The 68729-nt window shown below is 37.4% G+C and overlaps 1 protein-coding gene across 2 annotated transcripts; it reads left to right on the top strand.

The window, feature by feature from the left end:
* Positions 1 to 8633: 8633 nt before the first annotated feature.
* Positions 8634 to 45150, top strand: MACC1 (MET transcriptional regulator MACC1). Of its 2 annotated transcripts, none has more exons than XM_088150677.1 (5): positions 8634 to 9259; positions 25944 to 26051; positions 28204 to 30245; positions 35733 to 35921; positions 41551 to 45150. In XM_088150677.1, exons 2-5 carry the CDS (start codon positions 25952 to 25954, stop codon positions 41761 to 41763), a joined length of 2544 nt encoding a protein of 847 aa, XP_088006803.1. In that variant the 5' UTR covers positions 8634 to 9259; positions 25944 to 25951; the 3' UTR covers positions 41764 to 45150. The 2 variants fall into 2 exon arrangements, with proteins under 2 accessions (XP_088006803.1, XP_007420606.1); XM_007420544.3 differs by lacking the exon at positions 8634 to 9259 and adding an exon at positions 15574 to 15652.
* The last annotated feature ends 23579 nt before the right edge of the window (positions 45151 to 68729 follow it).

Genomic DNA, 68729 nt, shown 5'->3' with positions numbered 1-68729 from the left:
GTAATAAAAACAAAGAATTGTTGAACAAATACTCTTAGAGACTAACTTAAGGACATGCTGTGTACTTTTGTCTGTGTGCAGAAATGAACCCAGATGTCCTCCATACTCAACTTTAATAAGATTGTTGCATGAGTCCATACTGTGTGATTCCACCTGCATTCCACTCTCATACTCATAGGCTTTTCTATCAGGCTTGCAGATCAGTATTTCATTGTTAATGCCCAAAGGTTTGACTTGATATGGTTTGACTAGACTCCTAGGTTTGAACTCAGCTGAAGAATCTCAGACGTTCAGCATGATGCATGTCTAGATAAGAATTATTATTATGGTTGGTTGCACAGTCATCCAGATGTTTAGACTGGATTTGGTATTTTTATCCACTCATCGAGTCCTTCCCAAGGATCTGGGATAGCAGATGTTGTTTGATAGTGATAAAGGCATCATTTCAGGATATAAGCTGTTCCAAGTAAAGCTGCCTTTTGCAATTGACTGATGGTGATTTTGTCAATGCTGATGGTCTTCAAGTGGTGCTCCAGAAGTTTTGGGATTGCACCTAAGGGGCCTATAACTATTGGTACTATCTTTGCTTTCTTTTGCCATAGTCGTTCTACTTCTATTTGCAAATCTTTATATTTTGTGATTTTCTCCAGTTCTTTCTTTTCTATTCTACTGTGTCCAGGTATTGTGATGTCCACTTTCCAGACTTTTTTGTCTTTCTTATCAACAATTGTTAAGTTTATTATTTCATCAAATTTATTATACTTGCCCACTTATTGCACCTTAGGATAAAAATTGTCCTTTGTCAGAATGAAAATGTAGCCACTTGTACCCCCTGTAATTTCATTCTGGTGCTTCTTTATCCTGCCTTTCCCACAGTTTTATGAATTTTTTTGGTCTAGTAATTTTTGGTCTTGAAGCCGTGTGACTGCCACTTATTGCCATAATTGGCATCTCTATCCTGAGAAGTTCTAGTTCTCAGCTCCCACATTTACATTAGTTTTCTCATCACTTTAAAATGTTCCATTCATGTAATTTACTTTATTGTGCTGGTGTATAAATGCTATCTGGCCATTTTTAATATTTAATAAATAATACATAGATTATGTAATAGTTTTGATATTTTGGTATCATTAGAAGCACAGGGTGTCAGAATTCTAGAACTACATATGTATCTTTAGCTGCCATAAACAAAAATGAGGTAAAGGTGATACAGTGAGAAATGAAGTTAGTGAGAAATGTGGTTGTGATCTGAAAATAATGACAGTTAGAATGTGGAGTTTTTTGTCTTTTTCTGAACTGAAGCAACAAGAAAATATCAATATGTGAACTTGATTAATATGCTTCTTTCATCCTGGCACAGGTGTAATCAGAATGAGGAATTAATGGAACTATGGAACTCACCACCGAAAGAATAGGTGTTGCAACAAAAAGTGATTTTCTTCTGTAATACCTAACAGATAACAGATTTAATATGGCATGAATGTTATGGATCAGCACCTACTCGATCAGATGTTTATACCATAATATAAGGTTTAAGTTAACACATAAAACACAGTGTATATTTCTGATATAAAGATTTTTTTTTACTATGTTTTCTCTCTCATAGCCTGCTTCTTTGAACCGTAAGGAACATCACATATTATTTACTTGTTGAACAGACATTCAAAACAAACCACATTTCTTATGTATGAAAGTTGGAGTTTTGGGTAAACTACAGGCTTTGTATTTAGAAGGTCTTGCATTATACCCTTGGTATCTTCAATTGAAAGAATCAATTGTTGGGAAATACCATTTTTGTCCAATAGACAACCATTGATGGTCATAGATAACACAGAAGTATCAAAGAAAAAAATTGATGAAAAATAAGACAACTCTCCTTCCTACCCCCCCATGAACCACTAAATAGTCCCTTGCTGATTGTCTGGAAAAGGAACTCTGCATGTTAGAGAGCAAGATATTGTAACCTCTTCCTTTTGTTGAAGTCTTCTACCTCCCCACTCTGTCTCTTTAGGCCTTATCAGGAGAAAAATGTCCAATCTTGTAAGTGCCATCTGGTATGAATTTCCCCTGATGCTGGCAATTTGCAATCATTTACATACTGAAGCATTAGGGAATGAATTTTCAAGAAGCCTGCCAAAAAGTAGAAGACAAGCACATTTGTCATAATGTGAACAGTTTAATTAGATAGTTAATACATCTCCATTAAATACACAGTTTCTTCAGAGGCAGTATTACTTTGGAACAAAAGCTGCTTGCAACAATGAGGCTGGGAAGAATACCTGTGAGAAGTGATACTCTTACCTTTCCTTGATGACACACTTAATTACACTGAATAAGTTGGTACTCACAGTTGATCCATTACATGGAGGAAGTATGCACACACATAGCTTCCACCTCCACTGAAATAAATAGTAGCACCCTTTAAGAGGGAGAGCGTATTCTTTACATCAGAACTTCTATCACCATCAGAAAGTATGAAAAAGTGCGTGTTTGTGTACGCATGTGCATATTATGTCAATGCTGCTGTTAAACCAGTGAGTATTTAATATAGTTTTTTATTGCCTAAGATCAAAAAAGGTGTTTCCACTAAATATATAACCAAAATGACTATTTTTCTTCATTACTGTATAACTGAATAACCTAATGTTTATTTTAACGGAAGTAATTTCACATGATATTAGACACAAGTATCATCTAATAAAGCCAAAAGGAGAATAAAGGAGGAACTTTATATGAAGGCACGAGTGGACAGCCTGTGGCTTGACTGTGGCCACAGGCATCCTATTTGTGCTCCCCTAGCACATACCCAGATGAAATATGGTTGTGAACTAGTAGGTTAAGAGATTGAGCTGTAGCCCCCAAAATCTCAAACATTGCCCACCCCTGCCGTAGATCATAATTAAACTACCGAAATTGCTATTACAATATGTAGTGATAGCCATACATCTTGGTGGCGTTAAAGGTGACCAGACTGATTTATGGAAGTTAAAGAGTTGCTTGAGTGGATGGCATATAGATAATTGTAGTCATAAACAAATAAACAAATGAATAAGTGGCTATTATGACAACTACATGCTCCCTTCAAGATCAACAATATTAACCACAGTCAGTACTTAATGGGGCTATCAGAGAGAGGGCAGGGCACCAATAATTGGAGCCAGTTTCATCTACTGTAGTCATCTTTCTTTCTTGAAAGATCCCAAGGACACTTAAACAAGCATTGCAATTACATAGTATCCAGCTAATCCAAGGAATGAATGGTTCTGAAGGGTGGGGTTCTCTTAAGTATCTCCTGCATAGAATGTGTTTGTGTTCTCCACCAGCCTTATAGTCAGTCATCCTAATCTTACAGGTATATCCTTTTTTTAAGCAAGATGTGTGAACTTAAGACTTTCAGAACATAGCTTATCTAAACCTTGAACCAAAGCTACTATGTAAACTCAATATTTTTAAAAAATGTGCTTGCAGTACTTGTTGGGAATAGAGAATTTTAAAGAAAAGAGTGAAGAATAACTCTTCTTAGGACAGGCTTCTGAATCCACAAGATCTACCCATTGTGAGAAGCTAAAGTGAAGTAATCCACATGTTAAACATTGATTTTTGGGGCATTGTTTTTTTTTTTTCCCATCCCAGGATAGGAAGTCAACTTTACAGTTCCTATTGCACAGAGAAGTAAATGGGGAAAACAGTTTTAAGCCGCTGAATACAAAGTGGCACACTATTCAATGCATTGAACTGCACTGAATAGTGCTTGCCTTTAAGTTTTAGGAGCAAAGCAAGGTATGGCAGCCATCCTAAACTTCTATCATTTAAATATCACCTGCAATTTGGTAGAGAATGAGAGTAAGTAAAGGTGTTCATGCCTTCTTTGTGAGGATTACAGAGGCTTTTGGATGACTGTTGTAAGAACAGAACTCTGGAAGAACTAGGTCTTTTGCATGATATAGCAGGTTTGTTCTAACTATGTTCTTACATTGCTAAATTACTGTTTGCTATATTTTCAAGTTTCTTTTTTAAAGCTCTGTTTGAAGCATGTGTTTATCCATTTTACTCTCATTTACTTATTATTGCTATCCTTTCTTATTGTGAACTTTGTTATATATCTCATGATGCCAACCACATCTGGAAATCATTGTCTACTCTTACCTCATGTTCAATACCTTAGTATCAAATACATTTTGAAAGCATTCCTCACTAACACTCATAATGAAGTACTTAGCATATAAAATGTTGTGCTTTGCATAGACTTTGGAGGCAAAACAGCATTTCATCAAAGCCTTTTTCTGGAATTTATCAGTACAATCCCTGATACACATATTATCCGCTTTTCCACCCCCTTTTTGGTTCTGTATTCTACTGTCAAACTACAGCTGTAAAATTCACTGTTATGTAATGCAGATCTTTGTTTTCTCTCCTTCTTTGCAAAGAAAGTACGTGGCAATAGAAATGGGAGAGTATCTTCGTTGCAAGAGGTACTCCTAGCCAACATTTACTCAGGGCACACATATAATCAGCCTATCTAAAGATTTTAGAGAATGCAAATTGGAAGCGGGAGGCAAGAGGAAGTCAAGCATTAAAAAACTACAGATTGTGATAGCCCATCTGTGCAATTTTTTTTCACATATCAAATATTGGACTTGAAAAGTTGGCACAGAAAACGAAAGCTTCATTACCTCCAGATGAAACAGATGCTGAGCTGTTTCAGTAGAACCTGGGCTCTGAAGCAATCATGCATTAATACTGGGAGAAACTGCTGATGCATCAGCATTTCAGCTGTATTTAATAAGGGTTTACAAACAAGGAAAGTATTTAGTTTACAAACAGATTTTTTTAAAAGGTAGCTTGCACAATACAGGAAGGATGACTGTGTGGAGGCAAACTCTGATAATTCCACAAGTTTCCTGGAATTGTTGAGTGAAGGCTAAAATCTCTCTTTCTCTCTCTTTTAACTCTAACAAGATGCCATGTATCGTTAGCCAACATTCTGGTCCACCTGTGTCTGAATATTGCGTGCCTAGAGGACTCTATTGCAGCACAGGGGCACAATTTATAATTGGGCTATTCCCAGTTAAAGACTTCCATAGGAAGTCTCCTGATTATTAAAGATTTTATCAATAAAAAAATTGGGAGACTGGCAGTCTAGGCTTCAGCACTACGTTTATATCTAAAAACCTCTTCTGGTCCTAGAGGCATTCTTAAAAAATAAAGATGACGGCCTAGGCTGGGGCTTCATTTTGAAACGTACCCAGCCATCCATAATAGGAAAGATAAACTGAAGATGTGTGGGAGAGAATGAAAGATTGGAGTGGCGTTTGCCGGGTGGGTTCTTCTGATCATCAGCAGTTTGTTTGCTGTGACAGGTGAATTTGGTGGGCAGAAATATGCGATGGCCTTTAGGGCTCAGAGCCTGCCTTTGACATCTCCAGTTTCTTGGCCAGGGTTGTTGTCTCTCAGCTTCACCGTTCTGCCTCCTATAAAACAGGAGGTTTCAGGTGGTTCTGCAAACTTGTTTTGTGTTCTGAAATCATATGAGATCTATGGGCTGTTGGCCAGCTTTTTTTTTTTTTTTCCTCCCATTTTAGCCATATCAGTTTGCCTTCTGGAGAATGTAACCAGCAGGGTCCATCCTGGAAGCCATTTTGTGACAGCAGTTGCAACATGTGGCCATTCACCAAAAACATTGAAGCTCCTGGTTTTTAATTAGCTACTAATCAGTGTGCAGAACAATGAGCTGACAGAAGAAACAGCTACTCCTTAGGGGTGGGGGGAAGTAACAATGTGGCTTAAACAAATGGAAGAATTGTCTTCTGTTGGGAACTCTTCAGATTTTCTGTACCAAATGCCACTATATTTAGATACTTAAAGATGTAAATAAGCAAATGCAACTTTCAATTTGACAAGGAAATATGGTTAGATTTTATTGTTGCTGCTTCCTTTGGGAAAGCTGTTTCTTAACTTCAATAAAATTAGCATTAAATATCAATGCCAAGGAGAAGTCAAAGATTTGCCCCTAAATACTAAAGAACAACAGACACAGAGATAAATAAAACTCATAAGTTCAACATTTAAGGCTTCTTTTTCTTCTTTTTTTCTTTTTGAGAAAGCCCCATCTCATTTCGCCATGGGAGCAAACAGGTTGCTATGGAGACCGACCGGTGCAGTGGCAAAATATATACAGATAAATCTCTCTAGAGCAAAGAAATGAGTACACGGCCTACGTCAACCACACATCCTGTTCAGAAATTGACCATAAATGCCTTCTTTTAGATAACTGTGGTCTCAGTGTTAAAAGAGAATATAGTATGGGAATCAATTATAAGATGGAGAACTTGTATCTAGAAATCCCATTGATGATAGTGTAAGATTATTTCTGAGATTAATTTATTTTCTGTGGATTGTGTGAACATTTAGAAAAGAATTATTTCATTATACAATAGATTATACCAAACTATAGAAGTTAATCCACCAATAATAATCTGAAATGGGAAGAAAAAGCTTACAAGCAAGTTAAATGAAAGGCATGAAAAAAGAGAAGTATGATGATGTCTGAATAATCCTGAAGAGCCATATGAAGTTTCTCCTAAAATGAAAGAGCTTCATAATGCATGGAACAAAGTACAAGTTTGGGAGATTAGTTTCATCAAGAAAGGGATTTTTGCAGCCTAGACCAGGCTCCCAAATCAGGAACTCTCCACATACGTTTAGGCTACAATTCCTAGAATTTCCAATCAGCACAACTAACTTCTGCTCTAACTGGGAATTGTAGTCCAAAGATACTTAGAGCTTTGTGTGGGGGTGGGGGGCAGGCACTGTCATATATTCAAAGGCTGGAGATCTTTTTCTCAAACTTTCAATTTTTTTCTTTGATAAACTGATAATAAAAAAGAAGTTTAGGTTGTGAAAATAATAAATATGATGTAAAATAAGATATATGTAAATACCAATAAGGGCTGGGAAAACACCTTGAATAGTTAAGATCAATACACATCCTGGGGTAAGTTAATTATATACCAGAAACAGGAAAAAAAAAAAACTTAAGGTCCAACAGCAGTTTAGCATAGATGAAACATGTTATGAAAAACAAAAGTACAGTATATAATGGTGAATCATTTATAGAAACACAATTATGTATATATATAAAATCAGCCAAAATAAGTTTTATGTAGTAATTTTGAAAGTTCATACCTTGCTGAAATCTATTAAAGGCTATTATGATGACTGATTTCTACCATACCAATGATTTTCAATATTTTTTATCATAGGCCAGCTAGGGTTAGGTTGAACAAATCTCTGTATTTTATAAGGTACCAGGTCTTTGCTTAAGTCCTTATTAATGACTAAATGATCAGATTCATAATAATGGGGTTCGAAATTTAAGCGTAATTTTATTTCTTATAATTTTCCTTTTGTTCCCTAACAAGAGGGATTTAGTTCCTTGGTGCTTCTGGTTCTGACTGCATTATATAACTATCTTGACTAGTATTCATTGATAATCTTTCCTCCATGGATTTTTCTCATCCCCTTTTACAGTTATCTAAATTAGAATTCCCTCATGACTTCATTAAATATTATTTTATGAAATATTTTACTTAATAAATTAAAGTATTACTTTGCCTATTCCCACATGTGTCTAGAATTTATGTTTTTTTTTAAAATAGTGCAATAGAGGTATAGGTAGTCCTTGCTTAACGACCACAATAGGGACTGGAAAATTAGTCATTAAGCAGGTGGTCATTAAGTGAGTCACCATGTGACCGGACCGGATTTTACAACCATTTTTATGTGGTCATTAAGTGAATCACTGCAGTCATTAAGGGAATCACATGGTTAAGTGACTCCAGCATCCCCAATGAATGTTTTTTGCCAGAATTTGCTTAATGACCACATGTTTCCCTTAACAACCGTCATAAAAAAAGGTTGCAAATCGTGATCATGTAACCACGGGGGGTGGTGCAGAGAGGTGGTGCAACAGTTGTAAGTGTGAGTACAGGTTGTAAAGCACTTTTTCCGAGGCCATTGTAACTTTGAACCATTGTTAAATGAATGTTTATTAAGCGAGGACTACCTGTATTTTTAAATAAAATAATTATAGTTCCAAATAACCTTAAAATTTCAGGCCTTTAAGGATTATATTTTGCTTTCTATTTTTCCAATTTTTTAAATAAACTGAATATAGAAAAAAAAAAGAATACACAAATTATAAAGAAAGAAAAATTAAGTTAAAAAGAAAACAAAAACATACAGGGCATATATTTAGACACATACATGAATAAAAGTTGTATAATAAACATTTCAATGAATGGAAGCCATAATTTATTATAATTTACATAGCTAATCTATATTGATTGCGAAGAGAGGACTCTTTGCAAAAGACCCTGATACTGGGAAAGATTGAAGGCAAAAGGAGAAGGGGATGGCAGAGGATGAGATGGTTAGATAGCATCACTGAAGCCATGAGCATGGAACTGAGAAAACTCAGGGAGGCAGTGAAGGACAGGAAGGCTGGCGCGATATGGTTCATGGGGTCACGAAGGGTCAGACACGACTTAACGACTGAACAACAACAATCTATATTGATAAGTTATTGGTTTGTAAATTGGTTGGTAACATCAATTCTGCAGTCCACTGGATAGTTGAGGCCATATTGTTATCTTTCCAATGCTGAACGTTAAGTCTTTTAGCTGTAAGCTGGGTACCGAAAATCTACTTTCGTTATCCAGATGTCAATTATTTTGCTTTTTTGAATGATTAAATTTTTTGATCAGAATGTGAAAGACTGTGGAAGAAGCTAACTATTGCTAACAAGCCTAGTATAAAAATAGATTACTACTCACTAATGAGTTACCTACATTTGGCTTCTAGTTTTGTTCAAAACAAGTACATATTCCTTTCTTATTTTGTTTCTGAAAAGTTTATACTGACTTTCTGAACGGCCATTTTGAAAAATGCCAAAGATAATTTTGCTTTACTTGTCAAGAAATTCATTTCAGAAACAAAAGATGATATGCAACCTACTCCCTAATCCATTCATATCTCTTAAAGAAATTTCAATATACCTTTTCAGTATTTCAATCCTTTCACATCTTTTGGAAAAACAGGCTAGTTTATGGAGCACAGGGCAGTATGCGCAGTATATAGAACTCTATCTGCAACGACTTATGGCTTCTCCCCACCTCCCAACAGCTGCCTGAAAATAAGGATGTTCCTTTTCTACAGTCTGTGTCTAATCTTGCTGACAGAATCTTAGAAGTCAAATAAAGTAAGTATAGTCTTCACTATTCCTAATTTCTAAAACCCTATTTCATAGATAACTAATTTGCTTGTAACAGTCAAGGCTTGTTTTCATTGGCTAATATAAATTAATAATATTGTACTAGCTTTCTCTGATATGACCTCATTCCAAGGACAGGCTCATTTAACCTGTACCTTAGAATTTGTTTTCTTAGGAGTGCCAAATAATCTCACTTTCTTTAGCAGCTCACTGTGGAGTCTTCCTGAGGATGGCATTCAAACTGTCAAATGTCAAATATTCCACAGAAGAATGTTTGGTTTATACATACCTTTCAGTCACCCAAATGTTTTCATTTATTTTCAACATCACGTTTATGTATTTCTAAATAGTGTATATTATGTATCATGGAATGCAATGTTTTAATTTGGAAGCATTCATAGAAATATTTATCTTGAAAAATAGGATAATAAAACTAATCTCAGCCCTTGATACCCACCTTTCTACAAATTCCAGAATAACAGTCTTTATAGGAGACCTAGCACCTTACAGATGATGTTCCCTTTCTGGGAACTCCAACTCCAGTGCAAACCTCCAGTGCAAACGGAAGGCAGGAGAAGGTGGGAAAGGGTTGGTTTGTGTTGTGCTGCAAACTAGCCCTTTCCCACCTTCTCCTGACTTCCAGTTCCAACTTCCGGTTCCTACTTCTGGGTCCATCTTGTTTGTATCAGTGAAAGTTCGCAACACAAATGTTCACAAGTAGGGGACTGTCTGTATTAATAAAATGTTATTCCTGAAAATAGAATTCATTTTGTTGTCACTCATAAATAATATTTGGGATAGCATCATGTTATAAAAATCAGAAGGAGTTTAGTAGCACCTTTTTCAGAATTACAAGCTTATGTTTCTTAATAAAACGTGTTAGTCTGAAAAATGCTACCAGACTCCTCCTGATTTTTGGCTACCATAGGCTACCATGGCTCCCCTCCCACAATGTCTTATTACAAATGACTTTTAAATTAGGAGATTGCCATTCTGTAGATTCTTGCTTTGAAGTATGTCATACTGATTTCAGTAACAATTTGCATCAGGGACATCTTTCAAGGATCATAGTGTTTAAAAGACAACAATTATTAAAAGAGTTTCCTTGCAACAACAGCTCCAACTTGTGGCCTTATCTTAGGAATAATCTGTCAAATTTAATCCAGGTCAGAGGCAATTCAATATGGGCATCATAATAAGAAGAGTATGTTATATCAGCAGATGGCAGCACTTGACTGATCTTGTCTGAACTAAGAAGATAGACAGGATCAGGCCTAGTCAGTATTTGGATGGGAATTTCAAGTTTGTAGACTAGAGCAAGGATCTAAAACACAGTCCAGAAGAAGGCAATTGCAAACCAATTTTGTACTGCTGCCAGCAAAACTGCATGGATATGCTCTACTTGATGAGAGTGCTTTTATTTGTCCATCTAAGTGGTGGCACCTAACTGAACTTGGCAGATCTCAAAGAGCTAAGAAGGTCAGAACTGGTTAGTTTTTTACAGGAGACAATAAAAAAATACTGTGTTGTTGCCAAGAAAACTACCTTTACTTTTTTATTTAATCCAGCATCTTTTTTTCACCCAGTGGCAAACTAGATAATAATGCACAATTTACACCCAGGTAATCAAGACAGTTGTTCCTTCTTTGAAGGCAACTGGAATTAATGTGTTTTTGATGATCCCTACCATTTTTTCAGGGTTTATTTACTTATTAAACCAATTTATATAGCTGCCTATCTCACCACAGGTGACTCTGGGTGGTATACAACAAAGCTAAAACCAGTCAATAAATACCTTAAAAATATAAAAACCAAAATAAAACAGAGAATAAAAGGATGTTACAAATAAGGGAGCCACTTCACTAATTCCCTCGTCCCCTGGGAACTCCAGGCCTGCTGGCATAAATAAGTCTTAAGGGACCTCTGGAAGCTCAACAATGTTGAAGCCAACCTCACCTCATGGGGGAGAAGATTTCACAGTGCAGGCACTACAACGGAAAAAGCCCACTGCCTGGGGCTCGCCAAATATAGCTCCTTAGGCAACAGAACCTGTAACATGCCCTCTCTGTTGGATCTGGTAAGACAGGCAGATGAAATCTGGGAGAGGTCATCCCTCAGATAGCCTGGTAGAGTTGCCATACACACTAGGTTATCATTTTGATTCGCATATCCACAGCAACCCAAGCCAGTCATTCCCACTTTAGACCTCATAAACATATGTAAAGTTAGGATTTTTTGCCCAATGTACGTAATTTTTCCTTCATATACATTTAAGAGTTCCAATAGAAGAGAATATATGTCGCTCAGGGTTGAACTGTGGAGTCCTTGGTGCTCTCTGAGCTTGGTTTGTTTTCTTGCAGATGTTTCATTACCCAACTGATAAAGTTGGGTAATGAAATGTCTGCAAGAGAACAAACAAGCTCAGAGAGCACCAGGGACTCCACATTTAAGAGTGTTTGCCATTTTGCTAGAGAGATCCTTTTGGAGTTCTTTGCAATCCATTTTATCTTTATCACTTTGAAGCTTAGTTACCTCACCGTTCCAGGTCATTTAACAACAAAAGTAGACTCATCAGTTTCTATACTAATCCTTGGAGACTGCACTTCCTGCATGCCCTTCTTGTGAGGACTGTCCATTTATTGCAACCTTCTTCCTGCTCTTTATGAGTTACTGATTCATAAGAATTCCTCTAATCCTGTGATTGGAAAGTTTGTTGAGAAGTCTTTGGTGAGGCATTTATTAATTAACTACTGTGACTTTTGTGCTGCTTCAGTCTGACTCTAAGCAGTTTAAGAACTCAGACAAACCCCTGCCCTCCCATGTCAAAAGTTTTTTAAAAGTTTAGTGTAACAGTGCCTCATCAAGTTAACAGAACCATTCTTATTGGGCACTGACAGACCGGACACTGTCCAGAAGTTTTGGATTTTGGTTTCTAACAGTCCCAGTAAGGTTGGATAATGGTAAGAGTTTGTGAGAACAGAATTTGAAGGACACAGAGTTGGTTATTCATGCAGTACTATGATTCAGAGGAAGCTTATGATTAGACAGTTCTTATGCTGACTAATCACACTCTCTTTCACACTCTAAGTATCTCTTGAACATGATATGAGCAACCAGATTCCACTCTAGGGCCTAGTAGTAATAGCTGTCATCAAGTCCCCCTTTTAATTGTTACTTTTTGCACACTCACTGGCTGTTGCTATAAATAATTTAATGAACCTCTTGTTTAGGTAAACTTATTGAAACAAGCACTTTGATTTAAAGAAGAGACATAACTTTGATGTATCTAAAGCACAGAAACAATTAAAATGCTTGTAATATATAACTAACGTCCTTAAATACAGCATTTTTTTTCTTTTTGCAATTTATCTTTGCCAAGAAATGACAGAAGAATACTTTGACACTTTGCATACCATAGATTCCCACAGAAGTAACAAAGATTGGAATGCAGTACATTTTAATGATGCTATAGCAATAAAGCACATAACTTGCCACGTTTAGCCCCTAACACATCCAGCCAAAAGGAATTCAAAAGAAAAAGCTGAGAAAACTGCATGTTTTCTTGAGTTTTTGACAGCAAGAACTGGTGATATTGAACAAGACTGACCGTTGTACAATGTAACTTTGTATGTATACAGTATGTATGTATATGTATGTGTGTGTGTGTGTGGGTGTATGTGTATGTATGTATATATATATATATATATATACACACATACATACATACATACACTGCACTTATCTACAACCTGGTGTCCCTAGATGTCTTTAATGATAACTGGAAGGTAAAAAGTTGAATAAGATGGATATTATGTGTCTCAGTTTCTGGATAAACCCGTTTTGTTTCGTTTGCAACCCAGGCCTCACCTTTTTAGTCATGCCTGGCTGTTCTTTTCTAATTATCCTACCTCAAACTATTTAACTATTATATTGACATAATAATAGCCACAATTGGCTGCATGGAAAAAAAAAAGAATGAATGAATGAACAAGCGAGTGAGCGAGCAGACAGCTCCTATTGTTATTGGCTGCCTGAATGGTATGCACGTTCTTCTACAAATATTCTGATTAATCCATTGAAGCACACAGTTGTTTATTAGCCAACACTAGTGTTGAGCATTCCAAAGACTAACGTCAAGATCTAAATCTGGTGTCTACTGGGTGGGGCTAGGTAGTTATTTTAGTCATTGTGGAAGTGTGTCAGAAACCAGAAATCAACAGTTATTCGGTGGAATCACCCTTCAGCATTATTAATATAATTCACTTCTGAGAACAATTACTAGTCTGAAATTTAATGTAATGTGAATTTTAATCTAAACTTCCACTAAAGAGCTAGTATAATACTTAATGCCAGAAATCAGTTAAAAAATAATAATTAGTTCCATATTCAACTTCCAGGGCTGCCTGTTACCAGCTCAGTGCTTCAATTAAAAAAAAAAAAAAACTACTTCAGTTGTAACTGTTATGTTAGTATATAATGAACACATGGATTTCTGGGGGGGAGGAGGGCAAGGGGTGCAAATGATATGCATCATATCATAGCATAAATGACATACTATATGTCATACTATATGTCACTGCACAAATGACATAATTAGTGTCATTTGTGTGATGCTAAGAGGTCCATGATGACTTGAACTGGATGCCTATGCATAAACAGTATCTGGAAAACAAACCCCTTCATGGTAAAATTATGGGTTAAATCCCATCCACAGCAGACTTGGTAACATAGTTTGCTATATAGCTAAATCCATGGGACTACCCATTTGCCAAAACTATTTGGCAACTATCAGCAGTGTTGGAATTGGAAGATGATTCCACCAGTTTTTAAGGTAGAGAAAGGCGAGACAATAGAACTGGATGGTTAAACCATTGGTTTTGCTTAACGTACCTGCATACCCTATATCAGGGCAAAACATCCTAGCAACAAGCTAGAGCAGAGGCTTGGAGAAGTGATTTTCAAACTGTTTGTAATCATGGTCCATTAAATAAAGGTTCAGAAATTAAACACCCACTCTCTATACTTTCAAAGAATGGAAGTTCATGTTTTTTGTCAAGGAAGATAATGATTCTAGTTGCATTTATGTATGACTCAATTCCTATTGTATCATACTCCTCTGACTTGCCCTACTAAGAACCAGATCCTTCCACATTTATAAGCCTTTATAGAGAACATCAGGTCTCCCAGAAGTATGTCCGCATTATCCTCACAACAGGGACTGTGCCCAAGGTCTACAAAACTTTTGGGGTCTCTGAAAATGTTTTAAATTAACAAAAACTTGAAATGTAGCAGTAAAATCACTATGTCAGTTTGGTACAGTAGTTAAGGTGCTAGACTAGAAACCAGGAGACAGGGAGTTTCAGTCTCCCTTGGCAAGGAATCAGGCTGGGTGACTTGGATCACTCACTCTCCCTCAGCCCAAACCATCTCACAGGGTGGTGATTGTGGGGAAAGCAGAAGGCAGAAACATTATGCATGCTGCCTTGAGTTGTAGAAAGTAAAACACAGGATATAAAATATATTTAAGTTACTATTCTTTATTATGTGTCTGATTAATAATACAGGTCCAGGGAATACCTTTATAATACTGAACTGGATTGTTACATAATAAGGGCCTACAAAGATAAATGTGCATAGGGCCTTCCAAGAGCCATAATGTTGCTCTGCCTAGAAGCACGTTGGTCTAGAGCTCCCCCCCAGGGAAATCATGATAATTTGCATTTTAATTAAAAGTAAGGGGATGATACAAACATTGCAATGTTACTGATGCCTGCATTATCCCTTCCCCATAAATCAGTGGGATTGACAACTCTTTTCTTTCCCTCTAATATTACCTTCTACAGCTGTTGGCCCATTTCAGTTTGTCCACTTGCTGGCAGTTCAAAGTTTCTCAGGTAATTTAAAAAACAAGGTCTCGTCTTATTTTTATGTATTTCATACATTTTTGAAATCTAGACTCTGTAACTGCAGACATTAACCTCCACGTTCCCTGACTTTTTTATTCTAGAATCCATACGTAGTTAAATACTCATTCAACTAAAGCCTGGCCAAACTAAACAAACTCCACAGAAAACAAATGCAAACTGAACTACTTTCTTCCCGTTTCTCTCTCCGTCTCTTTCCGGCCCAAGGTGAAACTTTAGTAACCAAACCAGTTCTCCCGGTCTCATTTAGAAGCTCAGGTGAGGAGAATGGATTTATGGGTAGTGTAGTTCAAGCGCTCCGAAACGCCTGGTTCAGTGGGCGTTCGGAAACAGTAGCAGGACTCAGTTTTCCAGAAGGCGTTGCCGCCACTCCGCAAGGGGTAGGCTTCTAATTAGGAAGGTAATCGATTCACATTTAGGAAGCCCGCGCGGGATTATCAAGAATCCTGAATCACCCGTAAGTCTCCAAAGTGATGCTTCAGGATAATTAACCGATGCAGGTTTGGGGGAAGGGAAGAGAAGGGTATGATTTTGTTTAAATTACACATTTCAAACTTGAAATGAGAAATGGCTGAGATGGGAGTAGACGGAGAAGAGGACTGTAGCTCTGTCTCGGGATGGTGAATGAGTGCCCAAATGTGAGCTTGGCTTTTGAGAAATTTAGCTCCCAGCTTGCCGTCTAAAACGCCGTTCTTTTACTGTAAAGAACGATTTCTGTGTTAATCGAGTCGGTTAATCAGTTTATCCCCTAAGAGTTTGTGAAATTACAAGCGTTACACAGGCGATACTACAATAGAGTTTGTGGGTGCTCACAAATTCGAAATTTCTCATCCAGGCGAGTGTAGGAGTCCTTCCTTTCCTCGTTTGTAGAGCTCTTTTTTTAAAACGTGTGTTACCAGTACTGGCATAATGTATAAGGCATTCAGTATTTCATATAACCCTTAGCCTGTTTTCTCATTCCTATTTGCACTCCTAGATCCTTGCGGATCTGGCAGTCGATACAGATGTCTACTATGAAGAGCGTAATTTCTGTTCCGCTTGCAAGGATAAATAATAAAGGTTTAGTTTGGAAAGTAGAAGTAAACTGATTTCTTTGTAGTCCATAATAATCTTTCTTGTTGCTACCTAGCCATGATATTCACTGGGGGACTGAGCTAGTCAGCAACTCTTGGCCAAACTCTGTGGTTATTATGAGAATCAAATGGGCATGGGGGGACGACATCCCCCATTCAGAGTTTTTGGGAAGCAAAAGGGAATTACAAATGTAAAAAATAAATAAATGACATTTTCAATTGGTGGGCTTCTATTCCTGTTGTACTTTTATCCTCCTTTTTTGTACTGTTTTTGTAAATCAGATTTTCTATGGTCCTTAGCTGTAGTAGTATGTGCTTACCCATGGCTTATTGATGTAAGAGTTACAGTACTCAGTTTTTCAAGCCAAATACACACTACAGTATCCTGATTATGTATTTATTAGGCAGCCCAGGGCAAATAACAGGTGTTAAATTATAGTCAAGTGGTTCCCACTGGAAAGAAAGGTAATATTCAAGTGTATCTTTCAGTATGCAAATAGAGCTGTATGTCATGATAGTCCATTATGGACTATAACATTCTGTGCAGGAAGTAGGTAAAGTAAATATTTTTAAGTCTAAACAATACTATGTAAGTCAGGCCTTTGAAATGAATTAAGAAGTTGAATTGATTGGTTAGAAAACAGGTGATTAATCAACTAAATGAAGATAAATGTATATTGCTAAAACCTCAGCACAGGAAGCTTTAGATAATGGCCAGAGAAATAGCTGTCTAGCAGAAACAGCCGGAGTTTTGGCTTCTTAAAGATGAATACATTTATTAATGCATAATAATGAGGTGGATGTACTTCATAAAAAAACTTGCCAGGGTAGGTTTCTCTGCAAGATTCCACACTTCTCTGTTTAAAATAACATGCCGTTTGATAAATAAGGTGGCCTTTGTGAATATTATAGAAATGTGCAGAGAAATGTCATGGTTTTTACTGTTTTAATTGTATATCTGGATGTTGTAAGCTGCCCAGAGTCTTTTGGAATGCGCAACCTTAATAAATTTAATAATAATAATTCTCTTATCATTTTTTCCTGTCAATGCACATTCAACTTGATGAAAGAAATTTTGTTCTAGAAATCCTTCCAAAGAGAAAAATAATTTTGGTGAAATGTTTATGGAGTGTTCTTATACTTAGTGATGATGTGGCTGTGGGTACTTGTACCACTACAATAATTTCTTCAAGAGTCCTCAGCTTCTCTGACTTTCCACAATTCAGTTAAATCTCAAGGAAGAAAAGACATCCTGTAGTAACTCCCAGGAGTCCTACCATTGAGAAACTGTTGGAAAATTCCTTCTCCTGTAGAGAAATTCAGAGAAATCAACCACTCAATTCCTTTTCCCACAAATTTATAAATTTTCAAAAGGCCCTTTGTACCTAGCTCTCTTAATATTTGCTTGAGAAAGACTTACTTTAACACACTAAAAAGCTATTTATAAATGCTTAAAGCCCATTTAAATTTTTTTTTTCTATTTTGATTTATTACAATAAGACTTAGCTAAATCAGCCTTTACCAATCCAATACCTTGTAAATGAGTTGAACTGCGACTCCCATCATCCCCATGACATGCTGATTGAGATGTTGTGATATGTAGTCTAACACCTCTGGAAGGCACCAGGTTGTGGAATACTAACCAAGGTAGACTTAACAAAATTAATATGTGCATTTGACTTTAACACAGGTCAATGAAAAAATTTTTAGGTGATTAATTCTATGAAATTGTGTTTTTGCTAGGTACAACATTGGGAAAATGTAATGTAAATTAAGATGTTACATAGGATTAAACCTTTTTTAGTATTTACTTGGCTTAGAATCTGCTACACATGATAAGTTCTATCAGCTATTTTTTGTCCAATATGTTTCAAATAAAATGAAACTGGAGATAATTTGAACTGGATGTTGATAATGGCAAATGAAGTTCTGCTTATAAATCCTTTCTACAACTTTCTCTCCTTTGCAAATGCCTGTAACTTCCTGAAAACCTATTTATGTGAGTTGGGAAACATGAGTTGTATTGATGATTTGCCATTGATTTCCCCTTTTTGATTTCATACTCAAGTCTAAAATCCTGGGAATTTTAATAGGTTCCCATCCAGATCCAACACTGCTTAGCTCTTTCAAGATCAGCCAACATCACTTGGATACTGGTCCAATTTGCATTAAATTTTCTCACACAAAGTATGTAACAGTTCTAAAATTTTAGAATTTTTCATTCTACATCTCTTTCATTTTTTCATCTGATAATGCAAAGAATCTTAGATGACTGACAAGATCAGCATATTGGTGAAAGCCCTGGGAGGTTTTGTAAAATTAAAATCAGTCCTCATCAAAACCTTTGGTGTACTTCTTTGTTTGCTACACATGTATACAGTTTGCTACACATGTGTACAGTTCAGGAAAGAACAATTCGTGGTCATTAAGATATTGTTGAACTATAACTCACACCGTTCCTCACCACTGGACATGCTGTTCTGCAGCATGTTAAGTGCCACAGGTAACCATCCTTGATATTGCCATATAGCAGTGTTGTCCAAACTTGGCCACTTTAAGATGAGTGGACTTCAACTCCCAGAATTCCTCAGCCAGCCATGCCGGCTGGGGAATTCTGGGAGGTGAAGTCCACTCATCTTAAAGTGGCCAAGTTTGGACAACACTTCCATATAGTGACAAGATACCAATACCAATACCAATACCAATACCAATACTTTAATGGCCAGGTATAAAACATACACAAGGAATTTATCTTCGGTGATAACAGCAAAATCAACGGTGCGTTTGGATAAGAGCAAAAAAAAAAAAAAATTAAGCAAATTAATCTAGCAGGTGATAGCTATTTCGACTTAGATCTATCAACTCACGTGTTAGTGGGTTTGCTGTAGCAGTTAAATATGTAGGACCCGCTTCTTGGCATTTATGGAAAATTTGATAAATTTGGGATGGTAAGTATTTGATAAGCATTTGGGGCTGTAATGCTTAAACCTGGTTTCTCTTGGTAAATTGTCTAAAATTGGATATCCCCAGATATTTTACTCAAGTTAACTCAACAATATCCTTTAACAGTTTGTTGAGATCAATAATAAAACAGTGCATTAGGGTTATTATTAGTTGTTTAATGTTATCTATTTTCTTTTGAATAGCATTGACAGAAATGCTGTTGAAGGAAAAGCTGGGGATAAAATACGTTTGAATTCATATAGTCCTTGTTTGGGTAATGGAGCAGTAACTTCTTCTGTAAATGACCCTAGAGTCACTCATCATTTTCCTGGTTAGCAACATCAGAAAACTTAGTGTTCTCTACTTTTTATGTAATATTCTTTTACCAAATACTTGTAAAATATGATTTCTTAATAAAATCAAAGAGCACAACTGGAATTATATTATCATTTATACATGACAATAGGTGCAAAGTTTCCATAATTAAAAAATAAAAGAATGAATAAAATATGGAACTAATTGACCTTTGCATTCAAAAGACAACCTCTTTGAATTGCCTATTAACATGCATGAATTTTCAGAGAAGCTTCACTTAATTTCAAGCTGCCCATTATCAGTGTGGCATGTGCTTTATTTCTTCTCAAAGTACTTTACTGTATTCTGTATTTTTGCTATACTAAATTTAATTGTATAATTTAATTTCTAGGATTTTTTTTTTTAATAATACAGTCAACCTTTGATTCTGCTCCAGCGTTTTCCCTCTTTTTAGACAAGCCTAATTTAGGTTGCAATATAGTCACCATGAGAGTTTGGGGTAGTGGTTAAGACACCAGGCTAGAGACCGTGAGTTCGAGTCCCACCTTAGGCACAAAGCCAGCTTAGGCCAGTCACTCTCCCTCAGCCCTATGAAGCAGGCAATGGCAAACTACTTCTGAAATCTTGCCAAGAAAACTGCAGGGACTTGTCCAGGCAGTTGCCAGGAGTCAACATTGACTCGAAGGCACCAAAAATAAATAAGTTAATTAATTAAAAACACCAGTTCAAAATTGTGTTTGTTTTATAAGGGCAAATATGGAATAATTCTAGGTTATTCGGTAAATTAGCTCTAATATATCCACACAATCATCTGAAGCATTTATATATTGTAGATTTGTATCTTATCTTACATACCACTATTTTGAACTATATGTTCTGCTGCATAATGAATCTTTGTTACCTTTTATAAGGCTTGAGGTTTTAAAACGGTCCTGCTTTGATGTAACATCTTATGATCTGTAAGGTTTATTAAGTTAATCTTTTGTAAGCTGAGTTTACTAGAAGTGATAAAAGCAAAGCATTTCTCAAAATGGTTCTTATGACTTGTAGTGCTAAATTCAAAATACTTATTTTTCCAAAATGCTTAGTGGTAACTTAAATGATTATTTGATTAGCAAGGAAAGAATCTTCAAGTTGCTGTTCAGCCAGCTAGTAATAGGATAACATTAATAAATATACAGGTAATCCTTGCTTACCGATCACTTGTTCAGCGACCATTCGAAGTTACGATGGTGCTGACAGAGGAGACTTACAACCCAATTCTTCAAGTTGCAACAGTTGCAGCATCCCCGTGGTCACATGATCTCAATTCAGGTGCTTGGCAACTGGTGTCACAGTGTCCTGCAGTCACATGATCATCATTTGTGACCTTCACAGCCAGCTTGCAACAAGCAAAATCAATGGGAAAGCCAGAAGGAAGTCACAAGTCATGGTCACATGACATTGCATTTAAAGACCCGTGGTGACTTGCTTAATGAATGCAGTGGAACTGATGAAGTGACATAAGTTGGTTATGGTCATGTGATGTTTCATTTTACGACTGCACCACTTAGCGATAGAATTGCTGGTCCCATTTGTAGTTGGTAAGTAAGGACTACCTGTATTGGGCTACAGGATTCTTTCATATATATGTATGAATATAGTATATAGGATTCTTTCATATATATATATATATATATATATATATATGAATGAATGAATGAATGAATGAATATAGTATATAGGATTCTTTTATATATATATATATATATATATATATATATATATATATATATATATATATATATGGTGGCTGGATAGCATAGTGGTTAGAACACTGCCTTTGATGCAGGAGACCGGGGTTCAAATCCTGGTTGGTACCAGTAGGGGTCCTTGGGCAAAGACCCCCTAATGCTTTACCTGCCTACCTCAAATATGAGAGTGACACGAACAAGAGAGTCATGTCGGTTCGGACATCGCCCGGATTAACCAGGTCTGCATCAGATATTGGGGAATCTGACAATAAGTGGGCTATTGGAACAAACCATACATGGACGAGACAAGAGAACTCAGAATTGATGGAATGCTACTACAACAGCAGACCTAATGAGAGGGGATATATGAAACATATGAGGGAACTGTGGATAGACAGAAGACCTACATCCACACTAACTGAGAAACAACTAGTTACCCGGTTCTTCAACATAGTGAAGAGGAAGCTGCTCTCACAACTTGAGATAGACCAACTCCACATTACAACCTGGAGTCAAGCAGACCTGGAAGAACAACTGGATGTGCAGCCAACACCTGAAGCTGGAATGTCACTGCCACCCCCTCCATTACAGAGCACAACAGCTGATATGAGGCATAAGATCATGGATAAACTAGCTACAGTCAACCCTTGAGACAGATTACCAAGGCTCAGTGGAGAAGTACCATTGGATAGTATGCTAGAAGATGCCGATAGAGCCCTCCAGACAATCCCAACTACAACCATAACTCAAACCAATGAACTGATATATTGTGGAATCCTTGGGGTTCCTTGGGCTTAGTTCTTTTCTTGCAAATGTTTCATTACCTGGCTAGGTAACATCTTCAGTGCTAGAATGGGATGGGGTTTGCTCTCTCTTTATATACTGTGGCATGCCCTGCCAGTGTAGGTGGGGGTGGCGGTTTTGTTTTGTTCCTCTGGTAGTTCCTTGATTAGGGTATTGTTCACTGCTTGATTGTGTGCCTGGTGGTGATCTCTGCTTATCTGGGTGATGATTGCTGGTGAAAAGATGTTCTGGTCTTTTCTATTGTCTCTTTTGAATAGTGTGTAGATCAGTGTCACTGGCATAGATGCTGTTTATCTTTGTGTGTTTGTTGGTTGCTGCCTTGTCTGAATACCAAGCTTCCAAGAATTCTCTTGCATTTTTGGATTTAGCTTGGTCTAAAATGCTGATAGTTTCCCAGTTTCTCTGTTAGCATTATGTCAGTTGTTTCCTTAAATTCTTGGCATTGCTTCAGTCCATGATGTTTAGATATACCACCAGTCTGCTCTGAAAAAAAATTGGGTAAATCATAATTAGGGTTCAAGTTTTTTTAAAGAAGAAATGCTAATGGACTAAGCATTTTAAATCATCATTTTATATTTAATAACCCCAGGTGACCAGAAAATAGGTACCTGTATAATTTCCTGATGTTAACTCTTTAAATGTCAGATTGGCCAATATCCTGTGACTGCTTTTAGGAGCTGGAAAAATCCAGCGCTTGCAATAGGGATGAAGATCGGGGGTCAGTCACAATTTAAACACAGCAGTCATTTATAAAGCCTGTTGTTCAGTCCCTTGTAAATAAATGAATGAAGTAAATCATTTGGCTGCTGTATTACATCAGTATGAAGGGGAATAGTAATCTACAAGTAAAACATCAATTAAAGAATTATGAAAGTGCTTGAAATTCACGTCAGTTTTGTGGTATCCATGTATCCATGTAACTTCATTTATTGTTTTACCTCAAAAGACCTTATTCTCTTCCTTACTACATTATATTGACTGAAAAAGCTTGTTATGCATCCTTTTTGGATTTTTTTTTTTTAAGTGTCATTTGACATGAAAACTATTCTCTTGGAGCAGGAAGTCAACATAGAAGAGGTTTTCCCTTGTTAATTTCTTAGCTCACTGACTAATAGCTCTGTCAGTGTTTAGAACATCAGTAAGCCTTTTTATGAGGTTTTTTTTTGGAAGTCTGCATTTATTCACTTAATCTGATATTTAAATGTTCAGACATAAATGTATTAGCAAACTTCCAAGAAGTATTTTAGAGGGACTTTCTTACCACATTTGTGTCCCTACACATCGTGTACAAACAACATGTGTTATCTGCCTTGTTATATTCCCACTTTAGAAATTTTATCTTTTTCTTATCTAAGTCAGGAACTTTTTTAAATGTGTGCAAAATTTGCATCATTTAGCAGCTGTGTGCTGTTCCATTTATTTTGTCTTTGCTGTTTCTTTACTCTCTATATTAATTTAAATTATGGCAATCTGGCTGAATATTGCTGAATTGTACTTTTGTTTTCCCCATTTAGAGTACGCACTGTTCTGCATTATTGGTGGGTATAATAAGTAGTCTTTTTGTAGCAATTACTGTGCTGCTCTTTAATTGTGATTTAGAAATAGTAGAAGTTTTCTTTACTGAGCATATTCTCAGTTTAGCAAGAACCCACTGAAATTTTAGTCTTTTGATTGAGTTTTGCTTTCTACCAATGGTTGATCATACTGAGTCATAAAAAACCATTTTGTAAATTGTTAGCTTTCATTTCTCCCTATATCCAATCTGAAGCGGATACAAAGGCACAGAGAATGAGATGAAATTACAAGGGAAAGTCTCCTTTGAGCAGAGGTGGACTCCTCGTGACTGGAGTGGGTGTGCTGGAACTGAGAAAGAAGAATCTATAGATACAATCAACAGATGGGAGAAGTTGTTATAGTCATTTTTTTTTAAAAAAAGAAACGATTGTTAGCTTTTCATGCAGTCAGGCTGGGAAAAAGAAATGCAAAAGTTTCAAAGAGGGCCTCCCACCTTAATAAAGTCACTAGTAAAAGAGGATTAACTGTTGTCAAGATTCTGTGTTGTAATTCCTAATTCTTGACATTAAAACCAATTAAAGCCCATGGGAATCTCGCTTCCTTGATTATTCCCTTCCGATAAAGGGCTTGACAAGGACACAAGTGGTTTGCCATTGATTTCTTCCGGGATTTTTTGGACTTCCCCATCTAGTCCACAGCCTTGGGAAGTCTTCCATCAAATCAGGGCAGTTTAACTTCAGACAAGGTCAGGCAGATGCTGCCACCTGCTGAGATGTATAAGGTGCAAGGTAAAAGTACAAGGTATTAATTGAGCAAGTATCTGCATCTCCTCTCATATCAACGGAAGCCAGAAACAGTTTTAAGATTAATAGTGCTTTAGCAATAAAATATAGACCCAGTTCTTTCTTGGAGGGTTTTTTTTTTAAATTAAAATAAGTTGAGGCAACCTGAATACTTCATACTATGGCTACCTCGAAAGGATATTTGATGATAGATAAAATCAGCTAAGTATCACTGGATCCGGAAAAAATTGTCATTAGGACAGGACTTAGTTGCCAATATCATTGTTGTGAGATAAGCTAATACTGTAGTCACAAAATTATATTTTGCTCATGACTACTAAATTAATTGTAGGTAGTTTTATATTGATGAAGCTATTGTTGAAAAGCAGAAACAAAATGAGCTCACAGAATTTACATAGCAATGGTAACATTATTAACTTTTTTAACCTTACTAACTTTTTTCAATGTACTAACTATATTAATGTAATATACTGACATTCTGTAGTGTACAAGAATCCCAAAGTCACCAACTTTTTTTTTGCTGGTGGATACATTTGGAATTTTGAGACTACGTAATGGACACTTACAAAATGGTTGGTATGGTAGAATGGCCATTCCCCAAATGCCCATAGAGCAGAAGGCAAAGAAAGTAGTAGGTTGCAGTTATCAGCCATTTTATTTTCTATAAAAATGTTTGGGTTCAATACAGGGCCTAAAGGCATTAGGCAGCAGAGAGTTTGATGTGTGGCAAGGAATTTGTGTATATGCAAATTGTCATCTGGACACCAGGACTGTTGGATTTAGAGATAGGAGAGGTCTCTCCATTGGCTTCTGTGATAGAGGACAGATTTGAATCCAAGTTTTTTCAGTCCTTGTCCATCACCCTAACCAAACACTATACTGGCTCTCAACTAACAGCTTAGTCATCTGTTCTAGCTTTTAGCAATTCTGTGCATACCCACTCAAAACAAATCCTATTAAATTCAATGATATAATGCTGTGTATTGCTATAGTCTTGTAATGTTCACTACCTATGTGTGAATTTCCTCTCTTTAAATAATAGTTACACATGCTAGGCAAACTAGTATCCAGATATTTTGAATTTCAGTTTCTGTCATCCCTTAGTCGATATAGCAAGGGATAGTGGAAACTCTATTCTAAAACATCTGAAGGGATAGGTTGCCTGTTCCTGTGTTGTTTACTTTAAAAAGAAAATCTGATTTTTTGCTTGTTATATTTTTTGTCTTATTTACAACTATATAAGTTTGCTTTTTTACATAAACAGAATGTTGGACATTCAAGCTAGAAGAACATGTAGCCTATTAGAATAGGCCACATGCAGTCTTTCAATATTACATGTAGACAGAATATAAAAAACAAATTAATCTTCTGTTAATTGGCTTCTTCTTTCTATGCCCAGAAAAGAGTGCCTTAACAATTGGGGTGGTTTGTTTGAAGGCGATGCTGGTAGGTACGTGCATGAGCAATTCTTTAGACACTGAGTTTCATTTCATATTATAAATGATGTTTTGCAGTTTTAAGTATTCCTCCATTTGTTTACAAATTTATCTTAAATCTGCTAGGAAGAAAAATGTCAGCTTCCTGTCATTTAAAGGAACTTCCATGGAGTAAATCAGAAGGATCTCTGGCTGACCTGGATGATGGAAGCTTTACAAGAAGTGATTGGATAGGTATGTAACTGAGAGCATAACTACTTGGGCATAACATGTAATTACTGCTGATATATGCTTGTTTTAGAAGTCATTTGCTTATAGCAGGCTAGCTGAGATGCAAAGGCCACTGTGGCCCTGAAATTCAAGGATGGCTTATGACACCCAAACAAAATAAGTAAAATAAGCCCTGTAATAGGTTGAGTTTTAAAAAGCAATACTTCGTTATCAAAGAAAAATGGAAAATAATGGATCTATCTATATGTGATTTTGTTCTACTACCACAGCCATTGCTTTTCTAAAAATTGTTAAATGTGGTTCTAAGGAAAAGTACCTATCATATTCCCAGGGACAATGGGTTGGTTTTCAATATATCATACTCTGGAGATATTCCATATAAGTAGTATTGGTGGCTAAGATGATATTTTAAGCAAGATTTTTTGGAGGGGGTGAGAACACTGGAAGAATAAGAAAACGGCCACCTCCTTGATGTGAATCTTTTGACTATATTGAAGAAGGAAAAATATAATTCATTTTTTTTTTAAATATAAACAAATAAAATTTGTCAAGAGTATTTAGAGAATAAATGTACAGAGAAGGATGATCAGAATAAATAATTCCACTACGAAGAGCAGTTGTAATGGTTGGGGGGTTTTAGTATTAAAAAAATGATAAAGGTTCCTACAGCCTCCTATAGATTCAGCTTGACTTCTGGTGACTTCATTGATGCATCCATGTAGTTTTCTTGGCAGGAGTACCCAAGAATTGCCACTACCTTCTTTAGGGATTTTTTTTTAACTTCCTAGTCTTGCTTAAAATCCTGATATTCTCTGTAGTCTCTTATTCAGGTTACTAACCAGGGCTAACCTGCTGAGCTTTCAAACCCAGGTAATGTCAGGCAGCTCCTATCACCTGTTGAGACAATCAAGGTAGAGCTATAACACATTGCCCAGAGTCACTTTTATGTGAGATGGGCAGTTATATAAATACAATAAATAAATAAATTACAAATGGAGTGGAAAAAGTGGCAAGTTCCCCCATTACTTACTTTGGTTTTATGACTCTAAAATTTGGAATCATTCCATGAAAACACTCAGTGTGTACAATGTGGTTTGTGAGGAATACCACATGCCTGGTCAGCCCATAGCAAATCTTACACCACTTGCACTTCCATTATTTCCATGCCAGTTTCTTCTGCTGAAATTCCTAAGAAGAGAGAAGTCAACATTCCACAGTACAGAATAAAATATTGAGTAGTGACAGTATCAGTGGCTTGCTTTGCTTTCCCATTCCACAAGTCACCGAAGCAAGTGAAATGATCACAGACTCTGCTTTTTGGAAATTTTCCCAGAGCTTTCAATAATCCATAAGATTCTATGTCTTGGGGAAGAATCTTCTTAATAGGAACCCCATCCCTGCAAGCAAAATGAGAATAGTTTTTTTTTTAAAAAGATTTTGATAACTATAAACCTTCCCCAGGAATCCCAAGACAAAAACTAAATTCAGGTTATGTCCTGTCCTATGTCTAATAGGACATAACAATTTAAGACAGACCCACGGTTGTTAAAAAGGCAGTGAAGTGATGGGCTGGCATTATTAGCACAACCTCACCATGAATGATGAATATCCCAAGTGCATTTTTATACTACCTTAGAGATTTACTCAGTGAACCGGATCAGAAAAACTGTTGGGCAGCAGGGTAGATAATACCCATCAGTATTCTTAGACTGTCTCATTGACCAGATAAAGAATCTTGTAGCCTACTCCAGTTTGAAGAAAATAACAATTGTATTCTAAAAGTACAATATTAAACATATTTATTCGGACTCGGTCCAATTGTATTCTGGGGAATCTTACTCCCAAGAAAATGTAGGATTACATTCTATACTTGGCCGATTGCTATTTCATAGTCATGTCTTAGGAGTAGCAAATTCTTTCAAAATAACTTCTGAACAATGGCAATACCTACGTCTTGTGTTTTTGTATTTAAAATGTAAATAGAATCTGAAGTAAATCATGGTAATTTTCCAGCATGGACACAGAAATCTTTAGTTTAAAAATGAGTTGATGGGTAGATAAATGTATAATTGTTTTCTTTCACCTTATACTTGATATATTTAAATAAATTGATATGAGAATTGATATTGCTTTCTCTTTCATCCCCCAAAAACAGATGACAAGGAAAATGAATTATATCTGAAATCACTCTGGGCTGGAGAATTTAAGCAAGATGCCCCTGGTGGGTTTAAGACAAATCCATTTTGGAAGGAACTGTCAGCATCCAATCCTTTTTTAGATGACATAGCTCAATCGTGCAACAAAGAAAAAAGCAATAGACATATATCTATCTTGAAAGAAGATCCAGATTTATTTTTTAGAGATTCAAATGGTAGGGATTCTGCTGCCTCATCAGGAGATGAATTAAATATTGACTATCTATTTTGTCGCAAACCTTCCAAAAGATCTACAAAATCTAGGAGTGTTTCAGACCTTTTGGATATTGTAGATGTAAGATGTGAACTTTCTAGTACAGAATCATCCAACTATATCATACCTCCAGAAAGTGAAGCATTTCAGAATGACCGCGAAGCCTATAAGACAGCTTGGTTGAATCAACGACAACTGGCCCGATCTTGTCTGGATTTGAATGTGATCAATCAGAGTCCTGGATGGGCACAAACCCAATCTATAGAAACCCATATAGTCTGCAAAGTGAATTATGAAGGTGGTTCAGTGCAGCTTCCTGACTCAGATATTGCTGTTCATTTCCCTGAAGGTCATGTGGCACTCGGAGAATTCCAAGAGGTTGGCCTGCAGGCAATTCTTGATTCTCCATCACTTAATCATGAGTTTTCAACCACCTTGACTCCTTTGATTGAACTTACCTTGAGTAACCTCAATACTACTGAAGCTATTTTACTAGAAATGAAAATTGCGGCTGAAGTAAAAAAGGATCCTTTTAGTCAGGTAATGACTGAAATTGTTTGTCTGTGTAGTTGCAATAAGGAAGGTCCATTTGAAAAAATGCACAATTGTTACATTCATAAAGATACTGTACAAGTGAAACTAACAGACCTTAGTCATTTGATGTATATGGTTGTTGTAGCTCAAACAAATACAGTTAATTCTCTTGTAAGTGTTTGGGAATATATCCACAGAAAACTTTCAGTTGGGATTTATGGACCAAAACATATCCATCCATCTTTCACTGTTGTGTTTGCTTTGTTTGACCACAACTATGTTCCTGAGAAACTAACAGTATGTGACATTAAAAGGGGAGGAAAGAGTTTGCCCCCAGTTATTTTCCAACTATGGGGAAAACACACGTTTGTACTTGAGAAACCACAAGACCTCAGCATTTCTGTTGTCTCCTGTGACCCAGATTTTGAAGTGAAGGAAGAAGAACAGAGGAAAGAAATTAAAGAAGGAAAATTGAAAGGAGGTGGAGTGATTCATCAACATTTTCCATTTTCTATAATCAGCAAGAGGAAAATACATATTTTTGTCTTCCGTGTTCAAATCAAAGTCCCAGAAAATAACCTGGCATGCCAGTTTTACATTACAACACCTGAACCACCTCCAAAGTTATTAATGGGCATGACTAACAAGCCAAACCGAATTGAAAAACGTAAGGAAATAAAATCTGCACCATTACTATTAATGCCCACCATAAAATACCCTACCTTTCAAGACAAGGTTTTAAATATTACCCGCTATGGTATGGCATTGAAAACAGTGTTACGTCAAAGTAAAATTGACTATTTACTAGAATATTTTAAAGGCGATACAATAGCAATCCTTGGGGAAGATAAGGTCAAAGCCATTGGACAAACTAAAATAAAGGAATGGTATGTGGGAGTTCTTAGAAGAAAAGTTGGCCTTGTACACTGCAAAAATATCAAAATGATAACTGAAAACCAGACTATGGATGTTGAGGATAGTGAAATCATGACCAGCAGCCTCCTTGAACAAATTGCACTGCCTTTTAAAAAATTGACTTATATCTATTCAACAATCTTATCCACAGTATCCGAGAACATAAATGATTGGAAAGCTTTGGCTGATGCTCTTCGATTTTCAGATTTGTCCCAGGATGATTTCAACGAGTTACAAATTGAAAAAGAGTCAGAAAAAGTAGCGTATATTATGAAGAAACTCAAAGAAATTTGCCACGCTCACAGAAGCACAAGGCGATTCCTGTATGAACTCTCTGTTGTAAGTACTGCTGGGATGGGCTGATGAGAGGCAAATAAGGCATAATTCTTTAAAGTGACTTGTTATGACATTGGCCTTCCTACTTTAGCTCAGAGCCTGTGAGTAGATAGCAATGATGGTTTTAAATCTGAAAGCTTGTCTGGTGTGCGCAGCAGCTGCAATGCAACTTTAAAGAATCTTCTGGCTTAGTACTTCATTTTCTCCATCTGTGTTTATAGGTTTGTTTGGATTATAATGAAGTTGTTTAAACAAAGCTGAATGTGAAAATGCTCAGTATTTTGAAACTCTTGTCTGTGAAAGAAAAAATACCCCCACCCCCAGACATTCACATCCCCATTCCAGCATTAAATCGAAGAGTGCCTCCTGCTAATCAGGTGATGATGTCAGTGGGTATTTAGTAAAGCTGTGCAGCGCTTTGGTCTCCAAAAGGAGCTTCAGGCCATGAATGTAGCACCTTCTTGCAGTACCCTAAAGCAGCTGCACTACACAATCCCAGGAAAAGAAGCAGCTACTATAAGGAATTACAGGCAGATGCTAAGTTCACCTTTCCATATACTCTGAAGCTCACAGTCATTCGTGCCTTGGTCACTTCCTGGTTGGACTACTGCAACACATGCTATATGGGGTTGCTGTTGAAGAAGCTGGTTATTTCCTTTAAAGCCATATATGGCATGGGGCCAGGTTATCTGTGGCCACCTATCCCTGAAACTACATATGTGCCCATTTCACCAGATCAATTAAGGTAGGCACATTTAAGTTCCCTTCTCTTAAATGTTGCCATGTAGTGGGACCTAGGAAGTGTGCCTTGAGATCCAGCAGGCCATAAAGAGCTGGCTCTTCCCACAAACACGGAGATAGGGTGAGGTTGGAGCTGGAAGATAATGGTGTTGGCAGCATCAAAGGGGATTTGTTTGTGCCTTTATTGCTTTTTGCTATTATTGTTTTTATGATGTTTGGTTTTATGTGACTGTTGTGAGCCATCCAGAGTTGTGTTTCTTAAGATGGATGGTCATGCAAGTCTTATAATAAATAAATCAGTACCCATCTCACTGCAGCTCTTGCCCCACCAAAACATTAAGTGTATCCATTGTCTAGCAAAAGCATATTAACTGAAATTCTGCCTAGTAAATTCATAATCAGGATACTGTAGTGTGTATTTGGCTTGAAAAACTGAGTATTGTAACTCATAAATCAATAAGCCACGGGTAAGCACATACTACTACAGTTAAGGAGCATACAAAATCTCCACCTAATGTGTTGGACTTCAGTTAGAATATGAAATAACATACAGTTCCTTCAATTACTGCTTATTGTCTAAGTAGGATAGAGGACCTATGACACTCCAGTGGTTTTCAGACTTTAGCATCTATGAGTCCCAGAAAGCATAATTAATGGCTATGGCTCATTAAAGATGTAATAACACAGCTTCTGGAGGACCACAGCATTCTTGTGGCTGTTCTGCTATTGTCATGAAATGTTCTGCTGTTCATTTCATTTGCTCCAGAATCTGATCTCCAGGCAGTTACATTTTTCTGAATAGAAGATGGACAGGAGAAGACTCTACTAGCTCCTATTCCCAAGCTGCTGAAATTGTACTATGTTTTTTTTTTCTACATTAGTCTGCAATCTGTCTTTGCACTTGTTTAAGTGCAGAAGACTCTGCTTGCCAGAGCAAATCTAACACTTTCCTTTTTGAATGGTTAAATGAGAATTGCTATCTAAATTCAAGCACTGTCAATGCCTGTTTTGTACATCTTTTGGGCAATGAACTAGCCTAGGATCTTCCTTCATCATTGATCACTAGGAATGAGCCAGAAAGCAAAAGAACCTTCATGTTATCTTTTTCTCTATGCCTTTAGTTCATAGTCAGTTCTTTTGTTCTGCTCCTATCAGCCTTGCACATAATAGTGACTTTACCTCTGCAGTGTGGGAAGTTTTTATTTTTGAAATTCTTAACCTAGTAAGTACAGCAACTAATTCTCATTGAGAGCTTCTTATGTCAAAGGACATAGGCTCCCCACAAATGACTGCAGATTACTTGGCTAACTCCATGTGGATAAACACACTTTCTGTGAATAGATTAGAAAATCCACATTCAATTTGATTCAAAGCAAAAACGATTTGCCAAATTACGAATCTGAATCTAATCAAGGTTGTTCATATAACCCTAATACCTTGATTGCTCTGTAAAACAAAGCAGTAAAAATACTTCCAGCCTTTTCTCACATAATATCTTTAATTTATGTGCATGTGTTTGAATTCAGGAGTTTTTACTCTTGGCAGTTTTCTGGGCAACATTTTCAGAAGTGGTTTGCCATTGCTGCCTTCTTCCTAGGGCTGAGAGAGAGTGACTGCAGTAAAAGAGAATATATGTAGCCCAGGGTCGAACTGCGGAGTCCTTGATGCTCTCTGAGCTTGGTTGTTTGCAGACGTTTCATTACCCGATTAGTAACATCATCAGTGCTAGTGAGTGTAGGGTTTGCTCCTTGTTTTTATGCAGTAGCCTGCCTGCCAGTGTTGGTGGGGATGTGATTTTCTCCTTGGTAGTTTCTTGATTATGGTATTGTTTTCTGCTTCATTGCTTGTCTGGTATTAATCCCTGCTTATCTGGATGTAGGCTGCTGGAGAGAATGTGTTCCAGTCCTTTTGTTTCCTTCCTAGCTTTTTTATTGTCTCTTTTGAATGGTGTGTAAATGTGGTTTATCTTTATGTGTCTATTGATGGCTGATTTGTCTGAATGCTAAGCTTCCAGGAATTTCCTAACGTTTTTGGCTTTAGCTTGGTCTAGGATGTTCAGTCTCTCAGTTGAAACTATGGCTGGGTCTCTCCATGTGTGGTGAGATTAAGGAGTTTTCATTGCATCTTCTGACTGCTAGTTGGTGTTCATGGATGCATTCTGTTAGTCTTCTGCCTGTCTGTCCTACATAGTAGCTGTTACAGTCTTTACACTGTACATTGTAAGAGTGACTGGCTCAAAGGAACCGGGCCAGCTTCATTCCTAAGGCAGGTCTAAGACTCGTGGTTTCCTGGTTTCTAGGCTGTGCCTTTAATCACCACACCAAACTGGCTTTCAAATTAGATGAATAAAAAGTATCACAGTATCAGTTTACAAAAGTTCTGCTTGAGACGTACTTTGAGAACCAACATAAAACCAAATATAATTTTATTTTGTCCCTTGATTCACAAAGTTAAGATGAAGTGGTGAAGTAGTTGGAATATCATCAATCTGGAGCCATATACCGTAGATGTTTTGAACTACAGCTTCCTTTGCCTTTGAGACTGTCTGTGCTAGTTGAACTTTATGGAAGTTGATAGTCAAAAATGTATTGGAGCATATTGGGAAGACTGTGCCTATTTATAATGTCTCGTCTGAACTTAACCTATATTATAGGATAGTTTTGCATTGAATTCTGTGGAGGAAAGGTAGGATTAAAGTATTTACCAATACTACCCTCTTCATCATCCTCATTATCATCATCAGCTTCATCACATAAGTCCTAGACAATAATTAGAAAGATCCAGCAGATACTTTCATTCAGAAACCTTGCAAACTTTCCTATATTTCCTCCTTTATCTAAATCCATCTTAAGTATAATCAAGGAAATATCTGCATGTCTTTTGCCATTCCAAGACTTTAATATATTAATACAGATATTAGAATGAATTTACATGATGCATCTTTTGAAAATGGGGGTTCCATAATATCCTGAATAAATGTTTTGTAATTATATGAAAGAAAGAAGAAAAATCAGGAAGGGAGGGGGAAGAAATGAAGAGTGCCAAATTTTACAATATAAATACAAAAATCATTTTCCTGTTTCTGTGTCACAGTGCTTGTTAGCAAATTGTCCCCAGTGACAAAATCCATGTAGCTTAAAAATAGCAAGTATGGCTTTTCTCATTGTCAAGAGATACCTAAGGAATTCTCATTATTTCTCTGCAGTTATAATTTAAAGCAATGGCTAACAGGAAAAAGGTTCTATCTCTTATTTTATAATTTTTATTCCTCAAGAATATGCCATCCTTTTAATTAGATAGATGAACTAACAAGGTCTACTGTTTAAAAGCCAAATCATATTTATTTTAAAAAATGGCAACATTTTAAAAATATGCATATATAATTAATAAATATGACTGGGAATGTTTGCATATCATAGTTGGCCAGCCTCAATTGCTCCTGCTTGTTCCCTCAACCAACAGGAATGGATAAACAGGACATAGTTAGTCATGTCATATAAACCAAGATTCCTGGCTTCTATCTGTCAAACAAGATAGAATCAGACATGGAGTACAAGCCATGGTTTCCAACTTTGCTTGTTTGGAGGACAAGCCAGGGAATTTAGGTGCAATCAACATAATAAAGAGCTTCCCTAATCTATTTATCCGGTCCCAACGTCAATAGGAACCAAGCGAGATCATTGAGCCAGTGTGGTATAGTGGTCGAGGTGTTGGACTGGGAAAGCGGAGACTCAGATTAACATCGGCCTCTAGCCTCAGAAGCTCATTTTATTACTTTGGAGAAGATGCTGCTTCTCTGCTCAATCTACCTCATGTGGTTGTAGTTGTAGTTTCAGAGAAAAAAAATAGAACACCAGCTCCGCAGGAGGCCTTGGACATCTCTATGAAATACAAATCTAACAAATAAATATATTCTAGGACATTCTAATATACAGTACCATAATGTGTGAATTAGGCCTGTGTAACTAACTGTGACTGACTATGCCATTCTCTTTGTTGTGGGGTAATAATGTTGAAAAACACTTGATTTGAGGCTTTCCAATATGTCCATCAAGTGCATTGCCATTATGCAGAAATATTTTAGAAATACTATTTACATTTGCTGGAGATCTATGACACCTTCCCAGTACTGCCCATTTAAATAATTTCCTTATTTAGAAATGTTATATTTCTGCATGATAAAGGGCATTTCTTAGATACCTTCAAAGTGTTTTCTTTCCCAAGCTTTCACTTACCTTTCTCAGAAAGAGGCATTAAAGCAGGAAGTTAAGTATTAAAACAAAAGATGGGGAAGACCTAAAAATTAGGTCAGCCATTACAGGCATGTAATTTTTAAGTCACAGACTCGTGACCACAGAGTCTTGAAAAGAGGCAGCTATGTGAAAATGCCAGGTAAGCGTACGGCTGGGGGAACCGTCTGAATGTTGTGCTATTCTTCTCTAGCATCTTTGGAGCTAAGCAAAATCCATAATGCATCCTGATAAGATTCAGTCAGAATAAGAACATTCAGACATAATGAGGAGGAAACCCTTATATTTCTTCTGCCTGAAATCTCACAAGTTAATTGTTTTTAACCTCTAGACAGCTTTTCACAGATTCACAGAGAATATGGGGAAAATGACTACTCTATACAGGATAAAGATATAATTCTTCCTTATACTTATGCTTCCAAATTGTTACATTGTGATTGTACTATAATTATTTGTTATTACAAATTTGCAAATACAACCATCCCATTTGTTTTTGCAGGCACTTTTAAAGCTAGATTGCCAAGGATTAGTAGCCCGTATTACTCAGGATACAGTTATTTTTACTGCAGCTGTAAAACTTGGGAAGGGCTGGAGAGAGTTGGCGGAAAAATTAGCACGACTTACAAAACAACAAATTGATGCTTACGAAACTCCCCACCATGGCAAAAGTGGAGAAGTTGCTCCAGAGGTAAGATTCACAATATTTCTCTTGTATTCATTTGCTACCAAAAAAAAGTACAATAATTCTTTAAATTGAAAACTGACACACGGTAAGAGAAGCTTGAGAGAGGGAGTCACTTTCCATGGTACAGTGGTACCTCGGGATACGAACGCCTCTACTAACGAACATTTCGGGTTACGACCAGCTTCGGCAGGAAAATTTTACCTCGGGTTATGAACTTGCCTCTACTTACGAACCGGATCCGCGGCCATTTTCCCTGCTGTCACGCAGTCGCGGCTTCCTGTGGCCGAGGTCGCGGTAGCAAGGAGATGTTCGGTGAGGCTCGTGGTGTGTTTTGCGGTGTTTTGTGAAGGTTTTTGGTGTGCGTGTTAGCATGGCTCCAAAGAAAATGCAGAGCAGGCTTGGCGGGAGTCAGGCTCTGAAGAGGAAATTGCCTCGGGTTGCGACCAAATTCGGGCGGAGGGTGGAACGGATTAACCGGATTTACATTGAACCCTATGGGGAAATTTGCCTCGGGTTGCGACCAAATTCGGAGGGCGGAACGGATTAACCAGATTTACATTGAACCCTATGGGAAACTTTACCTCGACTTGAGACCAACTCGAGTTGCAACCAGAGTCACGGAACGGATTAAGTTCGTATCCCGAGGTACCACTGTATATTCACAAGTTTCTTTGATCCTCTACTACAGCACCTACTGTACAGTAGATTCTTTGATCTCACTGCTAACAGTACCTGTGGTTAAATAAAAACAAGTGTTGAAAAGATATAAAAACTGTCAAGCACATTTGTTAGAGGTAAGAGAGTACATGGTGTCCACACACACACACACACACTGAGCAGTTCCCTTTGTTTCAAACAGCTTTTCTTCTATCTTGAAAACCTACAAAATAGTCTAGAATTTAGACATTAGAGACTATATATAATGTTGCCCAGATCCTGATTGAAGGAATTGCCCTATCCCAGCCAAGTCCTATGTGGATAATTTAAGTGACATTGGCTAAATTTTGACAACAGGAGCATCTTTAGTTTTCATAACCCAGTTTTTAACTTTTCTTTCTCCATGTGAAATCTCTGTCTCTCTCATTTATCTCAGACTCCAGTGTGTGGTTTCTTCTCTTTATAATCTTCTTCTATATCTGTATAAGTTAATATTTTTCAGTCTCAGTATAAATTTAACATGATATTTGGCATTCTGACTTTTACTGTGGTAAATCTCTTTGTACCATCATAGACCTGGAGGGGGCATTTAAATATTGAGTCCAATCCTTTGCTCTGTGAGTGAAATTAAAGCATCAGTGACAGCTATATTTTAAATTATAATGTGCATAAATAAGAATGTTATTTTCAATACCTGGTTTGCCTGGATCCAGAGTAAAGCTAGAATCCCATATGTATTTATGCTGGACTGAATCTTAAACTGTCAGTTTCTGTGCAATATCTACAAAATGATCCTTGTCATTAATATTTGGATCAATATTAATGGCCTGGGGCAGGGAGGGAAGAAATCAGAATTGGGGTTGGCTGGCCCCTTAGTGGTATGCTGTGGCCCCAGCGGCCTCTTGGATTTCTTAGCTTTTTTATTTTTTAATGTTTGGTTTTATAACTTTTAACTGTATTCATGTTTTTTAGTATGTTGTAAGCCGCCCAGAGTCCCCCATTGTGGGGAGATGGGCGGGGACAAATTAAATAAATAAATAAATAAATAAATAAATAAATAAATATGGAAGGAAGATTACGGTTTAATTTTAAGAATGCACGAGGCTGGCAATTATTGCTATGTATAGATGCAGTCCACCTTTTACTGATAATAGCTTTGGTAATTGTAGTTACCAATAAAACCATTATTCTCTCAAATAGCTAGAATTGCCATTGGTATATGTTAATATTATGTATTAAATATTTTTATTTTGCCTCTTTGTCATACTCTTAATGGAGTTTATCTAAAGCAATAACAATGTTAAAAGTCAGTATTAAAGCATAATGCATTGAAAGGCCATAAAATCATAAAAGCAGCATAAAGCAAGATTACAGATAGCCTAATCATGGTTACCTGTGCTGCAACAAGTTCCAGGTATTGTGTATGATACACAGCGCACAACTGGGTGTACACACTGCATCATGCCATGTTGTGGTTTGATTTAGCCTGCGTGGTGCTGTTTTTGTTTTGAACTTTCAATGAATGCAAAATGCACTTGCTGGATTTAGTCACTAGAACTAGGGCTGCTGGTGGTCTTCTGTCAGTGCTGTATTGCCTCTTCTAGCTCCCAGTGGGATCTGCTGTATCATTTGTACTGGTGGTCACTCTATTTCTGGGTCCAAATCAAAATGCCACTTTGATGTTTGAAACCCTTTTTTGGGGCAGGGCCATGGTATTTGAAGGCCTGCCTGTGTCTAAGTATATTCTGTCACATATTTAGCTTAATGTGAGTATATATTTTAAGCTATGTACTTGCCTGTATTTTAGAGTTCTCTAATAGAGTATACAAGTAGCCCAGAGTAAAACCTCTACAGCTGGGCTACTGTTAAAAAAAATATTGATCACTATTAAAATATTAATCCCTAAAAAATATTAATCACTATTAAGGCCCTGAAGACATGGTTTTGCCAGTGGGCCTGGGGATCCCAGCTCAATACAGAGCCCATCAAATGGCTAGTGTAAATGTGTTGTTGTCGCCGGGGTGGTGGGGTGGTGTAGTGGGTTTTGTATTTGGGATTTTTATTCCTGTAAGCCGCCCGGAGTCACCGTGAGTGAGTTGGGCGGCCATATAAATTGCATAAATAAACAAACAAACAAACAAACAAACATCCAATTTTGCAATAAGCTTGCCTATTGGCACACCCAGAGTCCTATTTGAGATAGACATGGCCGCTGTGGTCAGGAGTTAACTGATGGCCTTCCTGGTACCTTTTCACAGGCTCAGGAAGAAGAATGGCATTAAAGCCGGAAGCCTGATACTTCCAAAGAGAGAGAAATCTAAGCAGGGCTTTTAAAGAAGTTCACGATACTTGGAAGAGATTTATGACAGTTCCGAGGAATACAAATTAATCATTAAGGTAGCAAGCAAGAATAATCCAAAGCATTACATAAACCAGCATCTCACTTGTTTTTTTTTAAGATTATTTTTTATCCCGCTTTTATTATTTTGTATAAATAACTCAAGGCAGTGAACATACCTAATAGTCCTTCCTCCTCCTATTTTCCCCACAACAACCATCCTGTGAGGTGGGTTGGGCTGAGAGAGAGGGACTGGCCCAAAGTCATCCAACCACCTTTCATGCCTAAAGCAGGACTAGAACTCACCGTCTCCTGGATTGTAGCCTGGAGCTTTATCCACTAGACGGAAATGGCTTGTTACCTGGATAATCTTTTCATGCATGCAAAACTCCTTTTGGTCTGTCTGTCTTCCCTCCCCTGTTTTATATTTGAGCTATCTGTTGAATATTTTGATTCTTTCTGAAACAAAAAGGAGAAAGATATTTATCTAATTACCAGCCTAATCAGTTTATAGATACTTAGCTCTGCAAATACCTACCTTTGACTGCTTTTTGATTTCACACATTTCATTTGTGAACTTTTCTCTTTGCATATCATTCAGTAATAATAAAGTGTCTGTAAACATTATTATATGTAATGAAAATATCTTCAAAATACTCAGAGGTGTTAAAAGTAGCACATGCTTATTCAGTATGCACTGAAGTTTCTGTTGCTTCTGTTTGTTCTTCCGCAATTTCTAATTGGGCTTAAATGCAACATTGAAGTGTATCTCCATGGCACAAGTCCTAATCATAAAATGTATAAAAAGAGACATAGTGGCAAAAAAGCAAAACAGTGTATAGCTTGATTTTCACAGCTCCCAAGGCCTGGCTGAATATGCAGAAATGACATCTAGAAAACGGTCTTTTTTTTTTTTTTTTTTTTGCAAATAAAGTCTAACTGATCATATTTGATCCAAAAAATCCAATCACTACATTCAGAGTTATTTTTTTCAGCAGCTGCTGGTGTTGAGTTATCCTTAACATTAACTGTGATCATTATTTCTTGCTTTGATATCTCTCCAATTATGATTTTTAAATATATTTCAAAATCATATGATTTTTTTAAAAAATGAAAACTTAAGATGGAACATCTTTTTAAGAAGTTTTAAGATAACATGAATTCTCCACTCATGTTACCTTAATCTCAATCCTGATTCACTGTTTCTTTCCTAGATGCAGCCTTGGAAGTGTATATATGTTGAAATATTCCTGTAACTATATATGACTTCAGTTGGGAATGGATTCATGTTTTTAAATTGAGAGTTAAGAAAAATAGTACAAGTAGTCCCCAGTTTAAGAACAAGTTCTGTTCCCAAATCGAATTTGTATGTAAGCTGGAACAATATTAAGATATAATATTGTATAAGTAGCATTGTGTAATGAACTCGAACCATTGTGTATTTAGCTTGAATCATTGTGTATTTAACTCAAATTTTGCTATAATAGGCTCCATTCTTAACTATGGGTCATCTGTTACCTGGGCGGTCTTAAACCGGGGACTACCTGTAATACAATTTTGCATTGCCTGCTTCTCCCCTTCCCCATCTTTGTCTTCCCTTGTTCCTCCCTGTACTCCTGCAAAAAGCTTGGTTTTCATTTGTACTTTGCAGATGTTAATAAATGGGAAGAAAACTGATAGCTAAACCAGAGATTCCCAGAAGTTGGTTGAGTAGATGAGAGATAAGACTCTAGTATCTTTTGAAATGACTCTGTTCCAGTCATTTCCATTTATCATGATAGCTCCTGGATTTTGGGTTATCCTTATTCAGAAAAACAGTCGCAGTTTTCCTTGGTAGATCTTCTTCCTTCTCATATGATGTAGCTTTGCATAAATCAGAATAAAGTTCTGTTTAGTTTTATACTGATACTAGCCTAGCAGTTGATGTCAAGACTTTTTTATTTTATGAAGAGATTTTAATTACAGGTAACTATGGAAAAATTGTATATCATGTCCCAAAGAAGGCCTTCCCAGGGTGACTTGCAAATATTTTTAAAGTCTCATCTAAAAATTTAAAGAAATTTTTTAAAAATAATGATTTCTACGAAACAACAGAACTGGAGAGAGACAGTTAATTTAAAGGCTCCATTTCAGCATGACTAAGTTAATAGTAGCACATTAAAAGACCTGGGAGAATAAAATGATTTTGCCAAGTATCAGGATGCCATGCTGGGGTATTGATTCTAGAGCTGAGGGCCCGTCACTGAGAACAGACCTCATCTGCCCCTGTTCCAATGAATTAAACTTATAACTCATTCCTGGAGAGTAGTATCTCACTTTGGAGAACTTCTCTAATTGAGTTGTGTGGGAGAATTTTAATATGCATTGATCCATGACCATATTTGGAATTAAGTTGCTTAAATGTTCGTGATCCATGGAGTTGGAAAAGGCTTATATAACTGACTGGAATTTAGCAAGATAAATGGATAGTTGATTGTGTTTTATGATGCTCTGCACAGAAGTCCTGATATGTATATAAAGGAGAGCCAACAGAAACATTTCAGTATCTGTCTTCAGTTGCTTGTACTGTATGCACAGTTTCATCCACTTATTACTGAATTGTTTTGTATCTGAACATATGATATTATTAAATTTCAGATGATGTGGAAACCAGCTTATGATTTTCTCTATACCTGGGGTGCTCACTATGGAGACAGCTACAGAGATATGTTGCAAGACTTGCATTTAGCTTTGGACAAAATGAAAAATCCTGTGACCAAACAATGGCGAGAAATAACTGGAGCTCTGATCCTGGTCAATTGCATGGAGGTTCTTCGGGCCAGCGCTTTCTCCATGTTGGATGAAAAATAAAAGTCATCTTCAAATTTAGAAAGATATTCTATAACCAATCTTCCTGGATTGTAAAGCAGTTAAACAGGAACATTTGCACCAAGGAACATTTAGAGTCTCTGTGAAAATTAATGCCTATAATGTATAGCTTCGACTTTTAAAAAACTGAGTCATTGATTTTCAAGCACCACCAATTTTACCTCATTTTTATTTAAACCTATATACCTAGCTAGCATTGATCAAAAGAACACAAATGCAGTAACCATGATTTGCACAGACTTGTGATAGAATGCAGAATATTTCATATTGGAAATGCAGTATTGATGCTAAGAAGCAAGTTTTCCTTTCTAGAGAAAAAGAATTTTTCCTAGATATTGGCCCATAGAGCTCAAATGTTAATTCAATTCTAAGTCAATCAAGAATACATACATTCATATAGATATGTTGCTCTATGACAGTCTTCCCAGATATGGTTTCCTCTAAATAGTTAAGACCGCAGTTCCCAGAATTCCCAGACAACATGATCAATAATATGGAACCGGTGAACTTGGAGACAAATTTGGGAAGGCTGCTTTATGATAATCAGGCACACTACTTCATTGTGTGTATCAGCTGGATACTGTATATTCCCTTGGACTTAGTATGCACTGGGCATTGATTTCCAGTAGAAATTAGGCATTGAGCCAGGTATCTTTATAACTGACTCATGCTTCTCTCAATGAGAGCTAAGCAGGAGATACTGTAAAGACTAAATTCAAGGAAGTCTTCACCAATTCACCTATTTGTTATCTGGCTTCAGAATAGCCAACTGCTTCTCTTACCTATAATTGTCTACAGGTCTGTCTTGTTTTGGAGCATTTAATGACACTTGTCCTTCCTATCAACCTGCCTGTGGACTTTTTCAGGAATGGCAGTTTATTCCCAGCAAATTAGCAACATGCCACCATCTCTGTGTGGTTGTCCCATCTGCTTTTTAGCAGGTTTGGGGCGGGGGGGGGGTGTTGGGGGGTGGAGGCACGTTCAACTCTATGGAAATAATTTGCTACTATCTTGACAGTAAAGCATATAGCCATGGTGGTATTTTCTAGTGATCTATCTAGGTACCAATCAGGCCTGACCCTGCTTAGCTTCCTAACCTGATAAGGTCAGCCAGATGTTACCATCTGCTGTAGTACCAGGCCTGTAGCCATAGTTTATATCAGCCCATGATTGAGCCCTGTGTTTATCTTTTTTTCTTTTTTCTTTTTACATTCCTGACCTTATTGCTGGAATAATTGTATTTTTCCATTCCATTTCAACCAGAGCTTACACATTTAGTTTAGCATCTTCCTGGTTTTGTGTTCTTGTATGTAAGGAATAATTACATGTTCAGTTGTAATTGGAAAATGTGGTTTTAAAATGCAGCAAAAACAGCAATCACAGTTCATCACAGTGGTAAAACTAAGAGCATGAATACATTGGCAAGAAGGGAACCAGAATCAAGGCAGCTAAGTTTCTTGATAATGAAAAGGATGATCCCTTGGACATTATGATGAAGTTGTAACTTATGCCGATATTGAGAATAGCCCTCCTGAATCATTGCAGGAGTAAAGGCTATACCTTGCTAAAACTTAACAGAGATACCATATCGGTACTTGATTCCAGCTTGTTGACTCAGATGACATAACACAGTTAATCAGGTGAGTTAAAGATCTGATTGTTGCATTTACACCATTTGTTAAACTTGATTAGCTTTTTTAAATATTTTTTTGGTGTCTCTGAGTTAGTTGACTCTTATTGACTCTGACAATAGGAATTTTTCCTTGCTATCTAGAATAGAATAGAATAGAAAATAGAATAGAATAGAATAATAACTTTATTGTCATTCCATTATACACTATACACCAAGTGCATAATAAAATGAAATTCTGTTGCAGTTGGCTCACAATTACAATCATACACTAAAATACAATCGAGATACTGTAGTTACTATAAAATATACATTCTATACACATTTGACATTAAACATTCAAACATCTAATAGCCTGGGGAACAAAGCTATTTCCCAGTCTGCCTGTTCTACATCGGATACGGCGGAACCTCTTTCCAGAGGGTAACAAAACAAGCCATGATGAGGATGGGGGGTGTCATGACCTGTCGAGCTCTAGACAAACAGCACACATATGCTAGGTCTTGGATGAGAGGCAAAGAGATCCCAATTATCTTCTCTCCTGCCCTTATTACCCTCTGCACAGACTTTTTGTCTGAGGCACTACAGCCTCCATACCAGATGGAAATACAATTAGTGAGTACACTCACTATAGTGCCTCTATAGAAAGTAAGGAGAACGGAAGATGGGAGATGTACTTTCCTCATCTGGTACAAAAAATGCAAGCGCTGTTGTGCTTTCCTGTAGCTTTCTAGGCATATTTGCATACCTTAATCCCAAGTTACAAAGCATTTGAGGCTTAACATGGTTTGAATCTGTCAAAAATCTCAAGCTATGATTCTAAATGGGATTGGGTTTCATTTTTTGAAATGTAAACTTACTTTGTGTGTCTGGAGTTTTGAAAAATAATTTGTATGGCTTTGTGATATATTTATAGAACAGCCTTTTAAGTTAAAGGCTGAAATTCTTCATACAGGTTGTGAGGGAAACAATATGGAATTATTTCTAATCCCATCTTCCAAATATGTGAGCAACCTGGGTAGTATTAGATATCGTGCTATGCTAATACATGTGCAAAGGGTGGCAATCATAATTTATTAAGCATTTTACAGATACCTTCACTGTAGTGATATTATATATAAAAGAATTGGACCTATAATTTTTTTAAAAGCTATGAACACTTGGCTAAAGTTCTGTATAATAGCCATTAGTAAGTAGTAAGTCTTTGATAAGCAATATGTTTGTTCGTTAATTCTGCACTGGCTGTTCATAATTGTTAGCAAACAGTTTAATATCATTATGTATTAGGATGATGGTTAAGGTTCTTGTTGGGAAAGACCTGGTTTGGGGATGAAATATTATTGGGAAATAAATAATCAAAACATCATACTTATTTTGACTTGTTAAACAGATTTTTCTGTTAGTGAATGTTTTACAGCTGGTAATATGAGTAGGCACATGATTGTGTTAATACCTTGCTTCTATAAAGAATTCCAACTATTTCAGATTCTGGATAAGGCTTATCTGCTGAAGTGTACCTTAAGCAGGGGAAAGAAGGGTGAACGATCCTTTTTGAAAGAATTTCTATTCAACCAAAGATACAGTGTTTGAAATGTATGTTAATATTGTTCTGGTCTCTTTGGTTAATTCTTTTTTTAAAAGTTTGTGTATTTTGATTAAATGGATTTTGTCCATACTGATTTTCAGTTTACTGATACTACAAACAACATCCTTCACCAAACTTCCTTGTCTGTTTTTCTTCAGTTTCTGTTGTGTTGAAATATAACTTTAGGCTGCATACCAATGGCTGTGTTGAATGCAGGGGACTTACTTCAGTGTAAATATGCATTGGGTTGGACTGATAATGACATGCTGCTTGTGAAGATATATTAATGCAGGACATGTTTGCATTTTTTCTGAAACTGCTGTATATAGCAGAGCAAGCAAATTGGGCAGGGAGAGAAAGTAAATAACTAGAAGTTCAAGTCCAAGAGATCACACAGTTCTAAGCACAAAGATGTAGAAAAGATGTAGGGCACAAACTGCAGAATCCAGGAGGGGAAAAAAATGACATATGAACTAGGAAAAATGGATTTTTACCTCCATTCTCTTGTGCAATATAAAAATGGAAATCAAAAACACCTCTGTCTTTGATGATTCACAGTTCTCTGTCTAGATCTAATTAACAGCAACCTGATAATGCATGACAGAATTGGGGATTAACTGCTGACATACTAAAGTAACTTAGAAGAAATAGATTAAAAAAAAGTTTACTGATCTGTGCATTAATAGTACTGGGAAGTCTTGAATACCACTACTACAAATATGCAGTAAAAATCAAGGATTTTTGTTGCTGTTTTCTGATTCACTTTTATGGATCTACATGAGGCAAGGAAGTTTATAAGCAAATAATATTTACTTATAATTTAGTTAATATATTTTATAAGTAATTAATTTTGCATCATGAATATCAAGTGGAAATAAGTGTCACTGAAATCAGTGGGTTAGGCTCAAATCCTACAGAATGTTTCTGTGAAGTTAATGAGAACACAATGGGGTGTGTTCATAAAGGGTGTATTTCTTTATTCTTTATATCCAGCTTTCTCTCAAAGCAGCATATATAGATGCCTCCTGATTTTATTCCAACTGTGGCAATCCTTTGAAATTGGGCTGAGAGAAAGTGACTGGTCCAGAGTCATCCAATGAGCTGAGTGGTTAAATGGAGATTTGTTCCTGGTTCTCCCTGGTCCAAGTCTAACTAAAACCTAACCATAAGACTAGAGTGGCTCGGTATCCACTGAATTGCCATGGAATGATTGGATCACTACAGTGCTACCATTAGCATCTATTAAAGGCTAGAGGTATCCAGAAGGATGGTAAAGTGCTTTTAGCATGACATAAACTATTACTGTGGGTGAAGAATATGGACTCCTCTTTAGAACCTTCCACCTCCAGGCAGAGTCCATCTGCAAAAACAGCCTAGGGATGTTTGAACAAAGGTTCTAAAGAGAGAACCTCAGGAAGGAAATATATGGGGGCAGAAGGAGAAAGAAGTTTGCAGACATTTCTCATGTTAACAGGAAGTTTTTATTTTAATTGAGATACCTTTGCTGAGCTACCATTGGACAACTGCCTGTTAAAGACCAGGAGATACTATGTGGGCCTAAGGTAGATCATCACATGCTATTTGGGGGAGGAAAGATGGATCTTCTACCAGGAGCAACACCCTCATCCCCTCAAATTAAGCAGAGACAGCATGAGCTTTACTGTCATGGAATGTTTAGCCAATAACAAAACTTCAGAGAGGACAGAAATGCAAGAGTCAATTGATAGAAGATGTGGGGGACGGACCCTTTATTTACATCATAGAATGTCAGAAATGTAGCTTCCTTTCCAACTAGTTCTGAAGGAAATAGTTGGAAAAGAAGCTACATTTCTGACATTCTAACATCTATAAAGAGCCCAGAAGACTTCTTTCTATATTTGTGAATTTAATTTCAGTTTTTACGTCCTATTGTCTTCTAATTATAAATCAAAATTATTCCATTTTAGTAAAGGTGTAACTATAGCAAGAGAGAGCCAGTCTGATGTAGTGGTTAAGGCATCAGGCTAGAAACTGACAGACCGTGAGTTCTAGTCCCGTCTAGGCACAAAGCCAGCTAGGTAACCTTGGGCCAGTCACTTTTTCTCAGCCCTAAGAAGGAGGCAATGGAAAATCATTTCTGAAAAACCTTGCCAAGAAAACTGCAGGGACTTGTCCAGGGAGTCTCCGAGAATTAGACACAATTGAACCGATTAAAAAAAAAAAAAAAGCTATAGCAAATCAAAATCATTATTGGGGGATCTAACATTTATGGCTTGCCATTTAGATTTATGTTGCATATATTGAATTCCTATAAATCAAACTCCATGTCTTCTTAATACCTTGTTTGTCCCATTACAATCTCTTTGGTCAGTGAGGATGATAGAACAATGTCAGATTTATAATAAAGTGGCTACCTGTATCTTTCTTAAGGAACATGGATTTCACTGCTAACATTCCAGCAAATAGAAAACAGAAGCTGCAATACTTTTTGTCCAAGACTTCCTGATTTAAACTATATTCAAAAGGAACTCCATATGTGCATCCGAGATCTTGTTTTGCATCAAAATCTTCAGTGGTTTCAAATTAAACTAGAATTATATTTACAGCAGATACTGGCCAGAACCTGATTTTCAAAATATTTCTTATTATCTAACTGAAAAAATACTACCGGAGAACTTCAGAGAAAAATAAAGAAAACTTGAGCTACTGTAAATAGTCTTAAATGAACTGACATCAAAGGACACAAAAATCTTTGTGTCATGCTTAATAAAATGGTATGCACCTCACGGAAAGAAGTATAATACTTTTGATTTCTGAGTATTGCTCTGGGCTGTACTTGTACTTTTATTTATATATAAAAAGAATTATTAAGCTGTGTAAGAGGACTGAAAGCCTTGAATGTCATAACCCAGATTTAATTACAGAAGCCAGAAGGTATTCATTCTCCCATTATGCACGTGGCTTGTTGGTTTTGTTAACTTAATTTTGGCATAGTTAGGTTGTTTTAGAGCGTGAGCAACTTGGTTTCTAATATAAAATATCTATTTCAAGCCAGTAGCTGAATACAAGCTCTTCCATTTGGCATGGTGAAGGATTGTGGATTCAGAGCACACAACCTTTTCACCAATCAAATTTTCTACATACATACATTTCAAAATCTGCTTGTGCAGATGCATGAAACCAGTTACACTTTATGTTAAGATATCCACCGTATTTTATAAGGATGTGTTAAATTATAAGAGGAGCTATTAGGCAACATCTCACCATCACAAGAGAGGAATTCAGAGCTGGGGTTTCTATATTATTTCCTTGAGTAAGCAAGCATTAAAGAAGATGGCAACTCATTGCACATTCAAGATTTGTTACTGAGAAACTGAGCAATCCAGGGACAAGTGAGGCCTAAATGAGCAGTGGCTTGCTATTTCCAAATGCAGGCATGGTGGAAGGAGCATCATATGATTCAGGGCTTCCTATTGATATGATTGGACAGAAGCCAGACCATTTTAAGGAATATTGATTGTTTCATGATATTGGTAGGAGACAGGGTTTTCTGTAGAATGCAATATTTATGTGCAACAAGAATTTGGAGATTTGAAAATATTCTGGCTATGCTTTAGGTGTTTTGCTGAAGGGAATTAGAGGATTATTTTTATATTTATTCTTCTTTCCTTTTCCTCAGCACATCTATTCATCACATGTCTATAAGTTGTATGTTGTCCAGTTTGATGCCATTCCCAACCTAGTACCCTCCAATCAATACTAGACATTGTAGCCTCAATGCTTTTGAAGGCTCCAGGTTTAGAAAGTCTGTTATAAATTGGCTGGGGAATTCTGAGAATTGAAGTTTACCCAATGTTGCCAAGTTTCAAAAACACTGATCTAATTAATCCATCCACCAGTGCTTGAAACCAAACCCTAGGAAATGGGCAAGGAAGATTTGAAGGTGCAGCCCATAATAGTTGTTTAGTAGCATAGTGCTTCATCCTGGTGATACCATGAAATCCCTGAACTTGTTATCCAAATATAGATCCTTATTAGCCAAAACAGAACTATTGATGTAAAAGATAAAAGCTTTTACATCAGTAGGTTTAATATCCTAAGCTTTGAAGAAGTACAACAAAATTTAGAGCAGGAAAAAAATACTGAAATCAGTGAAATGTAGACTTGAACTCATACCCAAATACAGTCTCTTTAACATTTTTTGGACCAACTCTGAAGTCAGATGTGGAGAACTACACCTGTAACCATTGACTATATGGGTAGGGCTAATGGGAGACTGGAAAAAGATCAATAGAGAAGAAGTTTTTCCCCTTCTGATTTCTTATTGAGATGATGTCAAGTAAGGCCACAGAAATGGGATTCCTGGGCTGATAGAAACATGCACAAATGTTGCACAGCTTAGATGCTTTATCCTTTAAGATGGGGTTCTCAGCCATTTTTTGCTCCTAGCCCCCTTCTAAGCCTCATTTACCTCTGTGACCCCTCCCCCAATAGTTGCTGTTAGCTGTTAGATATTTATTGTAAAGTAGTAATCTTCAATATTTATACTGTTAAAATTAGCACAGAGAATGAGATGTGAGGATTATGACAAATTGATCATATGCCTGATAATTAAGTTTGGGTGCCCCCCTAGAAATATGGCATGGCCCATGTTGAGAATCACTGCAGGCAGGCAGGCAGGCAGGCAGGCAGGCAGGCAGGCAGATAGACAGACAGACAGGCAGACAGGCAGACAGACAGACAGACAGACAGACAGACATAATCGTTTGCACAGACAGAAGAACTGTCAGTGCAAACTATAGTAATTTGCATAGACAGAAGAACTGAACATCTGTTTCAGAATACAGGTAAGCAGTTGCCTGATTCACATTTTTACAAAGATATTGACACTTAACATGTCAAATAGAAGGCACAGACATAGTCTGGAAGTGGGGGCTTTAGTTGTATTAAAACATCCATTTAATATAAATATGCAAGATTTTTTTATTTACCTCATTTATTTTTAGATTTTCAGTACAACTAGTATGAGAATATATTAATGCCTAAACAAAGGAAGGAAAGAAGATTACAAATGTGGAACAGTTTAGACATCTCACTGAAATGATTGAATGTTGATAAAAGTGGTTATATAAATAAGGTACTTTCAGAATTATTACACAGTTCGACTTTTTAAAATGACTATTGACATTTTCAAAAAAATGCCAGAAGCTTTCTAGTAGGTTCACCATAATTGGCTAAATTTCATAAACCTGACGTTAAGTTGCCCTTCATAGCACAGAATAGATATAATAAAGGGATTCTACGGATTATGTTTGGAATAAGAGATATGAAATGATAGTTAATTCATTTTGGCTTAACTTTTGTACTGCTGAAATTTAATCAAATAATGTGATCCACCTTTGGTTAAAACTAGTCAACTGAGACTGCCAACTTCACGTCTTGTTTCAGTTTCAGGCACTTTTATAAAATGGCTGGCTGGAGGGCATGCCATAGGGAGCATAGTTTGTTACAAAACGCTACCTAGCACCCACATGAGCCCTTCTGTTCCTATAGAACAGTGTTTCTCAACCTTGGCTACTTTAAGATGTGTGGACTTCAACTCCCAGGATTCCCCAGCCAGCCATGTTGAAGTCCACACATCTTAAAGTTGCCAAGGTTGAGAAGCACTGCTATAGAAGCTTCCCCACAATCCTGCTCACTGTTGTATGTGGAGCACATAAAATACCATTACAGCCACCCATCATTTTTATTTTCTAAGAAAGCTTCTTGAGCCCATTTGACCCAACTTGTTTTCAACTAGTCCTTGCATCAGTGTCAAAGATCTGGTGGGGCAGGCAATTTGGTATCTGCCACACACTGGTGCCCATGGATGCCATAAGAGAAAAGCTAGGCTTAAAGTGTGAAAAGCCATAATCAGCCCAGGTCAATTTGTCTTGCTTATTTATTTATTTACTTTTTAAATTTGCCTCAGTAACTAGAGCAACTTTAGGCAGCTTACATAATTCATTCCTGGAAAACTGTGTGGACTCTTGAGATGATCACGGAGCCCAAGCTGATGTCTTGGCAACTCACTCAAAATGGGAGTCCATTGTTCTTTTCATAAAGGGTGTGTTTACACAACATGCTCACTCATGATAGTTAACTGCACTGTGATTAACACAATTTTCTGTGTTTGCACAATAAACTGAACAATAAATTAAATGGGCTCTCAAAATACTCTCTGCTAAAATGTGGTTGGCCATGTACGGGTCATATGATCTCAGCTGTACAGTCACCTGGCCTCATTTCCCTAGTGGGAATTAAGATGGGTAAGCTATTCTGTCATTCAGCGGAAGAAAACGCTATCATTCAGCAGAAGAAAACTCTGTCATTCAGCAGAAGAAAATGGTGTCAGTCCTTCATCAAGATTGTGATGCTGCCCAGATATTGTTTTAGGGTAACCAATACCAGTAGCCCTTTTTTTGCAGAAATACAATAGGAAACCCAAAACATTGAATTCAGGAATTGCATTCAGGAATCAGCAGGTCCCTCTGAAGATGAAGGGGACAGTTGTAATCAGATCACCATCAGTTGCTCTAGTGTAAGCCTTTGGATTGGTGATGAGATGGTGTGGGTTAGAGAGAATTTCTGGCTAGCTAGAGAGAAAGGGAAGCATGAGAGATAGCTCGTAGTCAGTGCTCTCAAAGGATTATTGAGAATTTTGGAATTGTGAAAATGATTTGAACAAATAATTGCTATTGTCAAGAAAACAAAAAGGAAAAATATCACAATATGCCTGTGGTGGGACTAAGGACTGTGATACAGCTTGGGAGATACCAGAGTTGCTGTTTCTGAAGGAGGGCTGAAAGATCAAACCGGTTACCCATTCCTCCCTTCTATAAATAATTACCCAGTTTCATCCTCCTTAAGAAACCAGGAGCTACTTCGTTGCTGTGGTCATGATGGAGGCAGGTTTTGCATTCTCAAGCTGAGACTTGAACAGACTTCCTCTAGAAAAATTCTGAGCATTTGACTATCTACAGAATGGCACAATGGAAAAGCTCTGCCTGTTTGGCAGGACTGGCCCTGAACCATTTTCTCAATGAAAGAATAGAGGGAATAATAAAGAAGCAGATTAGAGGGAATAATAGAGAAGCAAGCATTAGGAACAAAGTAACATTAAAAAAAAAAAAAGCTTTTGTTCATGTTTAAGAAGAAATGAAATCAACCTAGGACTAATATTAGCAGGTTTTCAAGAATTGTTAGAGGTGTAAAAAATTGATATCAAATCTTGTCAATTTTTCACCTATCCAGAGGCTGGGTTAGAAGCTAGAGAGGATTTGGGAAATACTTCTACGGTAGACTGGAGTATTCACAGGGCTCTGAGAATCTCTCCTACTGAATGGTGCTCTGAAGATTTGTTCTGAACATTGCCTCCTAATTAAGTTCTTGAACATGTTTTGATTTTTGCTCCATGCATGATGCTAAAACTCCTAATGTTTGCCTTTCCTTAGCCTTTCTTTTCCATATCCCTCAGAAAGTAGATCTCAAAGAGCTGTAGAAAGTTACTGCATATTTCCCATATATTTTACACTAATACACAGAAAGATACAACTTCCAATACTTTAGGGGAAAATCTATTGTTCCCAGACAGAAAGATTGCTGATGAACAATCAATACAGCTCGAGGAGTCTCAGGAACTTAATATTCCTGTGAAATTCAGCTTCAGTCCTGTGTTCTGCAAAACAGTGCAGTAATTTGTAGCATAAAACATTTTGATTGTAATTTGTATTTACGGTTCACCTAGTAAATAATCAAGGCACTTATTTTCCCTTCCTTCCCAAAGCCCTATTTTAGCTACAGTATGTAAATGGCAAGTAAAATATTTGTAACTTATAGATGTTACAAATGTATAATTGGAAAGAAGAGTGAGGGAGAGAAAGAGGGAAGGAAGAGGCCCCCAAGTATGCTGGCTCAAAGAAGTGCCAACCTCAATTTGGACTTTCATTCCATCTCAGCAGAATAGGGGTTCTGCCCACAATGAAAATCTGAGCTGGAGGAAAGAGACAAGGTAGGAATGCCTTCTTTGGTGCTAATTCCTGTGGCCAAAAAAGTTGTGGGTTTTCTGCAATTCATTCTCTGATCCCAAGGAAGCAGGCTGCAATCTTCCAATGTTTTTCACCTGCGTATGGATGGGAACATATGCCACTTGTTCAACATATTTTTGGTAAACATAGGAAGAGGGCTTTTGGAAGATGTAAAAAAGAAAGAAGAAGGGAGGGAAATAGGGAAGAAAATGGAAGTAGTAGTAATAGTTTGGGAGCCAAATGAAGCCTTGGAGTTGCTAGTTACACATGCCTGTGTCAATCCTTCACAGTGGCACAGGTCAGGAAACAAATGCCAGGAAAAATACTGAAACTCTATTGATACAGGCCATAATAACAGCAGAATATAGTCATAGCAATCAAAGAAATTGCAATAAAAGCAATAAAAGATAAAAGATAAAAGTAAAAGACGGTAAGGGTGATGAAGTGAGGGCTCTCCCTCTCCCTCGTCAAAGGCCTAGTTAAGATCCAGGTCTTCCTGGCTCTTCTAAACAACAGCAGAGTACCGGCCATCCAGATCTTGGAGGGAACCTTTTTCCAGAGGGCAGGCGCTGAAAAAAAGAGAATCTTGAAAACTGACATTGTTTCCCCTCTCTCTCTCTTTTATAACAAAGAGAGTTAAGGCAGAGCCAGTTTAAGTTTCTTTCTAATGTTTTCTCCTTTTTCTGGGCTTAAATTTTGTTTTGCTAACTGATACATTCCAACTCCAAGGTCAACCTAATGGGATATATATTTAAGGTTCAGCTTGTGGGTTTGTATCATCTCTCAGTGACACTTTTATGGGAATCCCATTGCAAGAATTATTGCGGATGAACATTTAACTTTTCTAGTTCCCAGAATAATGGCAGTACTGATATGTTAGAATATCTGTTCTTTTACTTCATTTGATGTGAAGTTGCTGTGAAAACAGGTTGTGTTGCTATTGTTTTTGAAATGGAAGCTTGTAGTGAGTACTCATTGGTGAGCTTTAAGCAACATGCTGTGATTGAATTTTTGGCTACTGAAGGAGTCCCTGCAATTGAAATTCATTGTTTATGGTGATGACTTTGCTGATTTGAGTACTGTGTATCACTGGGCCAAACAAATGTAAAAATAATGAATGGGGATGAGCTGATTTGTGTGATCAAGAATGAAGTGGACAACCTGTGACAGCAAGTAACAAATTTCACATGAAAACATTGATGAACTGATTGAGAACAATCAGCAGATCACTCAAGGGGAACTTGCTGTCAAGCTTGGCATTTCACAGGAATGTATAGGTCATATTATTGATGTTCTTCTATAGTGGAAATTTTGTGCAAGGTGGATTCCTTGCATGTTGACAGCAGAAATGGAAGCTTTAAGAGTTGAAATTTGCCTACAATTGTTACACATAAGAATAAAAGTGAGGAATTTCTTCACAGCATTGAGACAGCCGTCAAAGCTTTACTCATCATTATGACCCAGAAATGAAGCATCAGTTCATGGAATATCATCACAAAGACTTACCTGCAGGGGGAAAAAACAAACAAACCCAGGTTTCAGCACAAAAACTCATTGTTACAGGTTGGGGTGATGCAGGTAGTGTTATTCATGTGAATTTCCTTGAACCTAGTACTGCTATCAATTCAGATCACTACAGTCAACATTTTAAAACAAGGATTAAGCAGAGTTTGGAAGCACAAAAAGGAAATTTTGCTGCACCACAACAATGCTAGGCCTCACACCTTACAAGCCACCCAAGAGGAAATTGCAAGGTTGGATCTCACTGTTTTTCTATTTGCCATTTCAGTGTTGGCACTATGCTATTTCCATCTTTTCCCAGAAAATGAAGGAATAGTTTTGTAGGCATCTCTTTGCTTCAGATGAAGAGGTGGAAAGGATCATCCAGAGCTGGTTGAACAAAGTGGGAAGTTCTTTCCTGATGATTTTAAGAAACTTGTCCATCATTGGAAAAAGTACATAGTGAACGGTAGTGATTATGTGGAGAAATAATGTGGGTAAAAAAGGAGCTCATTTCAACAATTATTTGCCAGTTATGTTTATTAAAATATCCCTTTTTAAACTAAAGCTATGGTGGTAAAAGCATTACTTTTGATTCAATCTTCATAGCTGTAACCCAGTTACAGGGCTTAGAGATCTGTAAATAATGTCACCAATTAAATGACAACTAAGAGAAATATTTTGGGACAAACTTACAAGATTAAATTAATGTAATAGGATTACTCCAGCTAACATTTTATGTTAAGTGGCAGCATTCTGTATTGACCTGAGTTTCACATCTTCCTGGAGTGCTACTATTGAGCACATAGCAATCAATAGTCTAACTGGAAGGATACACTCACTTCAAAGGGGATGAGCATATAATACCTTTGAAAGCCCCCTTCCCCCCCCCAAAAGTGAAACTTTCAGTCACTCATTTGGTCATTATGCTTTTATTTTAATATGGACAGATAACACAACTCATATTGCATAAATTAATGTATCCACTTTCATTCACATGTCCCAAATAGGTTTGTCACAGTGAGTCACAACAATCTTTGAAACCATTTCACAACTAGCAAACTAAGTCGCTCTTGCTGTTCTTTGTTGAAGCTGATGTTCTCAGTTTTCATTACCAGCTGTTAAGTTGTAATGATAATGGGTTTGTTAAATCTCTATATTTTGATTTTCTTTTTTAAAGTTATTAAGGTAGCAGCTTTGTCCCCTGAAAGTGAACCTATAAGGAGGAATATGTGGAGAACAGAGAAATAAGACATACTGATCTTTGTACAACATATGCAGAACATATACACACTGTTTCATGTCCTTTTAAAAGCCTCTTGGACTGGTAATATACAGATAACATATAAATAGCATCTTTATTTATTTAATGGATTTATAGGGTCACTCAACTCAAACAATGTGACATTTTATTTATTTTTCCTATTTAATCAATTTGTATAGCCGCCCATCTCAACATTTAACTCTGGGCTGCGAATAATATTAAAAATAAAAATAAAAGCAATTACAACAACAAATGCAAATTAAAATACATAGCTGCTGAGGAAAATATCACAGTCATCAATCATTAACGCATCAGAGGGACACTTCACACACTAGGAGCCCAAGCCTGGGCACAGAACCAGGTCTTTAGGGCCTTACAAAAGGTCAGCAGGGTCAGGCCAACCTGATCTCTAGACGGAGATAATTTATTATTTATAAATTAATTATTATTTTATAATAATTATTTATATTATTAAAATAATTTATTTTAATGTATTGGCCGCCCAACTCCAATGGACTCTGGACAGCATACAAAACTAGAGAAAACATAAAAACAGCTAAAAACATTCAATCAAACTAAAATCTTAATTCAATTTGTATGGCTGCCCATCTCAACAAATGACTCTGGGCAGGGAATGTTCCACAGGGTGGGCACATTACAGCAGAAAAGGCATTCCTCAGCTGATGGAATCCAGAGCATGCCATCCTGCCAGACTGGATTGGACCAGTAAAAAACTGGGGAGAGACCATCCCTCAAGTAACCGGTCCCAAACCATAAAGGGCTTTGAAGGTGATGACTAGCACCTTGAATTGCACCCAGAAAAGCTTATTGGCAACCCCTGCAGCTCATAAAATAGTGTTGTCACACATGGCAAGTAACCAGTGCCATTTACTGTCCATGCTGCCACATTCTGGAGCAGTTGAAGCTTCTGTACACTCTTCAAAGGCAGCCCCATGTAGAGCACATTGCAGTACAAGCAGTCCTCAACTTATGACTATTTCTTCAGCGACCGAACTTATGGCAGTGCTGAACAAAGGGACTTACAACCCGTGCCCAAAGTTACAGCTGTTGTATTGCCCCCGCAGTCACATGATCAAAATTTGGGTGCTTGGCAGCCTGCCTGCACGTATGACTGCAGGGGCACTTCAACCCCCCCCCCCCCACCTGCTTTGTGCTGGAAAAAGGAGGAGGAGGAGGAGGAGGAGGAAGCAGCCCCAAAGCTGTGGTGCACCCTTTGTACCACGTTCCTGGGCTCGGCTGGGGCTGGACTTCATGCTGTGCTGTGCTGCAGCTCTGGGCTGGTTTCCTGTTGTTGTTGGGTTTTTTTGCAGCGTGAAGCTCAACCCTATGCTGCCCCAGGAGTATGCTTAAATCAGTTCCTTTTGTGGACGTAAGTTGAGGACTACCTGTAGTCCAGAGGGGAGGTCACAAGGGCATAAGTGACAGTGAGCAGGGCCTTCTGGTACAGGAACAGGCACAACTGGCATATAATCTGAAAGTGTGCAAAGGCCCTCCTAGCCATGGCTGCCACCTGCTTTTTGAACAGGAGCCGTGAGACCAGGAGGACCCCCAAATTGCTAACCGGGTCTGTCTGAGGCAGTGCCATTCCATCCAGGACCAAAGATGGAAGATCCCTGGCACCAGAAGGTCCAAACAGCCAAAGTCACTCAGTCTTGCTCTGAGTGATATACAACAAAAACAAACAACAGAAAAAAAAATAGTGTGGAAGTGTGTCTACACATGCCCTCTGGAGTGAGGTTCCTCTTGAGATTCAAATGGCTCCCACCCTCCTGGTATTTCAAAGGGTCCTGAAGATGTGGCCCTTTGCCTCATCTTTGGTGAGGATGATTAACACCCCTTTTTTTCCTTTTCCCCCCTACCAAGCTTTGTTAATAAATTATTATTGCCCAAACACCTGAGGAAAAAGCCAGGTCTTAATGTTGTTTTTAAAGGCAAGCAGAGTTGGGGCCTGTTGTAGATCCAGTGGGTGGGTGAGGGTGAGATCATTCCAGAGAACAGGTGCAGCCACCAAAGGCATGCTTCCTAGGTCCCATAAGATGGCAATGTATATAGGGAACATGGAGCATGCCCTCTTCATGAGAGCTTGTGAGGTGGGATTGCACACCAAGTCTGAACAGGACAGTGCCACCCTGTCCAGAACCAAAGATGGAAACACTTCAGGTCCCAGATCTGAGGGACCTAGAACCCATAGCTACTCAATCTGGGCAGGGTTGAGCTGCAACCTATTCTCCCCTTCACAGAGTCCAGAAATTGGGGCAGAATCTCAATAGCTTCACTTGGATGGCAAGGGCAAAGATGTACAGTACCACTTGGTATCATCAGCATATTGATGATACTTCACCCCATACCAACAGATGATCTAACCTAGTGGCTTTATATTAAAAAGAAGGGGGGAGAGGGGAGAGCCCTGAGGCATTTCACAAAGGGGAGATTGGATAAAAGTTGCACAGATCAATTGGATACAAGGATGGTCTCTTGAGGAAGGGATGCACTACTACCTGTTTCAGAGCTGGTAGAATTAAAGATGTATTTACCACCACATGGATCCACTCACATGCCCCCTCCCTGGAGGCCTTAACCAACCAGGAAGGGCAAGGATCTAGTATATAGGTGGCCATACTTACAGTTCCAAGGAACCTCTCCACTTCCTTGGGACTAACAGACTCACACTCAGATAAGATCACAAGACTGGGCTTCTGTCACCTATATATCCTGTCCAGATGGAATCCAACTCAGAGCAAATCTGAGTGATTTTATTCACCAAGTATCAAGAATACCTTTACAGCAACTCTGCAGATGCTTCATCAGTCCCTCCTTACCTAGAAGGGACTGGGTCACCCTAAACAGGGCTGGTGGCCAATACTTGGAGGACACAGTAAGGGTGGAGAAGTACGCCTTTTTTGCCATTCTTATCACCATAAGGAAGTCTCTAACAAAGGCTCTGACCTATGTCTGGTTAGATTCACTCCTAATTTTCCACCCTGGGCATCTCTTCTGTCAGTTCATCCTCCGGAGGTCCTTTAAAAACCAAGGGCATCTGTAACATATGACTTCCTCCCACACATAGTTCCAGAGTCCTAACATTGTTCCAGTTTCTGTCCAAATGATACAAAACAGGGAGATTCTGAGTTCTCATTTGGTACTCAACTAAGTTTCCTGGCTAGTCTGTCCTGACTGCATTAGGACCGCACAACAGGAGAGAAAATATTTCTGAATTTCTCTAGCCCTTGAAAGAAAGGTTTAAAAGTTTCTGAATTATGACCTATATTCATACTCCAGGAACCAACTGCCTAGACAAGGACTAGCTCTAAACAAATTTCATGGAAATTTATATTACTTCAATAACGTTTAAACTATTTTTTCACAATCTGGAAATTGGTTAAATTGGTATAGCAGTGCAGCCTTTCCCTATTTGTTTTATAGACACTGTGTATATGAACTCCTTCTCTAGCTGCGGTGACTTTTTAAAAAACTTGAAGAGAATTTTTCCTGAGCAGGATCAACTAAAAAGAGACCTGCAGTGTAAGGGCACCACATAACTAGTCTGCTTTGACTACATGACACCATTACTGAGGGAAACCTAACATCTTCAGCTGCTCTTGCTCTGAAAGCAGGATTCCTGTTCCTCTGGCAGCTGTACTGAGGCTCTGTGTCTTGAATTCTCTATTGGGAGCATTCCCAGGCTTTTTAGAATGAGGGTGATGCTCCCTCATCTCCCAGAATTCTTCCCTGTGTACAAGAGGCAGAAAGTAAATTAAAAGGTAAAACAATATTGTATGAAGGGAATGCTTCTTTTGTGAAGAATCTTTCAAAAAGCTGGGCTTTGGAATCATCATCCACCGTTGGCAATTGCCAGAGTATAATGATAGCACTTCTTAAAAGAAATTTTAAAAATGCCAGAGAAGTGGATAGTTACTGAGAATCAATCTCCTCTACTGAAAAAAATTCCAGAGATGTCAATGCATCTTTAGTATTAACAGAGCAAAGCTATGGGGTTTTCTGGCTGAGCAGGTAACATTTACAGTACTGCTTAAGCTCTTTTAGTTTATATCAGCGGAAGGAGATTTTTCTTCTCTTTAACTCTCCTCCTGGTCACATCTATAGGAACTGGCAGCGCACAAATCTTTTGGGAAGTCACACTTCAAAAGGTTAGGCTGGGCAGGACACTGAGGAAGGACAACAATGTACCTTTAACTACAATTACATTAAGCTAAACGCTGATAATAAGACTGCCATCCCACTGTATATTCTTTTTTCCCTTCTGTCACATTAACCATTACAATTGTTGAGGGAACCCTGGGTACTGCATCCAGGTTTTGGGGAGAAATGCCCAACCTTGGCTTCTCTGAGCACAAAATCATGCCATATGCCAATGCCAGAGCTGGCCTGGCTTTTAAAAACACTTTTTGGGGTGTTTTGGGAAATGAGGCTCCTCTGACCCTATAAATCTAAGGTTGCCTTAGATTTGCATTCCTGAAATGCCTCATATACTAGCTGTGAACAATTGTCCCTAGAGCATAAGGTAGGAGAAAGGTACTTTCACATCTCTTCAGTTGTTGGAAACCAGTAGGAATGCCGTTAAGTGGGACTGTGAATTTATCAGTTGACCTCGGTTTCACTCCCCATACTCCAACACTTTTGGATGATTTTCTAAAAGGGTTATGGGTGACACTTTCAAAAAGCTAATATTGAATTTTGAGACCCACAGCATGCTCTAATAAATAAAATAAATTGACAGCTGTGCCTTCTGCCAAATTTCTGCCATTCCCACCAGATTACCTGAAAGATATATCTATGGTTAGAAAATATGTGACATCAATCAGAATTGATATGATGGTGATTTAGATCAGTCAGGAAAATAGAATAAGTTGCAAAAGGAGCCAAACAGCTCTAAATATAGAATTTGCTGTACCAAGCTAAAATGATGCTGATCTGACGGAAAGTTGCATAACTTGACTTTTTCCCCATTAGCTTTGCCTTTCAATATTCACCCTGCTTATTTTTATACATACAAAAATATGTTTGAGCAATCATTTTAATATTTACTTTGATTGAAGTGATAATTTATGTAAATTATTTTAAAAATAACTGACATATGACAGAACATCAAGTTTACAAGGTAATGCTTTTTGGGGTGTTATATTATTTATAGGGCACTGCTATCTTCCTTATTTTTTGAAAGGGCAAGAAATAGAAACTATTGTCATGGAAAATTCAAAAATAACACAGTGGAGAAGGAACCATGCTTATTTACAACATTGGGTGCCTGCTTTACAAGAAAGAAAAATCCTGAACAATGGGAAAGCAAAGATTTTTTACAGAAGTTGAGAGCTATAAGGCAGGAAATCCTAGGGATCTGATTGGCTGACAGCTCTTGGGGAAACTAAGCAGCTCCTTGTCCATGTAACTGAGGTTATTTCTATCATTAGGCAAAATGGAGGAATGCAGCAGAGTTGGAGAAGTCCCTTGTTAAGGAGGTGGAATGTTGAGTTGCTCCATGTTGCAATTCCCTTATTAGGGCTCCCCTGGGACTGCACTGCGAGCTGGTGAGTGAGGCTTCTATTCTTAGATATAGATGGGATTATAGGGGGCTTTGTCTGGGGCAGAGAGGGTCAGTTTGAGCCTGATGGGATTAGGCAAAGAGAAGATCTGGGTTTGACCCCAGTCATGTCCAAAAAACAGGGAGGAAAAGGGTGCACCCTCTATGTCATGCATACATATCAGAGAATCAGATGAATCATCCCAGAGTCTTTTTAATGCAGTTTTTCAGTCACTGTATTCCAAGGAAGGATTAATGGACAAAACCAGAATAGTGGATTTAGGGTGAAAATAAAATATTTCAGCAAGCGATTAATCCTCAGCACTCAATCCTTGTTCCTTACACATATGCACAATCCTGAGCTAAATGATTGATTGATTATGTGGCATCAGGTCATTTTCAACTCCTAGCGACCACATAGATCAGTGTTGTCCAAACTTGGCCACTTTGAGTGGACTTCAACTCCCATAATTCCCCAGCCAGCCATGCTGGCTGGGGAATTATGGGAGTTGAAGTCCACTCATCTTAAAGTGGCCAAGTTTGGACAACACTGACATAGATACATTTTCTCCATGGCTATCTATCCCTAACCTGATCTTTCTGGTCTTCTAACATGCACTCATCACCACTATAAGTGACTCCATCCACCTTGCTGTTGATCGTCCTCTTTCCTTCCACCTTTCCCAGCATTAGAGCCTTTTCCAGAAAGCTGACTGCTTCATATAATGTGTCCAAAATAGGATAATTTGAGCCTGGTCATTTGTGCCTCGAGTGAGAACTCTCAATGATCCATTTGTTTGTTTTCTTGACTGTTCACTGTATTGTCAGGAGTCTTCTCCAACACCAAAGTCTTCTCCAACATCAATGTTCAAAGGTATCAATACTCTTCCTATCCTGCTTCTTTAAAGTCCACCTGAGAGAAATAAATGTTTAACTCCCCCTGCCCCCCCAAAATTAGAAGGGCAAATGCTGAGAAAAACAACGTATGCAGTCACTTCCTAGGGTAGCTGTGTTCAGTGGCATCTCCAATATTTTTCACAAATAAAATTTAGCTTTATTTTGTGTACCATCACCAATAAATGTAGAATGGCATTATAGATATACACACAAACATTCCTTTCAAGTTGGCCCTCTATTAGAACTCCATGATCAGTGGACTTCTTCTGACTGTGCATCCTGTTGCATTATACAACTGCATCCAGATTCCGCTATAAAACACACCACCCACTCACTTCACATGGTGATATGCAAAAAGGCTATTTTGCAGAGTGGAATGCATGGATAGATGCTGGTTATAGACCTTGTTAAATAAATATATATTGGGTAGATGGAAGTGACATTGGAGAGAACTACATTATGATCCCGGTGTTTCTAGAGAAACAGCCAAGTCCTCGGAGACCATCGAATAGCTTTTTGTATTTGTTTACGCATTTATTTCATCAGTAAATCAAACCAAACACCAGGAAGTGAGTTACATCCCAGTACAGTATTATTCACTTTCTTTCATAGAAAGCAGTAGAAAAAAGCTAGTTTACGGAGTTTTACTTTGTCTTCTGAATCTGAGTATTCCTTATCTCTGTTTTTTTTTTCTCAGATAGCAAATTGCTTGAGGCAATGTCAATCTTCAGCAAGTGGGCCAGAAGAACATAACCATGTTTTTTTTCAGTAAGTTCCAGCACTAAAGATGATAGCTTAGTTGCACAAAGCACTTTATTTCCTCAAATTCTAATAGAAGTATGCAAAGAGTGTGATTCAAGGTCAGCTATTCCTCTCTCACTTAATGACTAGGCTTGTTAAAATTGATCCTCTACAGAAATGGAAGCATATTAGAAGTGCCCATTTCATTTTCTTCCACTTCGCTTCTTACAAGTAGGTGGATAAGCCCTTGATGATGTGGCAGTTACTAAATGTTCTGTACTAAAGTTGTAGCAGATTATCCCTAAGTATCAGTATGGCCTTATTTATAAGCTATTTAATTTTATTAGGACAAAGAGGAACAGATGGATTTATGCTGTAAGATATGTGCATTAAGTGAAAACTAGAAATATGTGCATACACATAGCAGAAGTCAGTTTCTGACATAAGATGATGCATGTATAGTTACAGATAAGCTGAAAGTAGTTCATAATCTAATGGAAGATCTCTAGGTTTAGTTGAAATGTGAGGATTTGTATTCCCAACTGCCAATTGTTTTCATATGCTGTTTGAAATACACTGTTTTGGGTGGGGAGTAACCAGGAATGGAATTTGATGTAGAAGAACTCTAAGCACAATTCAATTCTTGTATTCAAAACAAATGCCTAGGCTTAGAAGGAATACTTTAAATCTTGCACTTGGCTCTGGTGGGTGAATCTTAGAGTCCTAATAAAAACAAGAACAACCTACAAACCTAAAGTTTTTTTCCCCCCGTCTAGGCTCAGATAATGAAAATAATTGGAGTCTTGACCAATTTCTCAAGGTAATCTTGTCCATGAGTCCATATGATAAACATCTCATCAGTATTCCCCCAATAGAGAAAAAAAGCTTTAGTAGATTTGAAATGTTGCATTTTGTTTATCACTGTTCTATGTGACTCCTGAAAATGTTGGCATACAGAGAAGCCACGATGAGACACTTCAGGTTAGTGCCATTGACCTCAGCACATGCATTCTCCCCAGATCTAAAGTAATTGTAAATACAGTGTGGCAGTTTGAAAGCCAAACGTGTTGTATCATCTTGAAATATAATATTCTTACTAACATGAAGGTTGATATCGAGAATCTCATCATTCATAGCATGATGGCTGGTATTCTGTAGGATAGCATTCTCCTAGATTCTCCAATGCTAAAGCTAGAAACAGTGTAAAAAATTCAACTTCCAGCCTAATTTATACTTCGAAATAATCTTATTCTCTCTGCTGTAACAGCTGAATCTTATTTAATGTTCCAGTGATTCCTTTTCCAGTTTTCTGTAGGCCAACACAAACAGAGGTTAATTTTATTTTTTATTCTACATGACATTATTTTCAGAATACAAGCTGGCAATAATACAGCATATGTGATTTGTCTCTTATATGCTTCCTGCTTTGTAACTCCTCATTTCAGAGATATATCATTCAATAGGACACACAGACAATGCATTTTTATGGCTTACTATATCCCAGGAAGACAGAAATGGAAACATGGGGTAAGTAAATTCAGCTATAAATAGTACTCTTACAATTGCATGTGTATGTATCCCTTTTCTCTCCACCCCCAGCCCCCCAACCTCTCAGTTTTGTTTCATAATAATTGTTCTGTGCCATTGGACAAAAACTCAATGTTTTTTTTTTCCCTGAGCAGAGGAAGTTTGGAAGTTGATAGTACCCTTTCAGCATCAATGCCCTTATTAATAAGGGACCAGTGTGGACTCACAATATCTTTATAAATAACCATTGATTTTTAGGTGAATAACTGAACAATATGGAGGCATGTGTGCAGTATAGTAGGAGATAGAACAGTTCTCCAAAATAACACCGGGATCCTGACATCTCAAAGTCTCAATTTCCTTCTGTATTTTCAAGTCCTCCATTCTGGCAATGGGCACATGGTCTGCATTTCAGATATTTCAAGCAAGAATATTATTCTGAAGCATCATTATCATCACCATATAATTGTATATATGCTGGTTTGTTCACAGCACTGTACCTAAAAAATGCTTGCAGTACAGCTCTCAAAAGCCTTATTTTCCTGCAAAACATGTTTCTGCTTTGGCATGCACAATCATTTCTTTTACATTTCTTTTTACGTTTTTGAGTTTAGGTTATTGGAAGTGGCAGAAGAGGCTGGTGTTACTGGTTTAAGTTAGAGCTTTTCATCTCTCTAAAGTCTCCATGGTTGCCTATACTTTCCATTCTGAACAAGCCTCAGCAGCAGGAATTCTCCATTGATGCCTCTCCTCTGGATTTAACTAGAACGGGAAGCCAGAGAAGCTGCAGAGATGCTACTAGGTGAAAAAGAGGACAATCCTACACAGCCTTTAGCCACCTTGCAAGTAAATAAGCATACCACACACCAGCCATAACAATTTCACCAACATTGTTAAATATAATAACATTTGACAAAAATGCAATTGATGCCTAGCTTATTTTCCTTCCACTGATGATCAACAATGAAGAAATGAAACCCCCAAATGAGGGGAGATGGAGAAAATGTGTGCTTTATTGTGGCAGCGATCACGCAGAAATCTCTGAAGTTTGGCTATGTGAATTGGGCATTGCCCACACATAGAAAGGGCAAAATGCTTTTGTCATTCTGATGGAAGCCCAGATTCAATGGATGCTCCTTGTTCTAACCACTCATTTGTCCACTTTTTCTTGGGCCAATTTGTGCCACTATGTAGAAAAGGTAGACAGGCAAAGGAAGGCTGCTGTTTCTTCCTCTTTGATTTGGTCATGTTTGTGAGATACTTCATTCCTATCCACCAGATTGTTTCCTTCATGGTGCAGAACGGAGTGACCTGGTCTCCTACTGTCATCTCTATTTTGCTGCCCTAAAAGGGCCTGTTTATGCTAATTTCCCACAGTATTGCTTCCAGTGGTTTTGGAAAGTTCAGTGCCTGTTTATGTCTGTCTGTCTGTCTGTCTGTCTCTCTCTCTCTCATTGCTTCTGCCTGCCTTTTTGTCCTGTTTTGCTAGTCAACATTTTAAATGTCCCCTGAAACATCAAGCTTTTTTTCTTTTTTCTTTTTTGGTTAACTGATCTTAATACAGGGATACAGGGAATGATTGTGAGTGTGCTGGGTGCAAACTAAACTGGAAATTGTCTACAGTAATTTCCCAACAAATTTTTGTATTTTTGGAGATGGAGTTGAGCAGCAGCAACAGCAAGAAAGAAGGTAGAAGGTTAGGTGCCCTACCCCATCAGATGCCTGACAGTACAGTCTGTGCAAGCAAGGATCTCTAATCTAGAGGCTATGTTATAAGCCAACATACCATTGCTCACATTCCACCAATTTGAAGATACAAGCATACACATTCAGGATGCAGTCAATCAATCAATCAATAAAAAAATCTCAGGAAGTTTAAATCTTTAGGAAATTTGAATTTAAACATAACATTAATATAAAAGCAACAATAACAGCTTTATCTATATGGTTCAAGGCAAGTAATATCAAGATAATTTCGGAGATGGGAAAAGAGTTGGGAATAGGAATGAATGCTTACACACCAGTGATCCACATGTGTTTCCATTCTCTGGTAACTGTGGAACTTTTGGATCACATTCCAGGGCACCATTCTGCAACTTACATCCCGCTGAAATCAAGGCTTGCATACCTTGCTGTCTTCTGCATTATGGTGAATCCTTTCAGAACTCTTGGGGTGGGGTGGGATGGGGGGACTTCCAGGGGAGTTATGGTGAACTGAAGATGTCTTTGTGAAAGCAGAGCTGACAACCACGGCAATGACCAAAGAGCCAGTGAGTAGACCAGTTCTTCGGAACCTCTCTGGATAAGGAGAGGAAAGGAGATCACCCACATGTGCTCTGGATGGCTGCTCCTTGTGAAGAGACTGAGGAAAGCAGTCTTCCTTGAGCATGAGCACCAGGAGACAAAGGGATTAGCTGTCTTGCTTGCAATCATGGCGGAGCCTTTTAAAGGATACTATGTTTGCAAGCTTCATTTTCTAATCACTCTTGGAAATTGCCTATTAACCATGTTAAAGCTATTAGAGACCTTTGGAACAAGAAGTTTGAAAAGTTGTTGGGTGAGTTTAGCTTCAACTCTGAAGAAAAGAAAAATTAATTACAAGCTTAAGAATGTAAAGAATTTGAAATAAATAGCAAAAAACTAAATAAGATTTTGATTTAAGAAAGTTATAAATGGATAAAGGGTCCAGCTAAATTGGAAGACTGACTTTTACTATGATTTTGGAATTAACTATAAAAAAATAAATAGCTTCTCGTGGGAACCAGAGTTATTTTGGCTGTCTTGGTTCACAACAAAGATAAGTGACTTTATGATTTTAGAAACTGGCCCCTAGAGGGGACTAAAAATTCTAAGTAGAAGGAAAAAAAAATGCAAAAACTACAAGTAGAAGGAAAAAAAATACAAAATTTTTTACAAACATTGGAAATATTAAAGGAGATCTTTGAAGAATGGAGCCAGAAATTAGTAGCTACAATATCAACAGTGTCAGTAATAATGTCTAATTCTATAGATAGATTATGTCCAAAAGATGTCAATGAGAGAATGACAGATGTGGAGCAAATTTTGTCTGACAAGACAGAGAAAGTACTGAAAGTGGAACTACAAATGACAGGACAAGAGAAAGATTTGGAAAAGGACACTTTACTGGATATACAAAAGAATCTGGCTGAAGTTTTAAAAATTAAAGTGGAAATACAAATGACAAACTAAGAGAATGACCTGAAAAATGTTTTCTTATTGGATCTAGAAAAGAGCCTTGTTAAATGTTTGAAGAAGTCTGTGCGATGGGATAAAGAAGAATTGAAAAGAAATCAAGTCCCATGACAATATTTGAATGAACTAAATATTAACACAGAAGTAAAAGAAGGAATATAAAGTTGGTTTATTTGATCAAGGTTAAAATAAAACATTTATTTGCAAAGTTATGGCAACCCTTTATGGAGTTTTTGCTGACACCAGGATTGAAAAATCGATGTTTTATGGATTTGCTTCTAGTTTACTAAGCTTGTCTACACTTGTTGCAACAAAGATGGAAGACGCTTCTTTATATATTTCTTTTATTTTTCTTTACCATATTCCTTCTTTTCTCTTTTCTCTTTCTTTCTTTTTCTCTTTCCCTTGCACTTTTTATTCTTTCTTGCTGTTCTTTTTTTTCATTTAAGTTCAGTTTGTATTCATTTTTACTACTGTAATAAAAATCCTTAATAAAAATATTATATGTAGAAAAAATGTTTGGGGGAATGGATACGGTGCCATGTGCAGCTGAGGATAGAGGGGAGCAAGTTTTTTGGTGGGCGGGGGCAAGAACCACCCTTGTCCTTTACGCAGTATTCAAATAACAGTGGTCAGAACCAAGAAGTGGTTGGACAAAAGCTAAACTGTATTTTACAATTCAAATAATATTGTTAGTGTTATTACTCCTATGCATTTAACAATGCTTCCATCCTATCATATGACAAATTCCAACTTGGTAGCAACTTTTAGAAGGGCATGGCGGACCTGTTCATTTTTAAGGCACCATGTGACTCTGGTGCTTCAGATTGGGTGTCTTTAATTTAGGGAATAGGCATTTCCAGTGTGTATATTCCATGGCTCATTTCCCACTCCCTAAACATCACAATTCTGTGGGTTTTATGCTTGCAATTATCTAGGTAATCAAACTGCTTATGGATTTAGCTTGAAGCCTGCAAAATTAAATT

The sequence above is a fragment of the Python bivittatus genome, unplaced genomic scaffold (assembly GCF_059951505.1).
Source record: "Python bivittatus isolate LINGU-HERP-01145 unplaced genomic scaffold, Pbiv_v1 ctg000610_np1212, whole genome shotgun sequence".
Taxonomy (NCBI): Eukaryota; Metazoa; Chordata; class Lepidosauria; order Squamata; family Pythonidae; genus Python; species Python bivittatus.
This window is presented reverse-complemented; position numbering and strand designations above follow the sequence as displayed.

What these genes read in the sequence shown, in the direction of transcription:
- MACC1 (XM_088150677.1), top strand. Translation starts at nt 25,952, where the DNA reads ATGTCAGCTTCCTGTCATTTAAAGGAACTTCCATGGAGTAAATCAGAA. An exon ending in TCCTGTATGAACTCTCTGTT is followed by an intron (nt 30,246 to 35,732) that starts GTAAGTACTGCT and finishes TTGTTTTTGCAG; the next exon opens with GCACTTTTAAAGCTAGATTG. An exon ending in GTGGAGAAGTTGCTCCAGAG is followed by an intron (nt 35,922 to 41,550) that starts GTAAGATTCACA and finishes ATTAAATTTCAG; the next exon opens with ATGATGTGGAAACCAGCTTA.